A 72,089-nucleotide genomic window follows, 5' to 3' on the forward strand; every position below is an offset into this window, starting at 1 on the left:
TGAGTTAGGAATTCACAAATTGATATGATTTGATAAATGAGAAAGATATTTGATTTGGTCTTTATGATAGACCCTTATGATGTTGTGGTGGATTTCCTAACGCGTTCTAAGCTTGTCAAGGAGTAGTACTTAGCACCGAGGGGGAAATTTGGTATTTCCCCTAACCTATGTACCACCGTAGGATTGTTTGATGATGATATTATTGGCCAGAGAGCCCGATTGTGATTATTGCAGTTTTAAGGTCGTACTCCCTGGCAAAGAGTATGACGCTCCCGCCAACGGGGGTTTCAAACATTGGTATTCCATGTAGCTTGCGTGGGGTTTTCGGTTATAGGAAACTCCTGTGTCCATAAGATTAGGTTTCTTGAATTACCGAGTCACTATGAGATTTGAGTCAAAGAGTTGAGATGTTTATGATTTTTTATGGTCATTTATGATGATTTATAATTACCTATGATGATTTTTTACGATATGACAATTTATGATGATTTAGGATGATTTATCATAATTTATGATTTATAATGATTTACGTGGTTTATGAGATTTTATCATATGAATTGTTTATTATGAAATTACGAAAAGTATGATTTGATATAACTCAAGCCAAGTGAGTCATCATTGTCCGTATGCATGTTTTCATGAAATTGGTTATACTATTTATATTGTTGCATGCACCCCCACATACTCAGTACATTTGAAAGTGCTGACCCACATATTTCCATAGGCTACATTCTTACCAAAATGTAGGTACAAGCTGTAGTGCACATATCATGTTCAGTTGGGTCACAGCTCTCGATCGGCAGGTGATTAATCCTTTTGATTCAGGGACTTGAATTGTTCAGATTTGAGGTGTATTGTATTTTCTATATTCAGTCGTATTGAGTTGGGGTAGTTGGGAGTCATGACCCGACTATCTTTGGTCAATACTATTAGAGGCTTCATAGACAGTCATTAGTAGTCAGTGTATTCAGTTTCAGATTTGTATATATATGAGCAGAATTGTGATCGTGTAAATTTGCTTTCATGTTGGTCAGACTAAGTTATGGGTTTTTTCCGCATTATTCCTTCTATTTTATGTATTTTATTCAGTTACTTTGGGTTATGCCAGATGAAGGGTTAGCTTGGGTTCACTTGTGACCTTAAGCACCGTGTGACGTCTTGAGATCCGATTTTAGGGCATTACAAGATTGGTATCAGAGTATAGAGTTCAAGTGTCCTAGGGTGTCTATGAAGCTGTGTCTAGTAGAGTTTTGCGGACCGGTACGGAGACGTCTGTACTTTTCTTCGAGAGGCTATGAGGCATTTAGGAAAATGTTCCCTTTCTTTCAAGTCATAGATCATGCTGTGGAAAGGTTCCTTAAGAAATTCATACAGGTTCATAGCTTGCATAAATTAGGCCATTTCGCCTTGTTCTAAAATACCGGATATAGTCAAGTGTAAATCCTTATAGATGGTGCTTTCTTATATAATCTTCTCTGATATTATGGGCTTGTAAGTGAGCTAGAAAAAACTGATTTCATTAGTGCTCTTGAGTTCTGAAAAATTGAGGTATCATATGTACGTTTTTCTCTGAAGTGTTTTTGGATTTCTCCCTAGAATTCATGATGTAATTTCGTATTTTCCTTATTCGTGTACTAATGTTGAGACAAGGTGATTAACTAGTTCTAATTTCCTCTCTTGATTATATTTCTGGGATTACTAGCAAAGGTTCCAAAGCTTTCAAGATATACCCTCATCCCTCTTGAGTCGTTCAGTTAAGGTAAAGCGAGACACATATTCTCAGATCCTTGATTATGGTGTACAGGCTTTTATTTCTTGAAAATATTTTCTGATCATCTTTTGATGAAAACTTGAAGTCTTGTGAAGCCGTGTGGGGCTTATTTCGATTCACTAGCATAATTGTTATGATATTTATTTTCTTTTTCAAAATACAAAACCAAAGTCTAGTGAAGCCGTGTGAGGCCTATTTTGATTCACTAGCAGCTGGTTGTTTACTCTGTTGTTCTTGCATTGGTTGGAACTGGGGGTTCGGAAACGTGGTGGAAGGTGGTGTTGATAAATTATTATGGCATAGGCCATGGAATTGTGGATGATTATTATCGTTATGAGGTTTTGGTGGACTAGTATGTTTGGGGTGTTTGATAGATAGAAATGGTTGTTGAGATTGTTGTTAATCGTAGTCAGAGTGAGTTGTTAAGTTTGTATAGTGGGTGATGAGAAAAAATAAATTTAATGATTGAATTGCTACGACGTCAGTGATAGGGAGGAGATTTAGTAGGTTAGAACCGTATGTATGGGAGCTTAAGTCTATTTGTTTGTGATCAAGTGTGATATTATGCGTTGAGGTAGTAGTATGCTCAAGGTGTTATAGGGATTTTTTTTTAAGTTATTAAATGTTAAGCGGTTAGTGTTATTCTTGATCGGGTAAGTATGAATGATGATATGTGGTATAAAATGTAATTGTGAGTTAACTTGGGAATTAGAGGTTGACGAGGGTGTTAGCTTGAGATGTGATGTTAGTAAACCACGAAGAAGTTAGTATGATTTAGCGAAGGTTTGATGTATCCATGGTAAGTGCTAGAATCTAAGGTGCGGAGTGCATGAATTGTTGTATGATAACTTTTGAAGTTGTCTAAGTGGTGGGTATTTGGGAGTTATGTTAAGATTGGGTTTTGCGCTCGCGGGTGTAGTTATGCGGGTTAAGTTATGGATCTTGTGTATGGGTATATCCGGGGACCCTGGAGTAAAGCGAATGCCATGGACTAGAGTTTGTATAGTGATTCATTGACTTGGAGTGTTGGCTTAGGTCTAAGGGGGAGATAGTAGAAAAAAATTATCTAAGTTAAGACTGCGGGATTTAGATAGGTGTATCGGTGGGTTGCAAGTTGGTGGTGAGAAGGAGTGGTGTTGATCCTATTTTACCCCAGCCTTTTCAATGAATTTGATATTTTCTTATGCCTTATGTTTCATCTCCCCGATCATAATACATGTTCATGCATATCATGGGAAATCCTGTATTCTCCTAACTATCAAAATATGGAGTCCCAATTTCTAGCGGGCAAAATCGACATTCCATAAGCTATAAACTCCAAACTCAAGTTGCGCGGTTCATAATGCATATGCTTAAGTTTTATTGTATGTTCAAGTTCAGTCCACCGGCAACACCCTTAGCGACCAATAAGATTCAATTTATGTCCTAGGTGTCCTTAATCTTTAATCTTGATTCTGGTTGAATTCATGCATTTGATGCCCTAGTTCTCCGCCAAGTCATACATAATATCCCTTCATATTCTACCCTTTCATGACTTTTCATTTATCGAGGGAGTGTGGATGAACACTAGTGACGATAGGAGAGAGTGAGCGGGTTTTTGTTGATAAAGATTGTGGCATGTTCATTTTAGCTAAGGTGGCAAGTGTGGAGTAAGCTTGAGGCTAGGCTTTTGATGGATTTCATGGTTATTTGAAGCATTTCGTGTTGTGTTTGTGAAAGTGGTTGTGTAATGGTTTATCTAGGTTTGTAGGTGGGGAATTGTTGAAGTAAAGTCTTGTGCATGGCTTAGTTAATTGGAAAAGTTAGTGAGTGTTTTCTTAAGAATAGTGCCCGGAAGTTGTCTTAATAAAGGATTGTAGAATTTGAAAAAGGTGTTTTATGGGTGTTGATTAGGAGTGTATACATAATTTTAAAGATAGGCTTGAACATCATGTGTGTATATATGGACGGAGATTAAAGTTTATATTATCGATAAGTTTTGGTGTCTATGTTGATTTAGAAGTCTAAGCTAAAAGCTCTTGTAAATTAATCTTGCATAGCACTCATGTATTGTGAATATATCTCCTGTCTGAGGATATTAGTTGCAAGCCTTGGCCTTGCTATAAGTTGAATTGCGTATATGCCTATGAATAGTTCCCTAAGCTTCAAGACTTGTTGATATGAATATGATGGTTGAAAATGGTGAGTATTAAGTGGATTAGAGTTGATTAAGGGGTAATAAGAATTATCTGTGAGATGAGGAATTGTAACAATGTGGATGTCTGTAAATTTATAATTCGAAATGGTGCTATGTTACGGTGTTAGGTGGAGAAATTGGTGACTCCAAATTAAGCTTGAAAATGAGGAGAGAGAGTTTGGCTTAGTTACATTTGAATAGCCAAGATTGCAATTGCCTTGTGAGAATTATGAATTGAATCAAGTAAGTATGGTATTTGGGGAAAATAGTATTGCAGAGAAAGGGTGTGCGAAGCGTATTGATAATCTTGAAAGTAAGAAGTTGTATTGCGTGAGGTCTAGTACTTTTATTTTGATATAAGACTAATCGACCTAAGCTCCATACTTAAAATTGGGGTCGAGTTATAAATCCTTATTTCAATATATATATATATATATATATATTGTTCGGACCATATCCCAAACCCAATTGCTTTCTATTAGCATTGAAAGTTCCTTGGAAAGATTTTGAATCATGTCCTAATTGAATGAGAGTGTGTCTTGATTCGATCCGTGCACCTAGAAATTCAACTTGATAGTTATTCCGACGGATTCATATATTTCTTCCATCTTCCAATGTGGTCCAATCTCAGTACTTGAAGTTTCGTAAGCATAACCATTTCAAGAATGATTTATTTGCGTCGAAGCGAGTTACCAAATTCTATTTAGCCTTTGGCTTTGTTCCAGACCCAAGTATTAATCCATGGGTCACTCATAAAGTGTCCCGTGTATCAATTAGTACTATTCGGGGAGAACCGATCCCAAGAGGGAGATATTGTGATATCCTGAGTTTTCATATCCTAGATCTTTCATCTCTTTCTTTGTGAATGTGGATTTAAATCGAAGATAATAATTTTTCCTTCATCCAACTCTTTTAGTAATAGACTCAACTATGTCGTTGTGATTATCATGAGCTTATGCGTCGGAAAGTACTCCAAAGCTTAGAAAAATATAAACTTGTTCATCAAGCTATTTTAGTTGCGTATCCTCAATTTTTCTTGTCTTCCTAACCCAACGAGCGACATTCGGGGATGAATGTTTCCAAGGGAGAGATGATGTGATACCCCAAGTTTTCTCGTTAAATATTTCGCTCCCAAATGTGTCGAGTCGTTAAATCCATTTTATCTTTCCAACAGTCCGTTAAAATCTTGGACGAAAATGTGTTGAATTCTATTCTTAATCGTGATTAATAATTTTTCTGTGTGGAGTTTCTGGATATGAGACCCGTCATCGCGTAGAGCATCAAATAAGATTTCCAAAGATATGTGGATCATCCAAAACGAACACTCGAGTGATGAGTTATGATCATTCCGATCTAACATGAATAGTGGTGAACAGTAAATGTGCAAGAAAAAAATACTGAGGCCAGGCGAATTTTAGGGTCAACTTCAAACGATCATAACTCCTTCTAAATAATAATCTGGGTGAGATACTATATATCAACAGAGACCTCTGAGAGTCCTCTTTTCAATGAAATTGGTTTCATCCAATTTGTCCATCGGAGTAAAAATTTATTGTCGATCTACTTCAGCCTATCAAAACTGTCCACCAAAGGACAGATTTGACATTATTTGATTTTTAAGGGTATTTTGGTCATTCCCACTCCAATCCATCCCGGTAAACCATGGATTTACGTCCATTAAGAGCATTAAATAGCTCATTTTTCTCCAAAATTTCCTAAGGCTCAAACCCCAACCCTAATACTCCAAATTTCATCCTTCTATGTCTCTTGATTGAACCGTAGAAATTTCAAATTGATTTGGGATTCGAGTTGATCACGTTAAGGGCTTCGAGAAGCACCCTTTATTTATGTGAATAAAGTTCTGGATTCGGAAGTTCATATTCATCTTTCATTTTTAGGTATGTGGGGTTTTGAACAAGAATAATTCTTCCGTTCTTGTGCCCGTATCTTTAATTTTTATTATGAATTATTATGAGTTTGGAAAATGCATTTATTTCCAAGATATCCTACCATGAGATTTTGATTATGTATAGATGTAAATTGTTCAAGCTTGCCAATTATGATTATTTAATGGATTCATATGGTTCTGTAAGTTGAATTATGTCTAAATAATTTGATTATGAACTTATAAAGATTTGAATTGTAAGTTTTGAATCACATGAGTATTTGACTATTTTCGTTCTATGAATTAAGATTTTATATTGGGATTCTTGGTGTTTCTATCAAGAATTGATATATTTTGAACATGTATCCACATTTTAAGTTCAAGAATGAATTATTGGTATTTCCAAGTGTTTTCGAGCCATGTGTCAAATTTCGAGCTTCCTTATGACGATTTGAGTTATTGGTTATGTTGATATTGAAGTTGCAATGAGTCTTGGTATTTTTCGGATGGTTTTGATGAGATAAATTGTTGAAAATATTATGTATTGAGTCTTCATAGCCTTGTCCAAATGTCGAGCCGGTTATGGTTCAATGTATTGATACCTTGTTGATGTTGAGGAAGATTAAAATATTTTAAGCTAAAATATGTTGATTTAGGAATCCACAAATTGATATGATTTGATAAATGAGAAAGAGATTTTATTTGGTCTTTATGATAGACCCTTGTGATGTTGTGGTGGATTTCCTAACGCGTTCTGAGCTTGTCGGGGAGTAGTACTTAGCACCGAGAGGGAAATTTGGTATTTTCCCAAACCTATGTGCCACCGTAGGGTTGTTTGATGATGATATTATTGGCAGAGAGCCCGATTGTGATTATTGCAGTTTTAAGGTCGTACTCCCTGGCAAAGAGTATGACGCTCCCGCCAATGGGGGTTTTAAACATTGGTATTCCACGTAGCTTGCGTGGGGTTTTCGGTTATAGGAAACTCCTGTGTCAATAAGATTAAGTTTCTTGAATTACCGAGTCACTCCGAGATTTGAGTCAAAGAGTTGAGATGTTTATGATGTTTTATGGTCATTTATGATGATTTATAATTTCGTATGATGGTTTTTTACGATATGATAATTTATGATGATTTAGGATGATTTATCATAATTTATGATTTATAATGATTTACGTGGATTATGAGATTTTATCATATAAACTGTTTATTATGAAATTACGAAAAGTATGATTTGATATAACTCAAGCCAAATGAGTCATCATTGTCCGTATGCATGTTTTCATGAAATTGGTTATACTATTTATATTGTTGCATGCACCCCCACATACTCAGTACATTTCAAAGTACTAACCCACATATTTCCATGGGCTACATTCTTACCAAAATGTAGGTACAAGCTTTAGCGCACATATCATGTTCAGCTGGGTCGCAGCTCTCAATCGGTAGGTGATTAGTCCTTTTGATTCAGGGACTTGAGTTGTTCAGATTTGAGGTGTATTGTATTTTTTGTATTCAGCCGTATTGAGTAGGGGTAGTTGGGAGTCATGACCCGGCTATCTTTGGTCAATGCTAGTAGAGGCTTCATAGACAGTCACTAGTAGTCAGTGTATTCAATTTCAGATTTGTATATATATAAGCAGAATTATGACCGTGTAAATTTACTTTCATGTTGGTCAGACTAAGTTATGGGTTGTTTCCGTATTATTCTTTTTATTCTATGTATTTTATTCAGTTGCTTTGGGTTATGCCAGATGAAGGGTTAGCTTTGGGTCACTTGTGACCTTAAGCACCGTTTGACGTCTCGAGATCCGATTTTGGGGCGTTACAGGTGGAAACTGCTCAGGCAGCTTTGAAGGCTGCACAGGCTGCTCATGAAAAAGAAAAGGGGATCCTCCATGCTCAAATTGATTCCCTTAATTCTTTGTTGGAAAAAGAGAGAGCTGAAATGTAGATGTTATTAGGAAACTCACCTCTCTTATTCTCTCCTCTTCCTCTACTTAGTCTCTTCACTAATATCTTAATCTTATCTCCTTTTATTTCTTTTTCCTGACAGCTTGTTCTCTCTTAGTTTACTTTTTGGTATATGTAGTCATCTCTGCAAATTAATGAAATGGGCTTTGTTGCTATACTGTTTTCTGCTCCTGTTTTATCATATTGCATTCATGTTCTCTTATTCTGAATTTTGATTATCTTAGTGATAGCCTCAATAGCCATGAATTATTAGTTGTTTTTCACTTTCTGATCCAGCTTTTTGAAAATTTCAAAAGGGGGAAGAGTAGGATATGTAATGCTTATAACTCAACGACTAACCTATTTCATTCTGTGCTAGTCTTTTATTCAAATGCCTTATTGAGTATGTCAGGGTTTTGTGATGTGCTGCTATGTTTGTCATCATCAAACACTTATCACTTCAGTAAAGTGGAAGAAAAATGCAATATTCAGAAGTGGAGTTGATCTAGAAGTCCAATAGTGAGAAGAGTTCTACAAGGATAAAGGATAAAGTAAAAGAGTCCTATTCAACCAGGGGAGGAGAAACGACTACAACAGGGAGTGAAGTTACTTGATAGAATAAAAACAAGAAGAAAAAAGGATGAACGAACAAGGATTCCATCACAGGAGTAATCAACAGGGTACATATGTACAATAAAGCATGATCAAGTAACTTACTTAAGGCACTGAAAAGAAAATCAACAATCAGCATAACAGTTCACATACTTAAAGAAGAACCTGGTCCCTTACTTAGCAAGTCGTAGATGTGTAGTAGGTAGGTTTTTTGAGTTGTAATGAGTCATTGTTCTAGTTTCGGTGATCTATAAATTGAGTTAGGAATTGTTTCTTCAAGATGGGAACTCGAAGACTTGGGAATACTTATCTTGGGAAGATTTGTATTTTTGTAGAGAGAGGAGTTAGAAGTTTTAATTCCTAGTTAACAAGAAGTCTTATATTTTTGTTGATTGTTGAGGCTCAAGTATTATAGTGAAGTTGGGGTTAAATCCTGTAGAGGTACAGGTCATGGTTTTTTACACCTTTCTTGAGTCGGCTGGTCTCCACGTAAATACACTGTGTTCAATATTTACTTTTTTGAACCACTTTTACTTGTTTCACAGATAGAAAATTAGTAGGGCTCATACTCTAACACTTTGCACTAGAATGATGCATATCTGATTCTTTGTACTAAGAGAGCTATTGATGATTCAAATATATGAGTATTCGTCTGGATTATTCAACTCTATCATAGGCCAGCCTGTTCACAGATCTCGGGTTAGTGCTCTCTTAAAAGAACCAAATCTTTTCAGGGTTGAGTACATAAGCCAATAGAAAACTTCCCTTGTTATCAATTTTTGTGTCAGCATGATAACAGGTGCAGCTCAAAATCTACCATAACATAAACCAATATTCTCCTTTAGCATGTGTGTAAATGGAAAAGTTGTTAGTAGGAACAATTACCCCAATTGTTTTCTCATTTCCCTCTGCTGTCAGGCTTACTCTCAGTCATCTTTCGTTTGCTTAGAATTTGAACTTCTCAAAAGGTAAGAGTCATTTCTTACTGTTGTTTTGTTGTCAACTATAGACAAAAAGACAATTATGCAAAAAGGGAGGCGTGGAATAATACATTAACATAAGGACTTTTACGTACAAAACTCCTTGCTTAAGTGGAGCAAAAATCACAATTTATCATTAACAGGATTTCCTCAAACTATCCGTTATGCATCGACCAATTTTAAGATTACAACTCTTTGTAAACATAAGGAATTCACTCCTATTACACCTACTCTAATCCTCAAGACTTCCTCTAACTGTTGATATTCTTTTCAACTCTTCAAAGATTCTACCAAGTCTATGAAGGCTTTTACAAAACAAAATCAACTATACAAATCATTAAAATGTAAGAAGTGTAAAAGTTAAGGACCACAAGAATCTAACAAGTATAACAATTTGAATTCGTGTTGCATAGGGGATATTCAGGAAAGCACTCCCCATAAAAATAAATTAATGTGAAGGCTCAAAATTTCAAAATTTTTTATTAAGCGAGAAACAACCTGTTGGGTTTGTAAGAGGTGTGAATGGAAAATGAATAGGTGTCACCAAGAGAAAAGATGAAATTTGAATAGACATCTTTCCGGTTTGGATGGTATGCCTTTCCAATGGGTTGTGACTTATCCGAAAAGTTATACCTTTTTTGAAGAGTTGCACCTTTGTTAATGAGTGTTTCTTTTTGAATCAACACCTTGATGGTTATAAATATATGAATTTTTTCGCAAGTAAAGACATAATTTTGAGTTGGAAAACAATTTTCTTCTTCTAAAAACTCTTGTGTGATCATCAAATCCTTGAGTGAGTTTGAAGATTCTACAAATTTGGGGTACCGTTATTTTTAGAAAGTGAATCATTTTATCCTGTAAGGAAATATTAAATTAACCTCGCATACTTGAGGAGAATACATTCCTTAAGGACACACCATGAAGTCAGTTAACTTGATTCTAAACTTTTCTACTTTATCTTTATTTCTTAAAAACTTCATTTTGATAGTTCATTTGATTGCTCATTTGAACTTGTGTTTGAAGTTGTTGGAACTTCATTGTAGTTTTGGAAATAGTTCTTAAACTTAGTGTTGAAGTTCGTATTAAAATATACCGATTTTGTATCTAGAAGTAATAATCTTAAGGTATTTACAGGAAAAAAATTATTTTTGTGCTTGTTTGGTGGAAAAAAAAATTACCATTTATAAAGAAAGTACTTTTGTACTCTGTTTTGAGACTGATTTTTGTGGAGACTAAAGTCTTATGATTTTCTACTCCCTTGGTTAGAAGAATACAAAAACTTCACTGAGAAACCAGTGTATGAATTCGATTTGAAGAATATAAAAACTTTACCGATTCATTGAACTCTTTGTATTTTTGTATATCTAGAGATTAAAGCTTTTGGCTTTCTACTCTGTTTGAACTTAATAATGATTTGAAGATATAAAAACTTTATCATGATTTAAAGTTCATTCGGTTGATGATTAGAAGAACATAAAAACTTCATTATTAAACTAGAAATAAGTTGGTGTTTTAAAGTTTTTATAACTTTATAATTAGTATTCTGACATACTAATTTGGTTGTCTTTTTATGACAGCAAAAATTTCTAGGGAAAGTGATGCAAATGATGGAATAGCAAGTGTAGCAGCAATAATTATTTCTACAACAAGTCGTACGAGTGTTGATCTCGCTATGGCACCAGCGGAAAAATTTGAGATTTTTTTAGTGTGGATTTCAAATGTTAGCAACAAAAGATATTCTTCTATTTGATGACTCTAAGTCTTCAAAGGTTCATCTCTGAAAATATTTCAGAATTACCTGAAGAGACACCGCACAAGGAACATTTTATGGTAATGGAGATATGAAAACATTCCGACAAACATTCGAACTTCTTATGTAAGAATTATATACTAAGTGGTATCCAAGACGACCTATACAATGTGTCCAGAGGTATAAAAACCTCGAAATAATTATGGGATGCTTTGAAACAAAATATAAAATTGAAGATGTTGGAACAAAAAAGTTCATTGTTGAAAATTTTTTTGATTTTAAGATGATAGACAGTAATACTGTCGTCTCTTAAGTGAAAGAACTACATGTAATCATCCATGATTTCCTGACAGAAGATATAACCATAGTGAATACCTTGATTGAATATATTAACGTTGTTCTTGATAATCATATAACCTTTTTGTAGGTTTGATTGTGAATGAGGCTTTCCAAGTAGCGGATATAATAGAGAAGTTGTCGCCTTTGTGGAAGGACTTCATCAACTACTTGAAGCATAAAAGAAATGAGATGCCCATTGAAGTCCTTATCGTGAGTTTACGTATTGAAGAAGATAACAAAGTAGTCGAGACAAGGTCAAAAGGGAATTCCACAATTAGTGGAGCAAATATTGTGGGGGATGATTCTAACAACTTAAAGAAATGAAAGAAACCATCAAGACAACAAAGCAATCCTCCAAAGAAAAAGTTCAAACGAAACTGCTTTAATTGTGGCAAGGATGGCCATAAGTCCGTACATTGTCGAGCCCCAAAGAAAGACAAGAAGAAGGATCAAGCCAACATAGTTGAGTCTAAAAATGAAGTGGATGGTCTATGTTTCATGCTTTTAGAATGCAACTTGGTGGGTAATCCTAGAAAGTGTGGATTAATTCTAATGCCACCCGCCATGTATGTGCTAACAAGGAAGTCTATCTCAAGATGAGGAGAAGATTTATATGGCTAACTCCGCAACAACAAAGGTTGAAGGAAAGAGAAAAATTTTCTTAAAGATGACACCAGGCAAGGTGTTGACACTCAACAACGTCTTTCATGTACTAGAGTTGAGAAAGAATTTTGTGTCTATATCACTTTTAACCAAAAATAGATTCAAGTGTGTATTTATTTCTGATAAGGTTGTAATTTGCAAATGAGATTTGTATGTAAGAAAAATTTACCTCACCGAGGGCCTTTTTAAGATCAATGTAATGACTATTGAGATCAATAAAAGTTCTATGTCTTCTTACTTTCTTGAGTCAAATGAATTGTGGCATGGACGTTTAGGACATGTCAATTATAAAACCTTGGGAAAACTGATTAACTTAGAAGTTTTGCCTAATTTTGAGTCAAATAAATTAAAGTGTCAAATGTGTGTGGAATAGAAGTATGCTAAGCATCCATAGAAGTCTGTTGAAAATAATTTCAATCCCTTAGACTTAATCCATACAGACATTTGTGATATGAAGTCAACACCATCTCATGGTGGAAAAAAGTATTTTATAACTTTTATTGACGCAATAGACGCGTTTAGGCAATATAAAATAGAAGTTGAAAATCTGTTGGATAAAAAGATCAAAATGATAAGAAGTGATAGGGGTAGAGAATATGAATTTTTTTTGCGGAGATATGTATAGAAAATGAAATTGTCAATCAAACTACTTCCCTTGATTCACCTCAATCAAATGGGATTGCGAAAAGAAAAAATCAAATATTAAAAAAAATAATGAATGTCTTACTCATAAGTTCGAATTATCATAAAACTTGTGGAGGGAAGATATCCTTACAACTAACTGAGTACTCAATAAAATATCCCATAGTAAGACACATTCAATTTCATATGAAAAAAGAAAAAGGAAGAAAACCCAACTTTAAATATTTCAAAGTATGGAGGTGTCTAGTGAAGTCCAAGTTCTTGTACCTAAAAGGGTAAAAAAAGGACCTAAGACTATGGACTATTTGTTCATTGAATATGCTAAAAGCAGTAAACCATGTCAATTTTTGATTCATAATTCGAACATCCGGATATCAATAAAAATACGGTAGTTGAATCATACAATGTTGAGTTATTTGAACACATCTATCCATATAAAATTAGACATGAGCAGTCTAGTGGAGGGTCTAAACGACCTCGAGATGAACTAGACGAGAATGTACTTAATGATGAGAATACAAGGTATAGTACACGTCAAAAAATGTAAAAAAAAAAAAATTAAATCAAATTTTATAATATTTCTTCTTGAAAATGAGCCTCAAACGTTTAAAAAAGTGATGTCGTATTTGAACGTTTCCTTTTGAAAAGAGTCAGTCAATAGTGAGATTGATTCAATCTTAAGCAACCACACTTGGGAGTTGGTTGATATTTCTTCAGGAAATAAACCTTTAGGTTATAAATGAATCTTCAAAAGGAAAATAAAAGTTGATGGTATTATTGACAAATACAGGGTAGGACTTGTTGTGAAAAACTTTAGATAAAAAGAAGTCCTTGTTAGTTTGATACATACTCGTCTCTAATAAGGATAAAGTCCATTTAGATGTTGGTTGTCTTAGTGGCAGTATATGGTCTTGAAATTCATCCAATAGATGTGAAAGCAACATTCTTAAATGGAGAATTGGAGGAAGAAATTTAATATAACAACATGAGGTTTTCGTGGTTCCTGGTAAATAAGAGAAAGTGTGCAAACTTGTTAAGTCACTTATGGACTAAAACAAGCAACCAAATAGTGGCATGAAATGTTTGACCAAATTATGTTGGCAGATGTCTTTAACATAAATGAATGTGCTAAATGTGTTTACATTAAAGACACTCCACATTACAAAGTCATTATTTATTTATATATGGATGATATGTTGATCATCAGTAGAGACATTTCTGACATAAATGCTATGAAACGCATGCTTGAGAGCAAGTTTGATATGAAAGACCTTGAAGTTGTGGATGTGATCTTAGGGATAAGAATTCATAAAAATCAACAAGAATTGGCGTTGTCACAGTCTCATTACATTGAAAAGGCACTTGATAAGTTCAAGTATTTGGATTTCGGTATTTCCAAGACTCCATTAGACGTGAGCTTTGCACTTCAAATGAATGTAGATGAAAGTGACTCATAGTTGGAATAGATAAGGAAGTTGAAAAGTTTGATGTATATCATGATTTTTATGTGACCGGATATAGAATATGTTATTAGTAAATTGAGTCGGTACACGCGTAATCCCAATCAAACTCATGGGATGGTAATGAAAAAGGTTTTGGGATATTTAAAATATACTCAAAACTTATACTTTGCATTATAACAAATATCATGCGGTAATTGAAAGATATAGTGATGCAAATTGAATCACCGAATTGAATGAAATAAAATCCATGAGTGGATATGTATTTACTTTAGGTGGAGGCCAAGACTCTTGAAAATCATCTAAATAGACATATATTGTCTACTCTATAATGGAATTTAAGTTTGTCGCATTATATAAAGCCGGTGAAGAAGTTGAATGGCCCTAAAATTTCTTGAAAGATATTCTTTATTGGATCAAACCTTTGGTACCAGTATGTATACACTATGATAGTCAAGCAGCGATGGGTAGGGCGACAAGGATGATGTACAACAATAAATCTCGTCATATAAGATGGAGACATAATGCCATTAGAGAACTACTCTCTAGTGGAATTATCAATGTTGACTATGTGAAGTCAAAGGATAGTATGTCAGATTCACTTATAAAAGGCCTATCAAGAGAGGAAATTGAAAGATTATCGAAGGTAATGAATTTACGGCCTAGGGCAAGTCAGTATGCTGGTAACTCTACCTAGTAGACTGGAGATCCCAAGAGTTAGGTTCAAGGAGATCAAATAAAGTTGTGAATGACGGTTCAACATTATCAATATACTCAACTCATTCTCATAATGAAGACAATAGTCAAGAAACAAAGATAATTCTTATGGGTTGAAGCTTTTTAATGGTTTCTAAATTTAGCTGACTTGACCAAATAATTTGATCTATAGGATTAAATGTTTAAGAATCACCTATGTGAAGATGAAGTGGAATCCGCTTCAAGGAGAATGTTAGTAAATACCTATTCTCTAAGCTCTTATGAAACCAAGACGTGTTCATGGCTTAAATGAACAAAATCGTGAGAACCATAAACGGTAAAAGGTTGGTTGTGTGACTTGTGTTATCTAGGTGTATATTAAAGTTTGACGGTTCAAAGATATCATATCTACCGATTGACCGAGTACATCCGATGCATGATAACTATGGAAAGTTCAAAGAAAAACCTACTTATCCAGATGCAATTAGTCTTTGGTTATTGATCACACACTTATCCATAAATTTTTTGATAATATAGCCATTACTCATTCATGTGGGGGATTGTTAGATTCGTAAGAGGTGTGAATGAAAAATGTATAGGTGTCATCAAGAGAAAGGATGCAATTTAAATAGACACATTTTCGATTTGGATGGTTATGACTTTTTCAATGGGTTGCACCTTTTCCGAAGAGTTGAACCTTTATGAAGGGGTGCACTTTTCTGAACCAACACTTTGATGGCTATAAATACCTAAATTTTTCTCAGGTAAAGACATGATTTTGAGTTGAAAAACAATCTTCTTCTTCTTGTAAAAACTCTTGTGTGATCATCAAACTGTTGAGTGAGTTTGGAGTTTCTAAAAATTTGAGGTACCGCTATTTTAAGAAAGTGAATCATTTTATCTTAAGAGGAAAGATTTCATTAACCTCGGGTATTTGAGGAGAATAAATTTCTTAGACACCGTGAATTCAGTGGACTTGATTATAAACTTTTCTACTTCATCTTTATTACTTAAATACTTCATTTTGATAGTTAATTTGATTATTCATTTAAACTACTGTTTGAAATTGTTGAAACTTCATTGTAATTCTTGAAATAGTTTCTGAACTTAATGTTGAAGTTCGTATTGAAATATATAGATTTTATACCCGAAAGTAACACAACCCCATACCAAAGTGCATTTCTATTAATACAACTCACATCACATGTAACAGTATTGTGGCTTCCAACTTATTTTTTACAGAGCTCAAAAATAATTTTAAAAATCTAATGTAATAGAGTAGCAATTAGCAAGAACATTGCAACGTGACAGAGGAACACCCCACCCACCACCATCACCACCCACACACACCCAAAAAAAAAAAAAAAAAGGAAAGAAAGAAAAAAAAGTTGGCGGCAATTGCAACAAATTAAACAGGCTTTTAACTAATTAACTACATTCAAACAATTACTCACTTGACACATACTCACTCCGCCTCAAAATAATTGATATGTTTATTAAAAACATTTATCTCAAAATAGGTGTCAATTTCAAAAATCAAGAATGCATTAATTATTCATTTCCAGCTGTATTTTAGTTTGCAGCTGATTTTAAAGAAATAGAGTGTAATAGTAGCAAGAAGAAAAGACACGTGGCAGAGGCAGTTAAAAAAAGAATTGGCGCCAATTGCAACAAATTAAACCGAACTTATAACTAACTAATTAACTAACAACTATATATACATAATGTTGCTCCTCACATAACAATCCCAAATCCCATTTTAGAGAAAAGAAAATTCTCTATCGATCAATTCATTGATTCATCATGTTGGTGAGATTGATAAACTTGAAGAGGAGAATGGACCAACTGATGTACTACTATTTGGCTGATGTTCGTCGAATTGCTATGTTCCATCGACAGAACGGATGGGCCATGAGAGCATTGAGGCTGCTCAGCTGGATTGTTGTCTTCCTTGCTCTCCTCTGTGCCGCCAATCTCTTCCTCTGGTTCATCATTAATGGTATCTTTCAATTTCTTGGCTTTCGTTATGATGATCTTCTGTCTTCATTTTGGTCCAAGAAAAGTTCATTTTTGTTTTTTTGGCTTTCATTACGACGATCTTCTCTGTTCATTTTTGGTACAAGAAAAGCTTTCAATTTTGATTTTTCGATTTTTTGTTTGTTATTTTCTTGTGTTCCATTGTCAGTAGATTGTGATAGTTGTTTATTTTTTAATTATGATGAATTGCTGATGATCTTGTTTGTTCTTTCTCTTAATCTTTTATATTTTCTTGAGTTTCAACTTTCAATATCAATTTGTGAACTAAGATCCAAAAGCGCTCAACGTTCTTCTTTGTTCTTTCTTGTTGAAAAGATTTAACTAGTACTTCCTCGGTTCACTTTGATTTGTTCACGTTTACTCTCTGAACATTATGGGGTTTGGTTAATGTTAGCCTGTTTCTGAATGATTCCGATGTTGATCTTATAAAGAAACAGAGAAAACTGATTTTGCATTCAAGTTATGGTTATAACCATCTTTGATCACCTGTATTTCTGTTTCTGCTGATTTGGTGATATTAAACTTATAAACAGTCAGGAGTTTAATTATACTGTACTAACTTAACTTACTGTTGTTGTTGAACAGCAAAATCGATAATTGGAAGTGGAATTGGATTTTGAAGTAGACGTGCAAGAGTAAATGCTTTTTTCAACAACGATCCATGGATGAAAAACAACACCATTGTCGCTGTTTCAACTGCAGTGAAGCCAATCCATGTAATTGAGTATCATGTGAATCAAACTCAGCTAATGATGGGAAGTGGAAAAGGAAGAGTAACTGGTTTCATCGACAATCCATGGACTAAAGTGAAGCCAATCCATGTGATTGAATATGTGAACAACACTGATTCTGGTATGCATCCTTCTTAAGAATTGCGTCTTCAATTTTTGCTTTCATTATTATGATCATCTTCTTTGTTCATTTTGGTCGAAGAATAACTTTCAGTTTTTAGTTCATAGTTCTTTCTTTTTGGTTTGTTAATTTTTGTTGATTTGAAGATCTTAGGTCTTATAATTTTCTTGAGTTTCAATGCTTCTCTGTTCTTTCTAATCGAAAAGATTTACTAGTACTCCTTCTGTTCATTTTTACTTGTCGTGTTTCTTTTACAAAGTATAATCTTTTACTCTGCGAACATTATGGGGTTTTCTGATTTTGCATTCAAATTATGGTTAATATTGCTCTCATTTTTTGTTCTTTTTCTGTTAATTTCTTCTTGTTAATATTTTTGTTGAACAATGAAATTGATGGGAAGTGAAAAGGGAACAGTAACTGCTTTCATTGACAATTCATGGACTGAAAACGATACCAATTTTGCTGTTTCAAATGTGAAAACTGCAGTGAAGCCAATCCGTGCTATTGAATATGTGAATGAACCTCAGCTAATGATGGGAAGCAGAAAAGGCAGAGTAATTGCTTTCATCGACAATCCATGGACTGAAAACGATACCATTTTTTCTGTGAAAACTACTGTGAAGCCAATCCATCTGATTATGTGAACAACACTGGCTCTGGTGCAGCAAACGAACAATCGATCTGGTCCAAGTAATGAATGCTGAAATTGTTCATGAAATAAAACAGTAGTAGTCTACTTACAGCGTTATGCTACTTGTGTTAGAATAGTTATTTCTTAAAGTGATTTTTACTACTATAAATGAGCTAGTATCAAACTGAGAAATACATCTATGGTTTTGCACTAGAATTCTGCATATCTGATTCTTTGTACTAATAGGACTACTGATGATACAACAAGTATACTGAAGACAAAGTCTTGCTATTTCTTTTGGCAACTATGTAAACAACTGACTTTTGAAGTGAAGTGTGTTTGAGGTTTATTATGAGGTAGAACCCACATTTTGATGTTTGATTTGACAGGCCTTAAGAAACAACTAATAAAATTTTCTCCTTTCCACTTTGAACATTGCATATCCCTTAAGAATTTTGAACTTTGCATATCCCTTAAGAATAATGATTGATATGACTATTTTATTATAATATGTATATTAATTTGATGTTTATTATTAAGAGTTGAAAAATGAGTTGAGAAATAAGTAACACGTTAAAAGTGACAAATAAAAATGAATAGAAGAAGTAATAGTTCTATTATATTATTACAAAAAGTCATCTATATATGAAAAAATAAATAGTAATTAATAAGAATGATAAAATAAGTTTAAAATGGTAAGTTTCTCTTGCTTTTCTATAGTAAACAAATAAAGTTAGTACATTTTTTTTTTAAATCAGAGTTAATAACTCAAATGGTCAGTGAACTTACGGGAGGTGACTATTCATGATATGGAGCAGTTACAACTTACGGAGGACATGACCCTTGATAGCAAGGTGTGGAGGACGCGGATTAGGGTAGAGGATTAGGGGGTGGGAGTGCGTCAGTAACAATTAGGGAGCGTTCTTTTGTGTCTATAGTTTTTATGCTTGGTGCTGTGTGATGTCTATGATTTAGGGGAGATAGTTCTTATATTTATCTTGTGGTTACAGTATTACCTTGTTACTAGCGGGGTTAGTTTATTTTGCACTTATCTTTTATGATTGTTATAATGTTATCGGTTCTAAGCCAGTGTCTATCGAAAACAGTCTCTCTACTTCACCTGAGGTAGTGGTATGGTCTGCGTACACTTTACCCATCGCAAACCCCTACTATGTGGGAATACACTGAGTATGTTGGTGGTGATGGTGGTGGTCAGTGAACTTACGATTTTTTTCTTAGAAAGTCACTCAACTTTATTTCTTACTTCAAAAGACACTCAATTTAGGATTGTTCTCTCAGAAAGTCAATCAACTTTGAGTTCCACTTCAAAAGTCACTTAAGTATGAATATTTTACTTATAAAGTCACTCAACCTATTTAATTATTTATTTTAATTAAAATTTACTAAATTAAAATTTTATTTAAAACCAAAATTCTAAAAAAACTAAAAAAATATTTGAAACATATTATTACATATTCTAATGTTTACTTTATATTTAACCCTTTTAAATTTTAAAGCAGTAGGCCACAACATATATCATATACCTTCATGATGTGCTCATATAAGAAAGATTCTGTATGTTATTTTACCTGTAAGTGTTCAACATACACTATTTTCTTAAATATCAGACACACATTTATCGATATTTTTATGAAATCTAAATATTATATTTTCAGTGTCCTAATTTATATAACACTTTCTATTTTAGTCGATCTAAAAAAAATAACTCATTTCTATATATAGTTCTCTGGATGTTTAAAAAAGAATAACATATTTTATTTTTTTAGTCCATTTCAAAAATAATAACCCATTCTTTTTTCAACAGCATTTTAGTTTCAACTTTCCCATGTGACATGTATAAACCCACACGATTAAAGAACATTTTGGTACATTTGTGATAACTTTAATTTAAGATCACAAATTTCAAAAGTCTTTTTTATTTTCTTAAATTTCGTGCTAAGTCAAAATTTGTCTTTTTTCGAAAACAAAGAGAGTAACAATTTAATTTTAAAATATCAATTTATCATTAATATCATGATTCCTAGCCACACAAATTGAGGTGACAATTGGCGGGTTGGGTCAAATTTGGACAAATCAAAACAGGTCAAGACTCAATCCGATCCAAATTTGTTTGGGTCAAAATAGGTTTGGTAACGGGCTATAATGGGTTATAACTTAACCTGTCCCATTCTTACTAAATTTTAATTGTTCATTTTGTTCTTTTATAAATTTTTATTACCGAATAAAATTATTTTTTTTATTATGATTATATATAAGTGCATATAAAAATATAATTTTAATATAACTTTACTGGGTTATCAGTTTAACTAAAACATTAAAATCGAAAATAGAACCGATAGTTTAAAAAAAAAAAAAAATTTACAAAACAGTTAAAAAATCATTAACTCAATAACTCAATATCAATAAACCAATAATATTGTTATTGGTTCAATAATTGGTCTTTACGCACCCCTAATGACAACTGAAAAAAAAGGAATGAAGGGCATATTTTAGATCATATATTTGAAAAATCTCCTCATATTTCTTAAATTTCATCCCAGTGAAACCAAATCATATAAATTGGGATGAAGAAATTAGTGTATAATTGGTTACATATGCGATGCAATTTGTATAACTGAAAGCCATTAACCAACTGAATTTTATTTGCCGCCATTTCCAACAGAAAGAAGAGTTTATTATTAACTAACTGAATTTCATCCCCCTTGAGATTCCGTTCTGTATATTTTACATAAGAAACCGCTCATATTTCGTCCACCTTCAGAGATTCCAAATTTATTACAGTAGAAGAAAAGCTCAAGAACCAACAAGTTTTATTCTTTGGCTTATAATCCATGGCGGACATTCAGAGGTGCAGGGTCTTCGTTGTCGCCGTTCTGTTCATCCTCTACGTGTTGATCTTCTTCATTCGTCGTAAGTATATCCTCCTCACCAATTTCATTTTCTATCTTTTCTTTTTTGCCAGTTTCATACATGAGGTCTTTATTTCTCTTCTCCATTCTGGTTGAATTATTTCTTCTTCTTTTTTTCCAGTTTTTCGCTGTTCTTTTTAGACTTTCATACGTGGGGTTTTTCTCTGTTCATTCCTGTTGAATTTCATTTTCGATTTTTTCAAGTTTCATACATGGAGTATTTCTTTGTTCACTCGAGTTGAAATTTTTATTCAGTTTTGTGCAATTTGTTTTACTCTTTCTTGAGTTTCATACATGGAGTATTTCTCTGTTTTGGTTGAGTTTATTTTCATTTTTGTACTCTTTGTGGTTCGATTTTCTCGAGTCTCATACATGGTGTCTTTCTGTGTTCACTCTTATTGAGGTTTGTATTAAGTGCGTTTTCGATTTCCTCGAGCTTCATACATGGAATTTTTTCTCTGTTCATTCTGGTGGCATTTCGTTTCAGTTTTGTTCCCTTCATTTTTCGACTTTCATACATGGTGTCTTTCTTTGTTCATTCTGGTTGAATTTTTTTTTTTCAGTTTCATACATGGGATCTTTATTTGTTTATTCGAGTTGAATTTCTTTTACAGTTTTGTGCTTTTCGTGGTTCGATTTTCTCGAGTTTCATACATGGGTTTTTCTCTGTTCATTCCGGTTGAATTTCTTTTCAGTTTTGGGATCTTTCTTTTTCGATTTTTCGAGTTTCATGCATGTGTCTTTCTCTGTTCATGGTTGAATTTATTTTCACTTTGTGCTTTCTTGTTTGGTTATTTGTGATTTGTGCTTCGAAAGTTATGGTGATCACCTTTGATTTGAATGTTTTTTACAGTGAGAATGGTAATCAGAAACGGAAGAACTATCGACACAGACGAAATGGTGATCAGAAAAGGAAGAACTATTGACACAGACGAAACTCAATTTGATCTTTTGTTTCTGCAATCATTACCAATGGAGAAAACACAGTATGAAGCTCCAGCTGATGAACCACTGAAATCTCTGAATCAAAGTCGATATCATCTCGTCTCTTTGGCATCAGCAAATCCACCATCAGTTTCACCACCACCGCTCTCAACCACGGCCGATGACACCACATATCCACCACCACCACCACCACCATCATCGCTGCCACTCTCTACCACGGCAATGTCACCACCACCACCTCCGCCACTATCACTGTCGCAGCGACAAATCCAAGAACAGCAACTGACAGCCATCTTAGAGGCATTAATTGGAGCAGGAGATTTCGTGGGGTGGGCGAATTTGTTATCCTCAGCAGACTTATCGTCTCTCCCTGTCGCTGCTACATTCTTCATCCCTGGAAATGATGCCATGTCAAATCATCTTGGTGTACAAAACTTAGACCCGTTATTAATCCCTTATCACATAATCCCACAACGCCTTACTTTCACCGATCTCCTACAGTTCAAACCAAACACTCATATCCCAACTCTCTTGCCTTCCAAATTCCTCATCGTTACAAGCAATTCGTTATCCAATTTCACCATCGATGGGTCTTTAATCACTTACCCTGATCTTTACGTAAATCCTGCTTTCACAGTTCATGGTGTTGATAAAATTCTTGAATACACTGTTTACAGTACTGATCCACCTATTAACAACACTGTACCTGATGTTGCTGCTCCTAGTCCACCATCAAAGCCGAAATCTGTGTTGCCAGCAGTTTTTCCTGCAGGAGGAGTAAGGGGTTTTGTTGATAGTGCTGATTCAAATACTCCATTGGCCATTGAGAAGTTGATGATATTTTCTGTTCTTTTGGGTGTTAGTAGTAGTATCTTTTGGCTGTAGTAAGAACTTTACATTACATTGTGAGATAAAGAGAATAAAATAATGAGGGAACTGGTTCCATTACTTAGTATTTTTGGGATCAGTAAATGGTTTTCTGATATGATGTATTCATGAAGAAATGAAAAAGTTTTGCAAGATTGGAAATTTAGACTTAATTCTGTTTTGCTTAATTGCATATTTGTGTTGTCATATGTGTTCTTTAGCAAACAAATGAAGTTTTGTGGATTTGATTTGTGTATTCTCAAAGTTAATAATAGTATTAATAAGTAAAACCTTTTGCAAGTTCACAAGAGTATGTTGTGCTTATGGAAACCCTTTAATTTTTAATTTTTTTTGTCTCCAAGAAACAAATACTATTTGTTGAAATAACAAATCAACAACCACGCAAAAGTACCCATGTGACAATCAATTTTGAAGTTTAAAATTTAGCATTTTACTTGGAATGATTTTAAAGTTTGGTAAGTGAATATTAAATTAAACCGGCCTTTGAAATTTGATTTTTTTTCAGGAAGAATGGTCAAGCTCTAGCTAAATATCCAAGAGACCTGAGAGAGAAAATTGAAGGAAAGGTGCCATTTAAGTCTTGAATGAAGGATTGGTGACATTGACCAACTTAAAGGTCAAACATAATTAGGAAATTTGATTAAATTAATTGTGGACTTGATTAATATTTTTAAAATTTTCTAATCTTTTAAAAAATACAAATCACCCCACACCTCACTCCTCTCCAAATGATCAACGGTCTCCCCCCCCCCCCCCCCCCCCCCCCCCACGTTTTCACAAATTCCTCGTTCAATCTCCGGCAACTTTAACCTCCGACAAAAAATAGTTGAGTGAGTTCCTTTTCGACTTTAAACCATCAATTGACGTGATCGAGTGCTCTCCGGTGACAACAACTTCGAGTTCTTCGTCGTTCCATTTCTTCTTTCACACATAAAAATTATGTTTTTTTATTTATGAAGAAAAAGAAGAACTTGAGCCAACTTCTCTTTTATTATTAGTTAACAATTTCAATATTTCTTGCTTAAATTTTAAATGTGGACTGAAGAAAACCCTAATTTTTGACATTTTTTCTCTACTCTTTCCGGTGTGAAATATATTTTTTTATTGTTATTGTAGTTCTTGTTGTCGAACTGTTGATTCAATTTGTTGGTGTCTGTTAAGTTTTTTGAAGTTTAATTTTTGTTGTTTGTGTTTTTACAAATGCAAAACAACAATGTTTGTGATTTTGGGTCGCCGTTGATGTTATTAATGTGTGTGTTGTAGTGGTGTTGTTGGGTTCATTTGTTATTTTTTTGGGTAAAAATTGTGTATTTGATATTAAATGGTGATAGTGTTGTTGTTTTATTAAACCAAATCCTGGTACCTTATTTTTACAATAGATGAATCATCTTATGAAATAGATGAACCCCATAATGCAACAAAAGAACCATCTGATGCAACAGATGAAAATGTGATGCAACAATGAAAATCTGATGCAACAGATGAATAATCTAATATATCATTCATCTGTTGCGACAAACGACTCTTCTATTTGGAAGAAACCTAAACAATATTGACAGTTTATAACAGCTCCAACAGATAACTCCTTTGGCAACAGATGAGTGATATGTTTTTATTGTTTCCAACAGATTTCTCATCCGGTGCAACAAGTTGGTTATATGTTGCAATAGATAACCTACCTGGTGCAACAGACAAGTGATCTAGTTTAATTATTTCCAACGGATTACTCATCCATTGCAATAGGCTAGTTATATATTGTAATAGATAACCTACCTGGTGCAACAGAGGAGTAATCTATTTCAACAGATGAGTGAACTTTTTTTTATTGATTCTATTGGATTACTCATTTGTTGTAATAGGTTGGTTATATGTTGTGACAGGTAACATACTTGGTGCAACAAACCAGTTATCTATTTCAACAGATGAGTGATCTATTTTTATTGTTGCAATAAATTACTCATCCATTGCAACAAATTTGTTATATGTTGTAACAGATAATCTACCTGGTACAACAGATGTGTGATCTATTGGAACTGTTATTTTACCATTGTCGATGTCAGATATACTGTTATCCTTTTTTAACGATGCATTAATTAATTATAATCTATTTTATGTTCCTATTATTTTTAGATTATATATGGCTCCCAAAAGAAAAATCAAGTTCAAGTAAAGGAACAAGTGAAGCAGCTAGGCTATACCACTGTATGAGCTTGCTTTACAAGCGTTGTCTCAATCAAAAGCAGAAGATAATGAACATGGGGAGGAGGAATGTTTCAAAAAGATGATCCAAATGCTAATAGCCCTTCCACCTAAGAGTTGGTCAAAAACTTCAGCATTGAAAGTTATCCTAAGATAATACAGTGCAATGGTGCCACAAATTTAACGGGTAATTTCATGGTTAAGTCAGCTATGGAAAAATATTTTGACTCTTTCAGAAAAATTCTTTGAGAACAAAATTTGGAAGCTTATTTCAGGGATAGCTGCTTTGGGCAATATCTTGATTTGCCGAAAGACTGCAATGCTCGTTTCTAATTAAAAATGGTATATGATCTTCCCAAGCATAGGTTTATGTATAAAATTAAAGTTAAGATGGATGATGTGTGGATAAATTATTGTGGTATGCCTGTTTGTTTTGATTGGAAGGAGTTTGCCATAGTTGATGGATTAAAATGTTATCCCCCTTCTCCTTCTCAAGTTATACCTATTCTACCCAAAAAAACACCCCGCACACCCCACAAAGGCAAAGGCAATTTGAGTAATCGTGATGACCTGGTGTCCTTTGTTGGTGTAAGCTTCAAAAACATAAATTTTATAGAAGCGTTGAAAGGTAAAAGACTTTCAAAGAAGCACAAGCAATCATTATGCTTGGTTTGGTTTGTACATAATATTTTTTGGGTGAGAGACATTAACAACAACATACCACTTGTTTTGATAAAGCTCTCCGAGGATCTTGAGGTATTTAACAGCTATCCTTGGGGTTATGAAAGCTTCAAAATGACTGTCAAATATTTGTTGACTCTGTTAACGCCAAAGACAATCAACTTATATGGCTTTCCATGGGCTTTCATGGTAAATATTTCTTTTATCACGACATGATTTATTTTTTTATTCAATAATAATTTTGATTTATTGGCGTTATTTATAGGCTTGGGCATTTGAAGTCATTCTTTATTTGAGACAACAAGTGAACTACCAGGAAGAAGTTTTCTATCCAAGAATCCTGAGATGGTTGTCGGCCACAACTAATAAAAATGCAAAACTTATTGGTCTCTTCAACCCCCGGAAGGAAGTAGTAAGTCTAATTCTAATTAAATTTTGGTTTTAATTAATGATTTTCTTAATTATTTCATCATCATTCTAATATATGTGCTAATTTATTTTAGATTATCCATCTGTGGCTTGTTTCTATTGTTCATCCGTGGTTTGTTCTGATCAATTGAGAGTTGAAGATGTCATTTTTTCTTACTTTATGGTCTGAGCAAACTTTATCAGACCCAAAAGTCATTGTTAAAATAAAGAAAGAATTGTTTAGAGCAACAACCATCATAAGAAAAATAATTTTGAAGGGCAAGCTTGTTGTTGTTGATGATGGTAGTGTAGTGATGCTGTTATTGGGACTAATGATGCTCCTCTTACAGTTTTTGAAATAAAAAAATATTATGATTATGATCATACATGTTATATAGATTTTTTCACTTCTAGTGAATGTTCGGCATGAAAATTGCAAGACTGCAAGGCAAAATATGATGGAGTAATTAATGCTACTAATGCATTAATCGCTTCTGTAAAGAAAATGACATCTAAGAAGGGTGTCGTTCCATCAAAGAGGATTTCATATCCATACACTCCACTAGAGATCAAGGTAGCTAAGAGGAGAAGGAAAGAAATTTCTAAGGCATCATCAAGCATCGAGAAAAGCAAAATTGCAACTGCTTTGTCTTTGTATTGCACTTTTGGTCAATGTACAAGGGCCACAACAGAGCAGCATAAGCTGAAGGTGAATGTATATCATCTGTTCCAACAAACAAACAGACGCATATCTATCTCAATAGATGATACATCTGCTAAAAATTATAAAATAGATATATACATCTGTTGCAAGTATCATCTAACCTTTTGCATCAGATGTGTTATCTGTTGTAACATATGTCCGTCTATTTCAGCAAATCAAATAGGTCTTTGTACTATTTTAATTTGTACCAACAGATGAGTCATATGTTACGACAGATGGGTCATCTGTTCAAAATTATCATACAACTCTATTTTACCTGTTCAAATTTGTCCCATCAGATAATTCATCTGATGCAACAGATAGATAATCTGTTGTATATTTTTGTGATTAACATTGACAATTCTGACTTTCCAGGTGGATGTCATAGTAGAAACTACTACTGAACAACATAATATCACAGTTGATAATCCATCAATTGCTTTCATGGAAGAAGAAAAAAAGGAGTCTGTCAGTTTGAAAGAATGAAAGAATTACCCATTTGAAGGGTTCAACATCTCGGATGAGGCTCCAAAAAACTAACAAAGTTGATCAATGACTATTCAGAATGGATTGCCCATGGGCTGTTAAAGCATCATGCCGGCAGGTACTTAAAACATTTTTAAAGATATTAATTTATACAATTCTTGTTGTAAAAATATGACATTAACACATATAAATCATGTAGACAACAAAATGATGAACACTACAAAGTGAACCAATTAAGTTTTAGTTTTGATATGTTTGACTTTGTTGTTGCACATTTCGGAATAAAGGATTGGTTCTATTTGATGCCACAACCCCAAACTTGCTGGAATAATAAGGTTTAAATGCCATACATATTACTATTAATTAATACTTTATTTAATTGCATCTGTGAATTAACTTTAGTGTCAGGTAATTTGAAATGCTTGATAAGACGTGCAACACATCGATGTCATTTTTTACTACCTCCAAAAGAAGGCCAAGTTGCAAACACAAGAATAATATAGATACACGATAAGCAATTATTTGTACAAAGTTTACATCAATAATATCTACGATAGATTTTGTCAACAACAACCAAAACTTTTTCAAAATGAGGAATGCTTAATCAATATCATCAAAGGTTTTGGCATTTTAGCTGGCTTACCTTGGCATTTGGTCGATGAAGTGTACATCCCAATCAATTATGGTGATGAATTCCATTGGGTATTGGCTATCGGCGTTCTAAATGAGAGGCACATCCCAGTTTATGACTCGATGTCTCGGAGGAGATGTTTTGGTCCATCGTCTACGATACAAAAGGTGGTAAAAATATTGCCTACTTACCTTGATATAAGTGTCTTTTTAGACCAAAAGGTTCGTACTGATTAGTCTACGATTGAAGCATATCAGGATAAAATGAGTAATCCATTTAATTAGAATATGTTGAAGGAATTTCTCCATAACTCATTGGTAGCCTGTAAGTATCATGATTTAGTTTCATTTCATAAATTTTACAACACTTACATTAATTGTAAGATAAAACTAATTCATTTTTTTTTTAAAATGCAGGAATTGCGGTCTTTTTATTATCATTTATGCCGAGTATTTGAGTGATGTATTACAAGTACCAAATGATGGACTTGATGCCGGATTACTTTGCAAAAGATATACTGCTCTTTTATGGAAATATGGAGAAGTAAAAGCGCAGAAACCATACGCAAGCAATATTAAGGTCCACGACGACCAAAGCTGAATTTCATAGCACTAGATGAAGAAAAAAATATCTATATTGAGTAGATCTTTATATCTTGAGTCTGTCAAAGTAATAACCTTTCCTTGGAAATTATTGACACTAAAGGTTAAATTGTTGATTTGTTTGTAGAGTAGATCATTTTTACGCATAATAATTTTTTTACATTTTATTTATTTGTTGAGTTATTTCATGTCATTTCTGAAGGCTTCGATTTATTTTATGTGTTCTATGAATATAATTTAATCCTTAGTTTTGAACTTATTAATTGAAATAGAATACTTGATTCAAATATCGCAACAGATAATACATCTGTTACAACAGACGACATATCTATTGAAAATTATTAAGCAAATTTAGACATATGTTGCAATATGTAAGTCATCTGTTGGAAATTATCAAACAGATCTTTCTACTATTTTGATTTGTTCCAACAGATTACCTATCAGTTGCAATAGATAGACTATATGTTGTAATAGATTGTATATCTATTGCGACATATAGACTAAGAAACATCTGCATAATGCAGCAGATGACCAACCCACTCAACAGATAATCAATCTATCACAATAGATATACTATCTATTACACTATATAGACAATCTGTTGCATAATAAAAAATTTAACTTTCGTCAAACATAAAAAATTTCCACTACATGTAAAGTGAAGTCGCTTGAAATATAAAATTGTTATGGTGTTTGTATTTGTACATATTCTTTATACACAGGCTCTAAGCATCTAGTTAGTACTCCATAAGCCCAAACCTTTTGCATATTTTTCATAATGGCATCACACAGACTAGCTATTTTTGTGCCCATCAGCAAACATTCGGTGTATGCAAGCACGTATTAGCCCGCAAGCGGCACCAGTTTTATTTTTTTAAAGGTCCATGTCCTTGTTTAGACCTTCAAAATCCTATCATTTCTTCTTCAACATTTCCATTGGCAAATGATCCATCAGTTTTCTCTGCCTCAAAAAGCTGGGAAGCAACTCCAACAGTGGCTGCATGTGGGTAAAAAAATCATAGTCGTCGAAGACAAGTAGCTACAGTCATAAACTTAATCTTTCCCCCTCGAGAAAATTTATAACTTTCACGTTCATGACTGCAAGAATTCTCTTTGCCTTGGTCTATCTATTGTCGTGTAGATATAACCTTTTTTATCTAACATAGTTAATCATATCTTCATCCCATTCGTACATAGAAACTAACCAATCAAATCCTGGGCAACTAGGAGTTTTAGCTAGCCTAGTGAGCTCATTGTACCTATTCTTGAAATTGTTGTAGAAGTTGAGGTCCATTATCTATCGGCAGCATCATAAGTATCTGGGTATGCTAACTACGGGCCCCTCATAAGGCAGATAATTTTATCAACATACTATGATATAAAAAGATAATTTTTAAATAGGTTAATAATTGTAAAGAAGAAAAACATAGTGGAAAGATACAATGGTGTAACGACCCGAGACTACCCCCTAGTCGTCACACGGTTCTTGTGATCCTGAAGGACCACAAGCTAACCTATGAATGATATCTGCTTTGAGCACTGAACAGTAATACTGAAATAAATGCAGAATAATGGGATGAAATGCCATAAGATTCAAACATCTAAAATACTGATAAAATATAACTCTATAAAACTGAATACTGTCTGAAAAGTCTAGTTTGAAAAGCCTCTAACTTAGTCTGTCTGAAAGTGGAGTTGATGGGACAATCCCCCAACTAACTCCATCTACTAAAATACTTCTAAGCTGAAGTACTGAAATGAAAGTGTATCCTTGATAGATGAGGACTCACTGCTAAATCTGATACTGTTAGCTGAATTTAGCTAAGCGCAGTCAGGAGCCTGAGCGTTCGAACCTATAATATGAAATATCATAGCATAAAAAATGGGTATGCAGTCAGTATGTGGGAATATATTGGTATGCTAAATAAGTTAAGGATGAATGCATGGGTTCATAAGCATGAACAATAACTAACTGAGTGATATGCAAGAGTTGGATTAGCATACATGGAGGATCTGTAACTACTGAACATATTATGCATACTGGGACTGAGTATACTGGAATTGAATATGAAAATTGATAATTGAATATGCTAATAATCTGGGATCACTGATAATCTAAATTACTATTAACTGAGTGACTATATCTGACAGTCCTGATTCTATAGAACTGAACTGGGTTCTATTTTAAAGACTGAGACTGAGACTGAAACTAAAACTGTGGGAGGTAATTATCTAACTGACATGACCCAAATAAAATAAGATAACTGAGCTGGGGTCCAATCTGTAACCCCAATTGGAAGGGTGTCAGTACCGTGCCATGGGTAAAAACAAGCTGAAAAGTAATTCTCTACCGGTAAGTTCCCTAAATGAGAATGGTGGTACCCTCTACTGGCAGGTAGAGCCCCTCATAAACCCTCAACTGGCAAGTTTGATGTCTCAACCTTTGCTGGCTACATAGTTCAGGAATGCAAGGATTGCTTCTAAGGATCACACCCTCTGCTGGCAGGTGAGCTCCCATTCTTGGGTTCACTCGGTGCTGAATCCTACACCCAACTAAAAGACACTAAACTGTTATACTGGAATGAATTCATTGAGATTACTGAGTCTTTCATAAGTTCTGTAAATGACTGAATTCTACTGAGTTTTGTATTGGATTGAGAGTACTGATGATCGTGACATGAATGATAATATTCTATAACTGGCATTGGCTCTAGGTAAATAGCTAAATTGTCGGGTATTAAATACCCCCAGGACTCGATAGCATAAGAAGTAAAGAAAAACATAGTCTTAATAACATAACAATGTCCAGTTGGTCATAATTCATTCATAGGGACATTCCATCAAACAGTTATAATGCATTAACTTATACATGAATGAGGAATACATCTTAGCATGCTATATGACATTATTTCATTCTCATAGACAATTTATCAAACACATAAGAAGAATACTTGGTTCATTAAATCATAAACACTTAGGGTTAACATGGTTGCAATAATCCACTTGTAAATTGAAGGGTTTATCATGAATATCATGTAATTCAACACATACTAGAATCAATTCTTAGAACTTATAATCTAGATCATGGATTAAAACTTAAACAACACCATCAACATGAATTTAATCTAATTCAAATATAGAAATCATAAATCATAAATCTTTGTACTATGAAAAAGGATTCTAGGATTTCATGGGTGAAAGGGACCCATGAATTAGCATCTAACATACCTTAATTTGATGAGTTCGTGAAGAAATTATTTCGATTGACCTTGATTCTTAAGAGCTAGGTTTTGTTTTCTTGAGAGGGAACTACCTTTTGATTTTGGAGAAAAGTGAATAATGAAGGGTTTTGCATATTTTTTTAAGGCTTAAATCCCACATCTGGGTGGAATAAAATCATGGGCAAAAACTGTTTTAACCCTGGGTGCAACTTCAATTTTTCATGAAATTTTCTCAATTTGGACCCTTGTTCGCGCCAGGCCATTAGTAAATGCAAACTGGGAAATTACATGGTGGCATGATGCGGTGGTATCGCGTTACCACTTTGGTTGCGAACTGAAAGTGTACTGTGATGCGGTGGGATCGTGCTGTCACACTAAAAATTGACAATAATGAATTGGGTCTATGGCACGATGTGCCAACATCGTGGAGCAACACCGAAACTGACAATTGCTATTTTGACACACTCCGCAAAGTGCTACTGACCTAAATGATGATGTTTAATGAGTGAAACTTAAATTTTCCATAACTTCTTACCCGATAGTCGGATTTAGGCAAATTTTATATCGATGGAAAACTTATTCAATTTCCTAGGCAATGGCAGGCTCTAATCTAAAAATTATTGAGTATTCCTAAATTTTTTATTTAGGATAATTGATGTACTGAGGGTTAATCTAAGATAGGGAAATAAATGGAATTACAATATCTCCTCTATGGGAATATCCATCCTTAAATGTGGCTAGTTAAGCTCAGGGAGTACGGACAGACTGAGTTTACGTACTGAACTAGTCATGCACTACTGAAGCATGATTACATGATTGGTCTGATACACTGAACTTACATTTTGAACATGTATAACTGATGCATGAATACATATCTGAATGCATTAATGGATGCGTGACTGAATATGCATGAACAGGAATATGAGGGAATGACTGAGTCTTAATCATGATACATGAACTGAATTGATTTCTTGGATACGTGTCATGACATGGGTATGGTAATACGGTTGAGGTTGGAACTAGAGGGTAAACTATGAGGAACCATTACTTCAACCGGATTCTCTACATAAAAAGAAAATTGAAGGTTTAGATCGTGATAGGTTGGGGGTTATAGTGCATCTCCCCTTTGGGACACTATGTCCCTCGAGAATGCTGACTTGGCTGAGATACTAAGGAAAAGCATGAGATGATGCACAGGGCACCTACGAACTAAATCATGACTGAATATGTGGGATTTGAAACTAAGGCATAAATATGTAAATGGGATATCTATAACATACCACTGACCACATCAGGAGAATTTTCCTGATCTTGTCTATACTGAAGTGCGTAAAACCTATTTAGGCACTGCCCACTTGCGGTACTTGAAGCAGTACCCTATTGATTCGGGTGACCTAACTGAGCTGAAGAATGACTATACTAATCCTGAGAACCTGATTGAGGACGATCTCTGACTCTGTGGCCTGGCTTGCCACATCAGAAACAAATATCACTACCAGCTCTGCACACACCCTTATGATTCTTACCACACTCTTCACAAAATGGATTAGTACAACCATTGCTTATGCTATCCTGGGTCATTAGTACACGGGTTGAAGGCGGAGCTAGGACTGAAGACTTTGGAAGAAACTGGGAACGATTATCATCTTCTGACTTAGGCTGACTGAAATTAAAGCTACCTATTTTATCCCTCTTACTCTCTCTCTCTGTAAGCCTAGATATGTCTATCTCTTTAATTAATATTGTTGTTCTGCACTCTTTAACCATACTATTTGACACCCCAGATACAAACTTGCTTATTGTGGACCTATTTTCTACCACTACATATGAAGCATACCTGGATAATCGAGAAAACTTGAGGGAATACTCTTTTACGCTCATACTACCTTGCCTGAGATTAATGAACTCTAACACTTTGGCTTCTCTCAGCTCTAAGGGAAAGAATCTATCTAGAAAGTCAGTACCAAACTCTTCCCACTCTATGGGCTCTGCATCTACACCCCTGTCTACCTTTCACTACTTAAACCATGTATGGGCTATATCTTGTAGCTGATAGGTGGCTAACTCTACACTCTCACTAGAAGTTACTCCTATGATGTTTGCGACTTTTTAAACCTGATCGAGAAACTCCTGTGGATCCTCTTCTAACTTAGATCATATAAAGAAAGGAGGATTCATTCAGGTGATGTCCCAAATTCTGGTTGCAGCAGTATTGGCCACTGGGTTGGCTGGAACAGCAGATGGCTGTTCAGTTTGAGCGGCGACCAAATTGGCTAGAGTAGTGAATGCAACTCTGAATTCTGCATGAGAGACATTTTCGTCTAGGGGATCTGCCTGAATGGGATAAGGAGCTGACTGGTTTTTAGTTTTTCTTTTGTTAGTCCTTTTGGGAGGAATGTTCTGTAAATAAAAGGAAGAAGCCAATTAGACCTAGAGATTAACTTGAGCTCATGCTCACTCGCATGACATAAATACTGAAAGAAGGGAAACATTTCCTAAAATATCTCATAGCCTCCTATCCATAAGTGTGGCGCGCTATACACCCATGCATAAGACTCTATGCGATGTGGATTTTTAGACTCCCTAGGACTCTATTGAACCTTAGGCTCTGATACCAAGGTTGTAATGATCCGAGACTACCCCCTAGTTATCACACTGTGCTTGCGACCCCGAAGGACCACAAACTAACCCATGAATGATATCTGCTATGAGTATTGAACAATAATATTGAAATAAATATGGAATAATGGGCTGAAATACCATAAGGTTCAAATATCTAAAATACTGATAAATTATAACATCTGTAAAATTGAATACTGTATGAAAAGTTTAATTTTAAAAGCCTCTAACCGAGTCTGTCTGAAAGTGGAGTTGATGGGATAATCCCCCAACTAACTCCATCTACTAAAATACTGCTAAGCTAAAGTATTGACATGAAAGAGTATCCTTGATAGATGAGGACTCACTACTAAATCTGCTACTGCTGGCTGAATCTGGTTAAGCACAGTCAGGAACCTGAGCGTCTGAACCTATGATATAAAATATCATAGCACAAGAGATAGGTATACAGTTAGGACATGGGAATGTACTAGTATGCTAAATAAGGTAAGACTGAATGTATGGGTTCATATGCATGAACAATAACTAAATGAATAATATAAAAGAGCTGGATTAGTATACATGGAGGATCTGTAACTACTAAACATATTGTGCATACTGGGACTGAGTATATAGGAACTGAATCTGATAATTGGTAACTGAATATACTGATAATCTGAATTACTATTAACTGAGTGACTGTATCTGACAGTCTTAATTCTGTAGAACTGAACTGAGTTCTATTCTAGAGACTGAGACTGAAACTAAAAATGTGGGAGGTAATCATCTAACCGACATGCCCCAAATAAGATAAGTTAACTAAGTTGGGGTCCAATCTATAACCCCAATTGTAAGGGTGTCAGTATCATGCCACGAGTAAACACAAGATAAAGAGTAACTCTCTATTGGTAGGTTCCCTTAACGATAACGATGGTACCCTCTACTGGCAGGTAGAGCACCTCATTAACCCTTAACTGGTAGGTTTGAGGTCTCAACCTACACTGGCTACGTAGTTCTGGAATGCAAGGATTTATTCTAAAGATCACACCCTCTGTTGGCAAGTGAACTCCCATCTTTGGGTTCACTCGGTGCTGAATCCTAATCCCAACTAGAAGACACTAGACTGTTATACTGGACTGAACTGGACTTAATTCACTGAGATTACTAAGTTTTTCCTAAGTTCTATAACTGACTAAATTCTACTGAGTTCTATAATGGAGTAAGAGTACTACTGATCGTGACATGACTGATAATATTTTATAACTGACACTGGCTCTAGGTAAACAACTAAATTATCGGGTATTAAATACCCCCAAAACTCGATAGAATGATAAGTAAAGAAGAGCATAATCTTAAAAAACATAACAATGTCCACTTAGTCATAATTCATTCATAGAGACATTTCATCAAACACTTATAATGCATTAACTTGTACATAAATAGGGAATACATGTTAGTATGGTATATTGCATTATTTCATTCTCATAGATAATTTATCAAATACATAAGAAACATACTTGATTCATTAATTCATAAACACTTAGGGTGAACATGGTTGCAACAATCAACTTGCAGATTGAAGGGTTTATCATTAATATCATATAATTCAATACATACTAGAATCAATTCTTGGAACTTGTAATCTAGATTATTAGTTAAAACCCAAACAACACCATGAACATGAATTCAGTCTAATTCAAACTTGAAAATCATAAATCATAAATCTTTGTATTTTGAAAAAGGATTCTTGGACTTCATGGGTGAAAGGGAACCATGAATCAACTTCTAACATACCTTAATTTGATGAGTTTGTAGAGATATTTTTGGGATTGATTCTTTAGAGCTAGAATTTATTTTCTTGAGAGAAAACTACCTTTTGATTTTGGGGAAAAGTGAATAATGAAGGATTTTACACATTTTTAGGGCTTAAATCCCACATCCAGGTGGAATAAAAGCATGGGAATAAACTGTATTAACCTTGGGCACAACTTTAATTTTTCATGAAATTTTTCCGATTTGGACCCCTGGCATGACGTGCCACTATCGCGCCAGGCCACTGAAAGATAAAATCTAGGAAATTATATGGTGTCACAATGCGGTGGTATTGCTTTGCCACTTTGGTTATAAATTGGAATTGCCCTACGATGCGGTGGGAGCATGTTGGCACACAGGAAATAGACAATTGTGAATTGGGTCTATAGAGTGATGCGCCAACATCGTGGAGCAACACTGGAAAGTAGAAATTCCTATTTTGACACACTCCCAACGCGCTACTGACCTGAATGACGATGTTTAATGTCTGAAACTTAAATTCACCATAACTTCTTATCCGGTTGTCGGATCTAGGAGAGTTTTATATCGATGGAAAGCTTATTCAGTTTCCTACACAATGACAGGCTCTAATTTGAAAATTATTGAGTATTTCTAAAAATTTTATTTAGGATAACCCATGTACTGAGGGTTAATCTAGGGTAGGGATATACAGGGTATTACAAATGGATGGTCCATATATTGCAAATGGTTCTATGAATCTGTTCACAGATTACCCAGCTAATGTAACTTATGTAATAATTGTTTAATTTGTTGCAAGATAACCACCATAATTTGCACTAGGATGCCCAGATGTTGTAACAGATTACATATTTGTTACGTAGCTTCTTCTTTATGGAGTAGATTAGAAGGCTAGGTTAGGAAAAGTAATCTTACCTTGTCCACATACCACTTACTCATTTTTCATACTCTTGAAGTCTTTGGTGTCAAACATATGCTTGGTGTATTCTTTTATAGATTTCTTCTTCTTGGCATATATGGTGTTTCGCGGTTCCTTCCTCTCTTCATCGCCAACTGCCGCGTATATGTCCACCTTGTTTAGTGGCCCTTGAACTTGAACAATATTTGGAGAGGGAGGAGTTGTAACTTTTTTTTAGACTGGAGAGTATTTATCTAATTTTTCTTTTTATCTTCCTAACCTCCACTGTAGAAGTGTATGTCTGCCTTCTTGGATGATATGACACCCTTCTTGGATTTTAGTTCCTCGATAGCTTCAGCGATAACCTCTAGCTTTTATAAGGAGTTTATCCTATTTTTGCTTGAATACTTTGTATTTGCAATGAGAATATAAGGGTGAAGAAGGATGAGAGGGACCACTGTAAGGGTGAGAGGGACCTATGTATGGGGTGATTTCAAACATATTTATATTTCTTGAGCATCAATAGGTTCATCATCATAACTGGCAACAGCATCAGGATGGTTGCTACCAATATCAATAACTCCACCAGCAACACCCCCAGAAGAAGCACCCGGATATGTTGCAATAGGTTTGTCATAAAGAGCTTCAACATTAGGCCGACCTTGACTAACTGCTCTTCGTATGGCTGTTGATCCAGCCAATTCTTTATTTATTAAATACATTGTTGGGTCTGTTATTGTATCAACAAGACCTAGAGTAATAAAAAAAGTCATCTCTAACTCCTGTTTAGTAGGCATGATCCAAGGAGACACAACCTATAAAAAAGATAGATACATTTAAATCATATAATAATAATTTACAGTAAGTTGGGTTATATGTTAACAAAGTCAACTTATGAAAAAACTAATCTAGCTATCCCAAAAGTTGATCTGTATGCCACAATAGATTAATAATATATTGCATCAGATTACCTATCTATTGCATAATTTGTAGTTGATGGGTAATCTGTTGAGTTGAGTTTCAAGAACCAGAGCAATAGATAGTTAATCTGTTGCAAAATATGGATCTTTTGTCGTAACAGATTACCCATCTATTGCACGAAATGCAGTAGATGGGTAATCAATTACAACAGATGACTCATCTGTTGCAATAGATGGCACATCTGTTTTATTATCTTTCTTTGAATCAAATTATTTTACTTGAAAAAAGACATATTGCATCATCCAAAGTTTGAAGAGATCAACCTCTTTAATTCTTATGTTGCTCTTTGCAGCCAACCACCTAAGGATCCTTGGATAGGAAACCTCATCTGGGTAATCATTGACCTACTTTCGGAGGGGAGAAATGGCTTCAAATTCACAAGCCTAAAATATTTAAACAAAAAGCAAGCAAATAAAGTCATAATAATTATTCAATATAAAATAATGGAAAAGTAAACAAATAGTTATTAAATTTACCATGAAAGCCCAAGAAAAGCCGTATAATGTGATTGTCTTTGGGGATAGCTTTATCAGTAAATATTTAACAGTCAAGTTGTAGCTATCATATCCCCAGGGATAATCATTGAATTTCTCAAAATCCTCAGCAAGTACCAAAAAATCATCTATTATGACTTTCTTGTCATATCTTGCCAGTATAATGGAATGGGAAAACCAAATTAAGCACAATTGCTCCCTGTACTACTTTGGTATGGTTTTATCCTTGAGGTCTTTTATTAAATTTGCTGCTTTGTATCTACGTCCAGTAATGTCCAACAACCTATCTATTTTTTCCTCGCGTTTGTTGGTTTTGGTGGGTGGCTGCTTGAACAATGCTTTCCCTCTATTTGATGGTAGTGGTTTTTCTGTCCTGATTGCCTTGGAACTTTCATGGGGTGTTTCCTTGATAAGAAGCTTTTCTGGATGATCGTATCTCAAGCTTGTCACTATGGCAAACTCTTTCAAGCCATAATAAACCAGCATGCCACAGTAGTTGATCCAGATTTCATCCATCTTCTCCTCATTCTTCAAATGTTTATCATCCCCTACGTACTTGATTTTGTGTTTGAGAAGACTATATCCCATGATCATTTGAAAATGGGCAGTGTGGTCCTCAGGTATCTCAATAAAGTATCTAAAGCAGCTCTTATTAAAATATTCGTCTATGTTTTCATTATTCATAATATTCCTAAAGTTATCAAAAGGTTTCCCCAACTGACAATTAACTACAAGGTTGCTGGTTAGTTTTGCAGGGTCCTCTATTGGCATCGCAACTTTAACTTGTTAATACTAATAGTTTTGACAGCCTCATGCTGGGATTTCAATCTTAATTCACTCCCCATTAGTGATGCATTATCATCTTGTTTATCTTCTTCTTCCTCTTCATTTTTATTTTCCTCACCAGTTTCTTTATACCCTTTACCTCCTTTTTCATAACTTTCCTCAACTTCATTATTCCCAGAATGAGATTGTTTAGGAAGTTTCTCTAATCTATCTGTACTCTAGCCTTTTTGTTGGGTGGTTAGAAGTTGATCCACTTTCAGTTTCTTTTCTTTTGGGAGACATCTTTAACTACAAACAACAAAAAAACAAAAAATATATTACATTTTATGTCTGCATAATTTTTTAAAAAAAGGTAAGACAAATTTCAATAAATTATTATACGCTACATCACAAATAAATACTCCAACGGATAACCCATCAGTAGGAACAGATGGGGAATCTGTTTGAAGACCTAATTAATATCTCCCAGCAGATGTTCCACCTATTGCAACAGATGGACCACCAAGACCACTACCAAGACCACTACCAATGCCACCAAGACCACCAATACCACCACCAAGACCACTACCACCACCAATGCCAATAATATCAATACCACCACCACCAATGCCACCAATACCCGCATCGAGGCCACTAAGACTGCTAACACCACCACCAATACCACCAATACTAACACCAATACCACGACATCACTAGCAAGGCCACTAATACCAACACCACCTAAAATATCCGCCAACACCACCACAAACTCCATCCAATAATACCATGATAGTCAATAAAAACTGCAATGAAAACTAGAATTTTCTCAGATTCTTGCTGCATTTTTAGCATCAAAACTCAAAATTGTTAACCTATTCTCGAAGATAATACAACTAAAATTTTTCTTTTTCATATTAACAAAAAATCACTAACTTTTAGAACAAAGAACAAATGTAGCATCTTTTCGAACTCTGTTACCTGTGAAGACAGAGAAAATGATGGATACAAGTGAGAATAAAGTGGAAAATGCCAACTATGGGGTTGGAAATGGAAGAAAATCATTCTATTTTAAAGGGTTGAGAAATATTGAGTATTTTTTGTTTGTATTATTGAGAGAGAAAGAAAAAAGTGAGAACTTGAGATTTGAAATGATGAATCATTTTTTGCCCAAATGGATAATTTGTATGGGTTAATTTGTATTTTTGGAAAAGAATGACAAATTTTTAAATTATTAATTTGGTCCAAATTGATCTTAATTATTTTTTTTAAATTTTAAAAGACATGAATCATTTCAATTCAAAGTGATTGATCAATGACTCAGGTCTGGAGGAACGCAATACCAACATCATGCAATTTCAAAGACTCAATTGAAGTTGTAGTTAACCCTATGTACTCATGCTTATTTCTAGATAAATAAGTTTAGGTATTAGCTTAATAATAATTTTATATGAATAGTTTCAAATTAGAGTGATCGACTGATGACTCAGGTCGGGCAGAACGCAATACCAAAATCATGCAATTGCAAAGACTCAATTGAAGTTGTAGTTGACCCGATGTACTCATCCTTAATTCTAGCTAAATAAATTTAGGTATTAGCTTAGAATTAATTTAATATGAATCATTTCAACTTAGAGTGATCCATCGATAAATCAAGTCGAGAGGAATGTAATACGAATATCATGCAATTACAAAAACTCAATTAAAGTTGTAGTTGACCTTATGTACTCATCCCTAGTTATAGCTAAATAAATTTAGGTATTAGCATAACCATAAGTTAATATGAATATTTTCAACTCAGAGTGATTGATCGACGACTCTGGTGGGAAAAATGCAATACCAATATCATGCAATTGCAAAAACTCAATTGAAGTTGTAGTTGAACCTATTACTCATCCCTAGTTCTAGCTAAATCAATTTAGGTATTACCTTAAACTTAAGGTAGTATGAATCATTTTAACTCAGAGTGATCGATCAATGACTCAGGTTAGGAGGAACGCAATACCAACATCATACAATTGCAAAAACTCAATTGAAGTTATAGTTGACCCTATGTAATCATCCCTAGTTCTAGCAAAATAAATTTAGGTATTAGCTTAACAATAAGTTAATATGAATCATTTCAACTTAGAGTGATCAATCGACGTCTCGAGTTGGGAGGAATGCAATACCAATATCTTGCAATTGCAAAGACTCAATTGAAATTATAGTTGACCCTCTGTACTCATACCTAATTCTAGATAAATTAATTTAGTTATTAGCTTAACATTAATTTAATATGAATCATTTCAACTCAAATTGATCGATCAACAACTTAGGTTGGGAGGACCGAAATACTAACATCATGCAATTACAAAGACTCAATTGAAGTTGTTGTTGACCTTATGTACTCATCCCTAGTTCTAGCTAAATAAATTGCAAAGAAATTTGTAGTAGCAGACAACTGAGATATTGGAAATTTTCAAATAAATATTGAGATCTATTGCAACAGATTACCTATCTAATTTTATTACCAAATAGACATTTGCATATGTTGCGACAGATGACTGAGCTGTTGGAAATTTTCAAATAGATATTGATATATGTTGCAAAAGATGACATATCTATTTTAAAATATATTTTTAATTTTAAAGCAATCTTCTGTCCAAAAGAAGAAAGATAAATACTACTAAGACGATAAAAAATATTTCTTGGATAACTCAAAAATCTCCTCCTTGAGTAGTCTTATCTTGTCTTTTCAATGTCACTCTTCATACTCGTGCCCCTCAAGTTATTAATGAATATTTAAACTTATATCTAGAATTATCTCCCTCAGTCTTAAATTTATTTACCTCTCTGATTTTTCTTTCTCTTCTCTTTAGGGTTATCACAACTGTCTCCTTTTTTTCTTTTTTTTATCTCCTCTTTATCATAAGGATCTTTTTGGATCTCAACTGATATATATCTTTTCTTGACTAAAATTATTGTTTTGATCCTCTTGCTTTTGATATTACAGGTATGGTTCACTATTGCTCTTTCATTCTCATCTTCTTTATTGCAAGTTATTTAAATTAGTTATTTACATCTATTTTTTATTTAATTACCCTTTACCCATATCATATTTATTGAAAAAATTTGAAGGAAAGGTTACTTTTAAGTCTTGAATTAACGAACTATTGTTTTTATTAAAATATGCAAAATAGTCATCTGTTGGGAGAAGTTTGAAAGCCTTATTGGCAGTATCATTTTTTTGTATGTATTTTATTTGTTTCTTTGTTGTTGATTTTGTTATTGATGTTGTTGGTGAGATTGGTTTTGTTAAAACTTGTGGTGTAGTTTTATTGATGATGTTGGAACAAATGATGTTGTATTTTTGTTATTGTTGATGTTGTTTCTTTGTTGTTGATACTGCTATTGATGTTGCAACAGACAGAGAAACTGTTGGAACAAATCAAACCACTAGTAAGACTGGTTTGATGTATTCTAACAGTTTACACATCTGTTGTATCAGACTCCACATCTGTTACCATAGGTTCCATATCTATTACAATAGATTTACAGTCCGTTGAACAGATGGGAAGTTGTTGCAATAGATGTGGAGCCTATTACAGAGATAGGTAGTATGTTACAATAGATGGATAATGTTCTTTCTTCTCTTGTTTGACATCAATTGTTTTTCTCTTATTTGTAGATATCAAGAAATAAAAGTTGATCAACTTTTGCCCGATCAACACAAGAGGCTACTACAGTAAAGATAGGTTTGGAGGAATAAGCTGCTTGTAGATGAAGATTATATTATTTGAGAACTAATTGAAGATAAAACATAAGATAGGAGGGAATTCTTAGTAAATATTGTCAATGAAATTGACTTGGAACACACGAAATCTAAATCAAGTAGAAATATGAAAGTGTATCCAAAAATGAAAACCCGTCTGTCATCTCTCTCAAAGAAAAATAGTACAACTAGACACTATTTTAGGCAGCTGTAACTAGGTAGTGTGGTCGGGATGATCACCTATATAGAAAATAATAGAACACCAAGAAAGTAACTTTGCAAGCATCGAGGGTTGAAATGATGTACAATAAGTCAAGAAAATTTTCCCCAAGAATAGATACAGTTAAAATAAGGAATTTAAGCGAAGGTCGCAATTTCTCAATTTTAAATTACATCCCATGCCTTGTTGTTTGTGGTTCCGATTAGGTCCACTACTATTGTCCTGATCGGAACCACAAACAAAAATGAATAGCAGATTGAGTATTATTACTTCCTTAGCCATATGGATATACTTGATTATGTTTTCTTGCCATAGTATGCTTTTAAAATATCTTGGAGAAGATCAGAGGCTTCTTTTAGTATGTGAATCTCAATAATTTTCAAGCTTACTGATTTGGTATTCAAGCTTATCCTTGCCATCTTTGAGGGTAGTATTCTTGGTATTTTGTGATCTTGTCAAACAGGAACACTTCTTTCGAAGTTGTGGCATTGTAAAAGTTCTTCAGAACGCTTCCAAAACACTTTCATGGAAGGCTTAAATGATAAATGAAGGGTCTTTATGTTTGTTTTAGGTCAACATGTTGATGCACACTTAAGCAGTGGTCCCAAAAATTAAACAGCTCACTTTCTCGAGCATTTTTCAATGCAACTTGTTCAACGCAAACTTCAAAATATTTGATAGGTTAATGATTCTAGAATTACGTAACATTTGATCTAAACTGATTCCACTAATCCTATAGTCAGATAAGTTAATTTTCTAGCGTTTAGGCCATAGGATTAGTAGAATCAATTTATATCAAACATTAAATAATTCTAGGGACATTAACCTATCAAATCCTTTAAAGGTAGGTTGAACAAGATGCATTGAAAAACGCTTGAAAAAGTGAGTTGTTCAACTATTGGGACCACTACTTGAGTGCGCATCAAAATGTTGACCTAAAACAAATATAGAGAACCTTCAACTATCATTTAATCCTTCTGAAGAAAGTTTTCTGGAAGCCTTCTGAAGTTTTTTTATAATTCCATAACTTTGAAGAAAGTGTTCCTCATCGACGAGCTAACAAAGGACCAAAAACTCTATACTAACCTCAAAGATGATAATGAAAAACTTGAATACTAAATCAACAGGCTGGAGGCAAGCTTGAAAATTATCGAGATTCACATACTAAAACAAGCCTTTGATCTTCTCAAAGATATGTTAAAAGCATAATAAGGCAAGAAAACAAAACCAATTATATCCATATTGCTAAGGAATCAGTGATACTCAATATGCCTTTCAATCTTATTTGTGGTTCCAATCATGTCAATAACAGTGGACCTAATTGGAACCACAAACAACAAGTGTAATACCCTGTATTTCCCTATTTCAGTTTAACTCTCAGTATACAACTATTACTACATAAAATTGTTAAAATATTTATAATTTTTCAGATTAGATCTTACCATTGCATAGAAAATTTAGTCAGCTTTCCAATGATATAAAATTCGCCCAAATCCCATAACCGGGTGAGAAATTATAGCATATTTTGTAAAATAGTGTGTCACCTAGTGTAGCACCGAATCACTAAGACCAGCAAAATGGCAATTGTCAATTTCCAGTGAGCCAACGTGATAATCCCATTTTGTGGAGCAGTGCCAGTTCCTAATTAGCATTTTCTAGTGAAGCTCTGTGATAACGACGCGTCACACCATTTTTTTTTTTTTTTTTTTTTTTTTTTTTTTTTTTTTTTTCTATGGTACCGCATTGCACCATGAGGTACTTTCCCAGTTGTCCCTTTTTACAATGTTCTCAATAAAATTCCAGTGTCTTACGGCGATGCCGCTGCATCGCGATAAAGCCTGAAATCAAGATTTTTTGGTGATGAATTTTAATAACTTTCTAGGGGTAAATTGTTATTTTTTCACGGTCCTAATCAGTCCTAAACACAAAATTAAGCACTAAAAGAGTAATAATTACTCATTATTACTTTATTTCATTTTCTCTCAAGATTAAAATCATTCTCTCTCACAAAGTCCAAAACCGTAGCTTCAAGAAACAAGAACAATTCGCAAGAATCCCTCCAAGAACCTTCAAGAATTAATCTTCTCAAGTATGTTAGGCATTTATCTATGGATTTCTTTCACCCATAGATTCCAAGAACCCTTTTTTAAAAAAAAAACAACAAGCTTATTTGTTCATGATTTACATGATTACATTGGATTGTATTCATGTTCATGATATTAATTGGGTTTCAAACCATGATTTAATTACAAGTTTAATGAAATTAAATAGCATGTGAGATGAATATGTTATTTCATGATAAACCCTTGAATTTACAATTGATTATTGTATCCATGATGTTCAGATGTTGACTATTATTATGTAAAATATCCATGCTCCCCAAGTGTTTCCTAAAATGACTATGAGAATTGAATAGTGAAATAATGATATGTCATTATGTGATCCCATTCATGTACAAGATCATATGTATTAGGAGTTTGACTAAATGTCAAAATAAATGCATTATTAACAAGAAAGTATTATTATGCTTTTATAATCCTACTATGCTTTACTTTCCATCTTATCGAGTCTTAAGGGTATTCAATACTCAAAAATCTAGCTGTTTACCTAGAGCTATAATAGTTACAGAATAGTCTCAATAATGTCATGATCAGTAGTAATTAGTCAGTTACAGAACTTAATAAAATTTAGTATCTGTCCAGTTTAGCTAAGTATCGTAATCAGTATCTTTAGTTGGGAGTAGGATTCAGCACCAAGTGAAACCAAGGATGGGGGCTCACCAGCTAGTAGAAGGTATGATCCTTAGAAGCAGTCCTTGTTTTTAAGAACTACGTAGCTATCGTAGGTTGAGATATCAACCTTGACGGTTGATAAGATGTTTTACCTGCCAGTTAAGGGTACCACCATTCTCATTCAGGGCACCTACCAGATGAGGGTGAATCTTCTATTTTTCCTTACTGGTGGTATGGTATTAGAACCCTTCCAAATAGGGTTATGGGTTGGACACCAGTTATCTTATTTGGGGCATGTTAGCTAAGTGATTACCTCCCACAGTTTCAGTCTCAGTCTCAGTATAGAGCTCAGTTTAGCTCTACAGAATTAGGACTGTAAAAAATAGTTACTTAATATCAGAAACTCAACTATTCGTAATTCTTAGACATTAGTTACTCAATATTAGAAATTAGTACTCAACTACAGTCAAAGCTCAGATACAGTATACATGTATATGCACAGTATTGCATAGTCAGTATTTTACCGTACTTTCAGTTATCCATGTACTCTTATTTAGTTACTCTATATCATTCAGTTAGTTACTGTTCATGCATATGAACCTATACATTCTGACTTACCTCGTCTAGCATACCAATACATTCCACATATTTTCTCTATGCTCTATGATGTCTCATATCATAGGTTCAGATGCTTTCCGACCACGCTTAGTTATATTCAATTAGCAGCAGCAGATTTAATAGTGAGTCCTCTTCTATTGAGGGTATTCTTTTATTTTAGTATTTTAGTAGCTTTAATATTTTGATAGTTGGATTTAGTTGGGGTCTTGTCCCATCAACGTCACTTTCAAACAGTTCAATTAGAGCCTTTTTAGACTAGACTAGTTCAGATAGTATTTGGATTACAGTTATTATTATTAGATGTTATATTTATAAGTATTTAGAATATGAACCTTATGGAATTTCAGACTAAATTCCACATTATTTTAGTATTATTATTCAGTGCTAACAATAGGTACCATTCATGGGTTAACTTATTGTCCTTCGGGGTCTTAAGTACCGTATGGCATTCTAGGTGCAAATTTAGGGTGTTACAAACTTGTCATCATAGCCTAAGGTTCAATAGAGTCATAGGGAGTCTGAAAGCTACATCAAGTAGAGTCTTGTGCATGGGTGTGTAGCACGCCACAATTATGGACAAGAGGCTATAAGACGTTTTAGGAAAGTTTTTCTTTTTTAGTATTCATGTTATGCGAGTGAGCATCAGGTCAAGTTAAACACTCAGACAAATCCTTTTATTACTTCTATTTGCAGAACATGCCTCCCAAAAAAACTAATAAAAGAAGAACAGGAAACCAGTCAGCACCTCAGCCCATTCAGGCAGATCCCCTAGACGAGCATTCTCCCATGCAGAATTCAGAGCTATATTCACCAGTCTATCCAATTTTGTAGAATCTTAGAATGAATGGAGAACTGCTGTTCAGGCCAACCAAGTGGCCAATACTACTTCAATCAGGATTTCAGACTTTAGCCAAATGAATCCTCTCCTATTTTCCGGATTTAAGTCTGAAGAGGATCCATAAGAGTTTCTTGATCAGGTTCAGGAAGTCATAGATATCATAGAAGTGACTTCCAGTGAGAGTGCAGAATTAGATTTCTATAATCTACAATATGTATCCCATACTTGGTTTAAGTAGTGAAATGTAGACAGGGGCATCGATACATAGACTATAGAGTGGGAAAAGTTTGCTACTGCTTTTCTAGATAGATTCTTTTCCTTAGACTTGAGAGAAGCCAAGGTGTTGGAGTTCATCAGTCTTAGGTAAGAAAGCATGAGTGTGAAAGAGTATTCCCTAAAGTTTACTTAGTAAGCCAGGTATGCCCCTCACGTTGTAGCAAACAATAGGTCCAAAATGAGAAAGTTTGTATCTGGGGTATCAGAGAGTGTGGTTAAGGAGGAAAAACTGCAATATTGATTAAGGAGATAGACATATCCAGGCTCATGGTTCATGCTCAGCAGATAGAAGAGGCTAAGAATAAGGAGAAAGAGAGATAAAGAACAAGAGATCTATAATAGGTTGCTTTAATTTTACTCAGCCTAAGTCAGAAGGTGATAATCGTTCCTAGTTTTATCCAAAATCTTTAGCTCCAGCTCCGTCCTCAGTTAGTGCTCTAGTACCTAAGTTCAAAAGTAGTAACAAAGATAAGGTGCCAGGCTCTAAATCTCAGGGTTGTGTCAGCAGTTCTTGAACAAATCCTCTTTGTCAAAAATATAGTAGAAACCATCAGGGTTTCTGTAGAGCTTCCAGTGATGTATGTTTGGGGTACAGCAAGCTAGGCCACAAATTCAGAGATTGTCCTCAGTCGGGCTCTCAAGTTCAGTTCATTTATCCTTCAGCTCAGTTCGGTCGCTCGAATCAGCAGGGTGCCACTTCCAGTTCCACCAGTGGGCAACTCCCAAATAGGCTCTATGTATTTTAGTCTCAATAAGATTAGGAAAGTTCTACTGATGTAGTCACTAGTACGTTATAGATCTTTCATTTACATATTTATATCTTATTAGATCTAGGTGATTCTCTGTCTTTTGTAACTCTTTACATAGAAGTCAACTTTATGGTCAAAACAGAGTCTTAACAAAACCATTCTCTGTCTCTACCCCAGTGGGTCATTCTCTCATAGGTCGGTAAGTATACAGGAACTGTCCGGTTATGATATCTCAGAGTCACTTTAGAAGACTTAGTAGAGTTAGAGATGATGGATTTCAATGTTATTCTCAGCATGGATTGGATCCATTCATGCTATGCCTCAGTTGACTATAAAAGTAGAATTGTTCATTTTCAATTTACAGATGAACCAGTCCTTAAATAGTGGGGTAGTACTACAACGCCTAAGGGTCAGTTGATTTCATACCTTAGAGCGAGAAAAATGATATCCAATGGATATGTCTATCATCTTGTCCGACTCAAAGACTCTAGTTCAGAGACTCCTAGTCTTGAGTCTATTCTAGTAGTACATGAATTCTTAGATGTGTTTCCCAAAGATCTTTCTTGAGTTCCTCCCGAAACGGAAATCAACTTTAGAATAAACCTTCATCTAGATACTCAGCCTATATCTATTCTGCTATACAGAATAGCTCCAGCTTAACTCAGAGAGTTAAAAGAACAGTTAAAGAACCTTTTAGACAAGTGGTTCATCAGACCCAATATTTCACCGTAGGGTGCACCAAATCTATTCATGCTAATGAAAGATGGGTCTCTCATAATATGTATAGACTATCGTTCGTTGAACAAAGTTACAGTCAAGAATAAATACCCACTTCCCAAAATTGATAACTTGTTCGACCAATTTTTGGGAGCTAGTTACTTTTCTAAGATAGAACTCTAATCAGGCTATCATCAGCTCAGAGTCAGAGGACATGGCATTTCAAAAATAGCTTTCTGAACCTGGAATGGTCACTTCGAGTTTCTAGTTATTTCCTTTGGTCTTACAAATGCCCCTACAGTTTTTATGGACTTAATCAATCGCATGTTCGAGTGATACTTGTACATGTTTGTTATAGTCTTCATCAATGACATTCTTGTCTATTTTCATAGTGAGAATGATTATGTAGATCACCTCAAGATCATACTTTAAACTCTCAAAACTCATCAGTTGTCCGCCAAATTCAATAAGTTTGAATTTTGGCTAAGGTCAATAGCATTCCTTGGTCATATTATTTTTGGTGATGGTATTATAGTTGATCCTCAAAAGACCAAGGAGGTGAGAAACTAGCCTAAACCCATTTCTCCAACAGATATCAAGAGTTTCTTGGGTTTAGTTGGCTATTACAGTTGATTTTTTAAAGGTTTTTCATCTATTGCATTTGCCATCACCAGATTGACTCAGAAGAATGTCAAGTTTTAGTGGACAGATTCTTGTGAGAAGATTTTTCAGGAGTTGAAGACTCGACTCACTACAGCCTCAGTTCTAATGTTACCAGATGGTTCAGATAGGTTTGTTGTGTACTGTGATGCATCCAGAGTAGGTTTGGGTTGTGTCCTTATACAAAAAGGTAAGGTAATATCCTACGTCTTTAGACAGCTTAAGCCCCATGAGAAGAATTACCCTACCCATGATCTTGAGTTAGCAGCTGTAGTATTTGCCTTAAAGATTTGGGGACACTATTTGTATGGGGTGCATGTTGATGTGTTCACAGATCACAAAATCTTACAACAAGTGTTCTCGCAGAAAGATTTGAATTTGCATTAGAGAAGATGGTTAGAGTTGTTGAAAGATCATGATATGAGTGTTCTGTATCACGGGTAAGGCCAATGTAGTGACAGATGCTCTCAATAGGTTTTATATAGGTAGTGTTTCTTATGTTAAGAATGGTAAGAAGAAGTTAGTTTTGGGTAGTGTATGGGTACAAAATAGTTTAGAATTATCTCTGGTTTTTGAAGTAAAGGAAAAGTAGGACAGAGATCCCAGTCTAGTTAAGTTGAAAGAGTTAGTCAGAGATCAGAAAGTAGAGGTTTTCTCCCAAGTGGGAGATGGTATGTTGCGTTGCCAGGGTCGATTATGCGTGCCATGTGTAGATAACTTGAGGCAACAAATTCTTGCAGAAATACATAGTGCACATTACTCTATTCATCTAGGGGACACTAAGATGTACTGTAATTTGTGGGAGATCTATTGGTGGAGTGGGATAAAGAGGGATATTACAGATTTTATAGCTAAGTGCTCTATGTGTCAGCAGGTTAAGATTGAGCACCTGAATCCTAGCGGTTCCATACAAGAGTTCAGTATTCCCACATGGAAATAAGATGAAGTAAACATGGACCTTGTGATAGATTTACCCCGTACTCATCACCAGCATGATTCAATTCGGGTTATCATAGATAGGATGGCCAAATCCACTCAGTTTTTTCCAGTCTATACTTTTTATTTAGTTGAGGACTATGCCAAACTCTATATCAGGGAGTTGGTCAGGTTATATGAAGTTCTAGTATCCATCATCTTAGATAAAGGTACTCAAGTTACCTCTCACTTTCGGAAAGTATTCCAAAAGAGTCTTGATACCCAAGTTCACCTTAGCACCACTTTTCACCCTTAGATAGTTGGTGAAGCAGAAAAGACCATTCAGACTCTAAAAGATATGTTATGAGCCTGCGTTGTTGATTTTAAAGTTATTTGGGATGACCACTTGCCTTTAATTGAATTCATATATAATAATAGCTATCATTCCAGTATTTAGATGGCTTGGTTTGAGGATCATTAAGGTAGGATATGTAGATCTCTAATTGGTTGGTTCGAGGTAGGTGAGGTCACATTTATAGGGCCTATCTTGGTGTTTGATGCCTTAGAGAAGGTTCAATTGATCAAAGAAAGACTTACGGGAGGCCAGAGTCGACAAAAATCATATGTAGAGATATGAGGAGAAATGATATCGAGTTTGAGGTTTGCGATTTTGTGTACTTGAAAATATCTCTCATGAAGGGAGTAAAGGGGTTCGGCAAGAAGGGAAATCTCAGTCCCCGATATGTCGGTCCTTATAAAATTCTCAGCGGTTTTGAAAAGGTAGCTTATGATCTTGAGTTGCCTCCAGATATAGCTTTAGTACATCCAGTATTCCATGTCTCCTAGCTAAATAAATGCATTGGAGATCCAGTAGTCATAGTTCCCTTAGAGGGTGTAGATATTTAGAATGATCTCTCTTTCGAAGAGGTTCTAGTCCAAATTCTCAATCGTTAGATTTGTAGACTGAGGAACAAAGAAGTTTCCTTGGTCAAAGTTCTTTGGCAGAATCAGTCCGTTGAGGGAGCTACTTGGGACGAAGAAATAAATATGCTGACCAAGTATCCTCACCTCTTCTTCCGTAAACTTAGATTTAGCTTAAGGTAACAATCTTTCTTATATTTACCCAGTTCAATGTTTAGTTACTGTTACAAATTTGGTATTTATTACCATTGCATATCATCTTCATGACAGTCATGCATTCATGAATCAGTTCAACCGTGTACTCATGCATCAGATATGCATGTTCAGTATGAAAACTCAGCTTATCAGTAGTTTCAGGAATGTACTCATGCATAAGATATGCTTGTTCAGTATATATAAACCCAATCTATCAGTGTTTCTCAGCTTAATCAGTCTTATTCAAGGACGAATGATCCCAAGGGGGAGAGATTGTAATACCCCGTATTTCCCTCGCTCAATTTATCTCTTAGTATATTTGTATTCCTATATAAAATTTTTTAAATATTCAGGATTTTTTTAGTTTAGATCTTACCATTAAATAGGAAATTTAGTCAGCTTTCCAATGATATAAAATTCGCCCAAATCCGATAATCGGGTAAGAAGTTATAGCATATTTTGTAAAATAGTGTGCCACCTCACAGAGACCATCCAAATGGCAATTATCAATTTCCAGTGAGCCAACACAATAACCCCAAATTACAGAGTAGTGCCAGTTCCCAATTGGTATTTCCCAATGAAGCTCCGTGATAACGACGTGTCGCACCAAGGCCAAATTTCAGAATTTTCAAATTCTAGTGAGGCTCCATAATGGTATTCCATGAGCCAATTTCCTAGTCGTCCCTTTGTACACAGTTCCTAGTTGAATTCCAGTAGCTTATTGCAATGCCACCGCGTTGTAGTGAAGCCCAAAATTAGGATTTTTCAGTGATGAATTTTAATAACTTTCCAGGGGTAAATTGGTATTTTTTCCATAGCCCTAATCAGTCCTAAACATGAAATTAAGCCCTAATAGAGTACTAATTGCTCATTATTTCATTATTTACTCACTTTCTCTCATGACTAAAATCATTCGCTCTCAAAAAGGGCAAAACCCCAGCTTCAAGAAACAAGAACAATTAGCAAGAATCCCTCCAAAAACCTTCAAGAATTATTCTTCTTAGGTATGTTAGGTATTTATCTATGGGTTTTTTTCACCCATAGAGTCCAAGAGACCTTTTTAAAAAAAAAAAAAAACTACAAGCTTATTGGTTCATGATTTAGATGCTTAAATTGGATTGTATACATGTTTATGATATTAATTGGGTTTCAAACTATGATTTAATTGCAAGTTTCATGAAATTAAATATCATGTGTGATGAATATGTGATTTTCATGATAAAACCTTGAATTTACAATTAATTATTGTATCCATGATGTCCAGGTGTTGACTATTATTATGTGAAATAACTATGCTCCCTAAGTGTTTCCTAAAATGCCTATGAGAATTGAATAGTGAAATCATGATATGCCATTATATGATCCCATTCATGTATCAGCTCATGTATATCAGGTCTTTTACTAAATGTCTAAATCAATGCATTGTTAACAAACAAGTATTATTATGCTTTTATGATCCTGCTATGCTTTACTTTTAATCCTATCGAGTCTTGGGGGTATTCAATACCCAAAAATTTTGTTGTTTACCTAGAGCTATAGTAGTTACAAAATAGTCTCAAAAATATCATAAATAGTAGTACTCAATCAGTTATAGAACTCAGTGAAATTTGGTATCAGTCTAGTTCAACTCAGTACAATAATTAGTGTCTTCAGTTGGGAGTAGGATTTAGCATTGGGTGAATCCAAGGATGGGGGTTTACCTGCCAGCACAGGATGTGATCCTTAGAAGCAGTCCCTGTATTCCAAAACTATGTAGCGAGCATAGGTTGAGATATCAACCTGCTAGTTGATGGCTGATAAGGTGTTTTACCTGCCAGTTAAGGGTACCACCATTCTCATTCAGGGCACCTGCCAGATGAGGGTGACTCTTCAATTTGTCCTTACTTATGGCACGGTATTAACACCCTTCCAACTAGGGTTATGAGATGGGCCCCAATTATCTTATTTGGGGAATTTTGGTTAGATGATTACCTCCCACAGTTTCATCTCAGTCTCAGTATAAAGCTCAGTTCAGCTCTATAAAATTAGGACGGTCATAAACAGTCACTCAGTATCAGAAACTCAGCTATAGTAATTCTTAGACATCAGTTACTCAAAATTTTAGTCAAAGATCAGATACAGTATACATGTATATGCACAGTCATGCATACTCAGTATTTTACAGTACTTTCAGTTATCTATATACTCTTATTTAGTTTGTTACTCTATACCATTTATTCAGTTACTATTCATGCATATGAACCCCTGCATTCATCATTACCTTATCTAGCATACCAATATATTCCATGTACTGACGCATACTTTCTCTATATGCTAAGATGTCTTATATCATAGATTTGAGTACTCAGGTTCTCGACCCCGCTTAGTTAGATTTAGTTAGTAGCAGAAAATTCAGTAGTGAGTCCTCTTCTATCGAGGATATGCTATTATTTTATTATTTCAGTAGCTTTATTACTTTGATAGTCAGAGTTAGTTGGGGGCTTGTCCCATCAAATCCACTTTCAGAAAGTTCAGTTAGAGGCTATTCGGGCTAGACTAGTTCATACCAAATTTAGATTTTAGATATTATTATCAGATGTTATGTTTATCAGTATTTAGATTATGAACCTTATGGAATTTTATCCTAAATTTTGCATTATATCAGTATTATTATTTAGTGCTCACAGTAGGTACTAGTCTTTAAGACCCTACAAAATCCTAAGCCTAACTCAGTCCCTTAAAGTTTGGTAAGAGGTCCCAAACTTGAAAAAGTTTAGCTAAGTATTCAGACTTAGAACTATATTGGCCTTCGTAAGTTGTAAACTCTATTTCACGACTCTTTTGACCTTAAAGTATCAATCTTTAGATTGATTCATGATTAGGAGTGTCAGTAGGTGTTCCAGAACAAGTTTTGTATTTTTCAGACCTCGTTCAGACTATGTTCGACTATCCAAAATAGTGAGTCGATACAATATCGATGTGTTGCGTTGTCCATCACATCGACTAATAATTTTTCCCTCATCTCAGTACAAATTCAAGTGGACCAAAGTAGATTCAACGCGGCGCGTTGACCATAGTGTCTGTCTGCGCGTCGACAATCTAGTTTTTAGTTATTAAAAAGTTGCGTCCTTAGGGTTATTTGGTTCTTTTCCCACCCATATTAAGCCCTAAAACATGAGATTCAACCCTCATGAAGCAAAATACACTCACTTTCTCTTAAATTGCTCAAGAACAAGAACCTTAGGTGATTTAATTTCAAAGCCAAGGCTCAATGTTTCACCATTTTTCTTCAAGAATTTAGAAACCAAGGTATGTGAAGTATTCATTCAAGGATCTCTTCCACCCTTGGAGTACAAAAAACTCTTTTAAACCTCAAGTAGATTGATTTTATGATTTACATGATTTGAAATTAAAGTGTATTTATGACTATTATTTTAATTGGGTTTCTGTTCCATGATTTATTACAAATCAATTGATATGTGTACATTATCATGTGAATCCATGTTGAAACCCTTAAAATTGTACATGTAGAATTGAATAGCCTACATGTTGTTTTAATGTCATGAGCATGGATTATGCTCTCCTAGTGTTTGATGAATTGCTTTTGTGATTTAAATGGTGAAATTATATCATATTAGCATGCATTCAAGTTCTTGTCATGAAAGTGTTTTCTAGAATGTCCCAATAAATGAATGATGATCATGTAGTTATTTATCATTTTTCAAGATTGTGCCATGTCTTATAATTTTTGCTATCGAGTCCTGGGAGTATTTAATACCCGACAATTTAGTTGATTAACTAGAGCCATGGTCAGTCTCAAGATAGTATTAGTCATGTCACGATTAGTAGAATTCAGTTAGTTACAGAACTCAGGAAAACTCAGTTGTATTCAAAAATCAATCATATTATTAAGTTCAGACCTCAGTAGTATTCAGTCAGTTAATAGAGTCCAGTGCTATTCCATCAGTCTACGAAACCCAGTGAACTTAGTTCAGTTTAGTTATACAATACGATCAGTAACAGTGAAGTCCAGCCTAGTACAGTCTAGAAATCAGTCTAGTCTCTCTTTAGTTGGGAGTAGAATTTTGCACCGAGCGAACTTAAGGATGGAGGAATTTTTGTCAGTAGAGAATTTTAAACTTAGTAGTAATCCTTGTGTGACAGAACTACGTAGCCAGCATAGGCTAAGATATATTTCTTCTAGACTCGAGTTGATACATCTCATTCGAGTTTTTCCTGCCAGCAAAGATTGATGAAAGAGCTTTCTTCCAAAGAGGGTTAACTCATAGCTTGTCTTTACCGGTGGCACAGTATTGATACCCTTCCAACTGGGGTTATTGGTTGGACCCCAATCCATTTAGAAAGGGGCATGTCAGTTAGATGATTACCTTTCACAATCTTAGTTTCTGATTCAGTTTTAGTATAAAACTCAGTTCAGTTCTATAGAATTAGGACTGTTAGATATAGTCACTCAGTTCAGTATGGAACTAAAAATAGTTCTACAGGATCAGAACTATTATATAAAGTCAATTAGATAACTGTAATGCAGTATTAGTACACTCAGATATTAGTAAAAATTAGTATTCAGAACTCAGTAGCCAGTGTTATAATGAGCTCAATTACAGTATACATATTCATGCATGTACTCGCATTCAATTATATTCATGTTATTCAGTCATTATTGTTCATGCATATGACTCATGCATTTCAGCCTACCTTACTTAGCATACCTGTACATTCAAAGTATTGACGCATACCTTTCTTTTGCGCTATGATGTTTTATATCATAGGTTCAAATGCATGGACTCTCCATCATACTTAGCAATTTTGATTTTCAGCAATCAAAGTTAGTGGTGAGTCCTTATAGTTTGAGGACATGGTGCTTATTTCAGTATTTCAGTACAGTTTTCAGTAGTTAAAGTTAGTTGCGCGATTGTCCCATAAATTCTATAATTTAGACTATAGAGGCTTTTTAGACTAGAGTATTTTCATGCAGATGTGCAGTTTTGATATTGTTATATCGTATTTTGTTTTATTTCAGTATTGAACTTTTTGGCAAGTTTTCACCAAAATTCTGCATAATTACAGTATTACTATTCAATTATTGCAATAGGTACCAGTCATGGGTTAGCTTGTGGTCCTTCGGGATTATAAGCACCGTGTAGCATCTGGGGTACAGACTCGAGGCATTACAAACTTAGTATTAGAGTCTAAGGTTCAATAGAGTCCTAGGAAGTCTGAAACCTTTATCTAGTAGAGTCTTGTGCATGGGTGTGTAGCATGCCATACTTATAGAAAGGAGTCTACAAGATGTTTTTGGAAAAGTTTTCCTTCTTTTAGTAATCATGTCGTGCGAGTGAGTACAAGCTCAATTTAAAATCCTTGTCTAATCCAAGTTTCCCTTTCATTTATAGAATATGCCTCTAAAGAGGACTAAGGGAAGAAGAATGAGAGACCAACCAGAACCCCAGCCTGTCCAGCCAGATCCTCTGGATGAACATGTGTCCCATACTAATTCAGAGTAGCTTTCACTATCCTAGCTCATTTTGTGGTAGCCCAAAATAAATGTCTAGTTGTTGTTCTGACCATCCCAGTGGCCAATACTACTGCATCCAGAATTCAGGACTTCACCAAAATAAACCCTACATCTTTTACTGGGTCTAAGTTAGATGAGAACCCAAAGAAATTTCTTAATCAGGTGCATAAAGTTATAGATATTATGGGGGTGACTTCCATTGAGAGCGCCGAGTTGGCCGCATATCAGTTGTAGGATATGGCTCACTCATGGTTCAAATAATGGAAAGCAGAAAGGGCCACAGATACAGGGCCCATAGAATGGAAAGAGTTTACTGTTGCTTTTTTGGATAGGTTCTTCCTGCTAGAGTTGAGAAAAGTAAAGGTTTTAGAGTTTATTAATCTAAAATAGGGAAACATAATGCTACAAAAGTATTATCTCAAGTTTAATTAGTTATCCAGGTACGCCTCTCATGTGGTAGAAAATAGAAGAGCAAATATGAGTAAGTTTGTCTCAGGGGTGTCTAGCAGTGTGGTCAAGGAGTGTAGGACCGCAATTTTGATTAAGGAGATGGACATATCCAGGCTCATGGTCCATGTTCAGTAGATAGAAGAGGCTCAAAATAAAGAAAAGGAGAGGGAGAACAAAAGAGAGAGAATAGGTAGTTTCAACTTTGCTCAGCCCAAGTCAGAGGGTGGGAATTGTTCTCAGTTTCACTCAAAATCCTCAGTTCCAACTCCATCCTCAGCCAATGCTTCTGTGCTGAAATTTAGAGATGGCAACAAAGATAGGGTGTTAGCCCTAAACCTCAGGGTAGCGTTAGCAGTGCCCCAACCAATCCTTTTTGTCAGAAGTATGACAGAAACTACCAGGGTATCTGTAGAGCTAGCAGTGATATGTGTTTCAGATATGGCAAGATAGGACATAAGGTCAGACAGTGTCCTCATGTGGGTTTATAGAGTCAGCATAACCACCCCCCAGCTCAGTTTAGTCACCCGAATCAGTAGGGTGCCTCTTCCAGTGCCACCAGTAGGCAACGCCCAAAAAAACTCTATGCTCTTTAGTTCCGACTACGCTACAATTTTATTATTTGCATTTTTATTCTTTTCTAGATCTAGAAGCTTATTTGTCCTTTGTTACTCCTTATATAACTGTTGACTTCGGAGTCAGTCCTAAAATCCTAGTAGAGCCTTTCTCAGTCTCTACCCCAGTGGGTAAATCTATCATAGCTCGACGTGTATACAGGAACTGTCCGATTATGGTATCTCAAAAAGTCATTGGGGTAGACTTAGTCGAATTAGATATGGACTAATTTTGATGTCATTCTTGACATGGATTGGCTTCATTCCTGCTATGCCTCAGTCGACTGTAGAAATAGAGTTGTCCAGTTCAGTTTCCAAATAAACCCATACTTAAGTCGAGGGGTAATACTTTAGCACTTAGGGGTCAGCTTGTTTCCTACTTAAGGGAAAGGAAAATGATATCTAAGGGATGCGTCTACCATCTCGTTCGAGTCCAGGGCTCTATTTCAGAAACCCCTAATCTTAAATCAGTGTCAGTAGCATGTCAATTCCAAGATATGTTTCCTGAAGATCTTATCAGAGTCCCTCCCAAAAAGGAAAGTAACTTTGAAATAAACCTTCTTCTAGATACACAACCCATATCTATTCCACCATATAGGATGGCACCTACAAAACTCAGAGAATTAAAATAATAGTTAAAGGATCTCCTAGATAAAGGATTGATCAGACATAGTATGTCCCAGTGGGGTGCACCAATTTTTTTTGTGCATAAAAAAGATGGTTCCCTCAGAATTTGTATTGACTACCGTCAGTTAAATAAAGTCACGGTCAAGAACAAGTATTCCCTTTCCAGAATTGATGACTTGTTTGACAAACTTTAGGGGGGCTAGTTACTTTTCTAAGATAAACCTCAGATAGGGCTATCATTAGCTCAGAGTCAGAGAATATGACATCCCAAAGATAGCTTTCAGAACTCAGTATGGTCACTTTGAATTCTTAGTCATTTTCTTTGGTCTTACCAATGTCGCAGCATCCTTCATGGACTTGATGAACCATGTGTTCAAGTAGTACTTGGACATTTTCATCATAGTCTTTATAGATGAAATTTTGGTCTACTCCCACAGTGAGTGTGATCATGCAGACCATCTCAGAATAGTACTATGGACTCTAAGAAATCATCAGCTATTCGCCAAATTCAGTAAGTTCAAATATTGGCTAAGGTCAGTAGCTTTCCTTGGGCATATCATTTTTGGTGATAGCATTAGAGTTGATCCCAAAAGATCAAAATAGTAAGAAACTAGCCTAGACCTATCTCTCTATCAGATATTAGGAGTTTCTTAGGCTGGCCGACTATTATCGACGGTTTGTTGAGGGATTTTCTTCTATTGCATCCCCTATGTCCATATTGACTTAGAAGAAAGTTAAATTCCAGTGATGAGATTTTTGTGAGAAGAGTTTTTAGGAGTTGAAGACTCGATTCACTAAAGCTCTAGTTTTGACCCTGCCAGATGGTTCGGAAGGCTTTGTTGTGTATTGTAATGCTTCCAGACGTTGTTGTAGGTGTGTTTTGATGCAAATATGTAAGTTCATAGCCTACGCCTCTAGACAAATTAATCCCCATGAAAAGAACTATCCTACTCATGATCTTAAGTTAGCACCAGTAGTTTTTGCCTTAAAAAGTTAGAGACACTATTTGTATGGGGTGCATGTTCTTGTGTTCACTGACCATAAGAGGGTGCAGTAAGTATTCTCTTAGAAAGGCCTAAACCTTCGTTAGAGAAGGTGGTTGGAGTTGTTGAAAGACTATGACATGAGTGTGTTATACTATCTAGGTAAAGACAATGTAGTGGTTGATGCTCTCAGTAGGATATCTATGGGTAGTATTGCTCATGTGGAGGATAGTAAGTAGAAGTTAGCTCAGGAAGTTTATCATCTTTCTTGACTAGGTGTTCACTTAGTCGATTCATCATAAGGCAGTGCAGGGGTGCAGAGTAGTTTAGAATCATCCCTAGTTTCTGAGGTGAAGAAAAACTAGTGTAGAGATCCCAGTCCAGTCAAGTTAAAAGAATCGGTCAGAGATCAGAAGACAAAGATTTTATCCAAAAGGGGAGATGGTATGTTGCACTACCAGGGTCGGCTATGTGTGCAAGGTGTAGATAACTTGAGGCAGCGAATTATTGTAGAGGTGCATGGTGTATGCTACTCTATTAATCTAGGGGCCACTAAGATGTATCGTGATTTATGGGAGATCTATTGGTGGAGTGGGATAAAGAGAGCTATTATAGAGTTTGAGGCTAAGTACTCAACATGTCAGTAGATTAAGATTGAGCATCAGAAGCCTAGTGGGTCCATGTAGGAGTTCAAAATTTCTACCTGGAAATGGGAAGAAGTGAACATGGACTTTATGATAGGTTTGACTTATACTCATTGCCAGCATGATTCAAGTTGGGTCATCATAGATGGGATGACCAAATCAGCTTATTTCTTACCAATCCATACCTCTTATTCAGCCGACGATCATCCTAAACTCTATATTAAGGAGTTGGTCAGAATTTATGGTGTTCCACTATCCATTATCTCAGATAGAGGTACCCAGTTCATCTTTTATTTCTAGAAGGAATTCCAAAAAGAGTCTTGGTACCCGAGTTCATCTCAGTACAACCTTTCACCCTCAGACAGATGGTCAAGTAGAAAGAACAATTCATACTTTAGAAAATATGCTACGAACGTGTGCGATAGACTTTAAAGGTAGTTGGGATGATAACTTTCCTTTGATTGAATTCGCATATAATAATAGCTATCATTCCAGTATTCAGATGGCTCCATTTGAGGTGCTTTATGAGAGTAGGTGTAGATCTCCTTTTGGTAGGTTTGAAATGGGTAAGACCATAGTGGTAGGTCCTGACTTGGTATTTGATACCTTAGAGAAAGTTCAGTCAATCATGGAAAGGCTTAATATAGCTCAAAGACAACAAAAATCATGTATAGATATGCGTAGAGAGGATCTCGAGTTCGAGATTAGTGATTTTGTGTATTTGAAAATCTCTCCTATGAAAGGAGTGAAGAGGTTTGATGAAAAGGGGAAACTCATTCCTCGATATGTTAGTCCTTACCAAATTCTCAGCCATTTTGGAAAGGTAGCTTATTGTAATGACCTAAATCTGGTACCCAGAATGCTACACGGTGCTCATGACCCCGAAGGACCACAAGCTAACCCATGACTGATATTTGTATCTCTATACTGCATAAAATACTAAATAATACAGAAACATAAACTGAAAGGCCATAAGGTTCAAAACTGTAACATAAGATCTGATAAATCATAACATATGGATGGGGTATGAAATACCCAAAACAAAATTGAAATAACTGTCTAAACATAATAGTCTGGAAAGCCTTTAACTGACCGAACTGTCTAAGTAAGGAGTTGATGGGACACGTCCCTAACTAACTCCAATTAATAAGCTAATTAATAAGATAATAGGGAAATAATCATGTCCTCAAAGGATGAAGATTCACTGCTAACTCTGACTGCTGATATCAGGAATCTAATAGTGCTCTAGAGCTCGTGACTCTGAACCTATGGTATAAGACACCCTAGCGCAAATGCATCCGTACTTTGAATATACTGGTATCCATGTGAGGTAGGCTAAATGCATAGGGTTCATATGCATGAACACTACTGGCTAACGGACTAATATGAACGTAAAAGTACATGCATACACATATAGTAACTATATCTGAAATCTAGATAACATGAGTATGCTAATGACTAATATGACAAATGACTGAATTGTGATAACTGACAACATGGGTGACTGTATCTGATAGTCCTGAATCTGATAGAACTAGCTGAGTTCTATACTGTATCTGACAGTCCTAAATTTTGAAGAACTATCTGAGTTTTTTTACTGAGACTGATACTGAGACTGCGGGAGGTAGTCATCTAACCGACATTCCCCAAATGACGCATTATAGCTAAATTGGGGTCCAATCTATGCCCTGATTGGAAGGGTGTCAATATCATAGCACTGGTAAGGACAACGTGTGAGTAACGCTAATATAATAGGTAACTCTAGTGAGAATGGTGGGAACCCTCATATAGCAGGCTAAGCCACCTCATCTACCCTCATAGAGAAGGCTATGATGTCTCAACCTATACTGGCTACATAGTTCTAGAATGCAAAGATTTCTTCTAAGAATCACACCCTCCCTCATATAACAGGTGAGTTCCCATCCTTGGGTTCGTTCGGTGCTAATTTTTACTCCCATATGAATAGACACTGAACATGATTTACTAAACTGAACATGAGCTGAGTTACTAAGTTTTGTTGATTGACAGAATACTACCGATATCTGACAATTGAATGAGTTCATGAGATCATGGAGATTTCCTGAGTCATAAGACTGTCTGAAGTTTAAGGATTCATAGCTTGATTGAGAGTATCGTGAAAACATGACATGGCTCTAGGCACACAGCTAATATTTTGGGTACAAGTACCCCCTGGACTCGATAGAAGGAAACTAACAAAGCATGACAAGATTGAATACATAATAATCACCATAATACATCTACTGAAGCATTTCATCAAACATATGATAGGCATAAGCTTGTACATATATGGGGATTTCATGACAACATGCTAGTTAGTCACTTTTCCTTCATCTAGGAATTAAATCAAACATATTGTAGGCATGGTACATGTAAACATCATTGTACAACAATTAACCATCATGGTCACATTCTAGTTTCATCATTCAAGGGTTTAGTCATAGGTTTGCATGAATCTTTATCTATAATAATTAAACCCACATAGAGATTAGCACCCAACATGGAGTAAACTTTAATTTCTCATTTATCAACATGAACAAGAACAACCCAATCATGAAATCATAAAGAAAATCAATAACTTAAAGTTCAAAAAAGGATTCTTGGACTTCATGGATGAAAGGAGTCCAATAATGAACACTATGCATACCTGGGTTAAGGTTCTTGATGTTCTTGAACTTGAAGAATTGGAAATCCCTTAGTTCTTGAAGAAGATTAGATTTTGTTCTTGGAGATTAATGTTTGAGAGAAACTCTAATATTGGTTGTAAAGTAATAATGAACCAAATGACTGAAATCGAATATAATTGGGTATATATGGGTGGATGGTAAATGACCAAAATACCCTTTTAAAAATGAATTTAATTTGCTGAATCGGGACATACAATAATGGGTACAATGATCTGTTGTGGGGTTCACGGTCCTTCGGCCCTGACCGTCACTTCTAGGAAGAATGGGGTCTTACTATTTTGGCTGCGATGGCTTGGGCAATAGTTCATCAACCTGACCGTCGTACCTTATCAAGAAGGTGGCCTCACTGTTTTCCTTTGTGATGGCCTAAGTGACGGTCCATTTATAGTTCGATTATTTGTTGGCCAGGACCGTCACTCCTAGGTAGAAGGTAGTTCTCACTGCCTTGCTGTGACGGTCATGGGCGAAGGTTTGTTGCTAGTCCGATGGTCCATCGGCCTCACCGTCGCATCTGGGCGGTTTTACTATCTTCTGTATTTAGGCCATAACTTTCTCCTCCGATGTCAAATTTTGACAAAATTGGTACCATTGGAAAGCTTATTTGATTTCCCACGTGAAAAAATGTGAAAAAAATTTAAAATACAATGTGTAAAAAAGTGGATTTATCTTTCAAGGAAAGTTTCTAACATTCTTGAGACAATTTCTAGCTAGGAAAAAGTACGGGTATTACACTTACGAGCTTGAGTTGCCTTTAGAGTTAGATTTAGTGCATCCAGTGTTTCATGTCTCCTTGATAAACAAATGCATAGGTGACCCAGCAGTCGTAGTCCTTATAGAGGGCATAGATATTCAGAACAAGCTCTCTTATGAAGAGATTCTAATCAAAATCCTTGATTTTCAAATTCTTAGACTAAGGAACAAAAAAGTCCCTTTAGTCAAAGTTCTTTGGTAGAATCAATCCGTTGATGGAGCTACTTGTGAAGCAGAACCAGGTATGCAGACTAAGTATCCTCATCTCTTCTCTGCAAATTCAGACTTAGCCCAAGGTAATAGTTTTCCTTTGAATTTACTAAGTCTCATATTCAGATATATCTACCAACTTGGTATCAATTAATGTTTCATACTCAGTCATGCATTCACGAATTAGTTTAGTGATGTACTCATGCATAGACATACATGTTCTGTATGTAAACTCAACTTATCGGTAGTCATGCATTCATGAATCATGTTTAGTTATGCACTCATGCATCAGATATGCATGTTTATTATGATAATTTAGTATATCAAACATTTTAGTCATGAAATTATGCTTCAGTTGTGTATGTACAGTGTCTAAATCCAGTCTATCAATATTCTCAGTTTAGTCAGTCTCATTTGAGGATGAATGTTTCCAAGGGGGAGATATTGTAAGACCCCACAAAATTTAAGCCTAACTCAGTCCCTTAAAGCTTATTAAGAGGTCCTAAACTTAGAAAAATTCTAGCTAAGTATTCAGACTTAGTACTATATTGGCCTTCGTAAGTTTACAACTCTATTTCACGACTCTTATGACCTTAAAGTATCAATCTTTAGATTGATTCATGATCAGGAGTGTCAGTAGCTATCCCCAAAGAAGTGTTGTACTTTTTAGACCTTGTTTAGACCATGTTTGAGTGACCAAAATAGCGAGCCAATGCAATCTTGACGTGTCGCGCATCCATCGTGTCAACAAATAATTTTCCCCTTAGCTTAGTGCAAATTCCTGTAAACCAACATGGACTCAATGCGGCTCATTGGCCATTTCATTGATGCCAGTGATGCAGCCTGTCGGTCTGTACGTTGACAGTTTGGTTTTTAGTCATTAAAAAGCTGCATCCTTAGGGGTGTTTGGGTCTTTCTTTCATCCTTATTCATCCCTAAAACACGAGATTCAGACCTCATTAAGCAAAATACACTCACTTTCTCTCAAATTGCTCAAGAACCCTAGGTGATTTAATTTCAAAGCCAAGGTTTATGGTTTTACCATTTTTCTTCAAGAATTTAGTAACCAAGGTATGTGAAGTATTCATCCAAGGGTCCCTTCCACCCTAGGAGTTTAAGAAACTCTTTGAAACTTCAAGTAGATTGATTTCATGATTTCCATGATTTGGAATTAAAGTGTATTCATAACTATTATTTTAATTGGGTTTCTGTTCCACGACTTATTACAAATTAATCAATATGTGTTCATTATCATGTGAATCCATGTTGAAACACTTGGAATTATAGATGTGGAATTGAATTATGGTGCCTACATGTTGTTTTAATGTCATGAGCATCGATTATGCTCTCCAAGTGTTTGATGAACTGCTTATGTTATTTGAATAGTGAAATTATATCATGTTAGCATGTATTCAAGTTCATGCCATGCACGTGTTTTCTAGAATGTCCTAATGAATGAGTGATGATCAAGTAGTTATTTATCATATTTCAAGATTGTGCCATGTCTTATAATGTATACTATCGAGTCCTGGGGGTATTTAATACTCGACAATTTAGTGATTACCTAGAGCCATTGTCAGTCTTAGGATAGTATTAGTCATCTGATGATCAATAGAATTTAGTCAGTTACAGAACTTAGGAAAAATTAGTAGTATTCAAAAATTATTCATAGTATTCAGTTCAGACCTCAATAGTATTCAGTCAGTTAACAGAGTCCAGTGGTATCCCGTTAGTTTATGGAACCTAGTGAACTCAGTTCATTTCAGTTATACAGTATGATCAGTAATAGTTTAGTCTATCCTAGTACAATTTAGAAATTAGTCCAGTGTCTCTTCAGTTGGGAGTAGGATTCATCACCGAGCGAACACAGGGATGGGTGCATTCCTATCAGTAAAGGGTTTGAACCTTAGTAGAAATCCCTATATAAAGAACTACATATCCATCATTGGTTGAGATATGTTTCTGCAAAACTCGGTTTGATATATCTTATTCGAGTTTTTCCTACTAGCAAGAGCTGACGAAAGACCTTTTTATTATACAGTATTAAATCACAGCTTGTCTTTACCTATGGCACGGTACTAACACCCTTTTAACTAGGGTTACAGGTTGTACTCCAATCTATTTAAAAAGGGCATGTCGGTTAGCTGATTATCTCCCACAGTATCAGTTTCAAATTCAGTCTCAGTATAGAACTCTATTCAGTTCTATAGAATTAGGATTGTCAGATACAATCACTTAGTTCAGTATGGAACTTAGAATATTTCCATAGGATCAAGACTATCAGATACAATCACTCAGATAACAGTAATGCAGTATCAGTAAAAATCAATATTCAAAACTCAGTAGCCAGTATTATCACGATCTCAGTTATAGTATACATATTTATGCATGTATTCTCATTTAATTATATTAATGTCATTCAGGCAGTATTGTTCATGCATATCAACCCATGCATTTTAGCCTACCTCTGTTAGCATAGCAGTACATTCAAAGTACTGACGCATACCTTTCTTTTGTACTATGATATTTTATATCATAGGTTCAGACAAACGGGCTCCCGATCATACTGAGAAGTTCAGATTTTTAGCAGTTAGAGTTAGTGGTGAGTCATTATAGTTCGTGGTCATGGTGTTTATTTCAGTATTTTAGTACAATGTTCACAAGTTAGAGTTATTTGGGGGCGTATCCCATCAACTCTATGATTCAGATAGAAGAGGCTTTTCAGACTAGAGTATTTTCAGGCTAATGTTCATTTTTGGTATTGTTATATCGTATTCAGTTTTATTTCAGCATTGAACCTTGTGGTAGGTTTTCACCTAAATTCTGTATAATTATAGTATTACTATTTCTTTATTACAGTAGGTACCAGTCATAGGTTAGCATGTGGTCCTTTGGGATTATGAGCACCGTGTAGCATTGGGGTACAGACTTAGGTCGTTACACAGTCATGGGTTAGCTTGTAGTCTTTCGGGGTCATAAGCATAGTGTGGCATCCGGGGTGCAGAATCATGGTATTACAACAAGGCATGGGATGCAATTTGAAATGTAGTTGTTCTTGGCTCAATTTTTCTTAACTTACTATTCATCATTATAACCCTCGATATTTGCAAAGCTTCTTTCTTGGTGTTTTATTATTTCCTATATAGGTGATCATCCCGACGATGCTACCTAGTCGCAACTCCCTAGCAAAGTATTGATCTATACTCTATTTCTTAGAGAGAAAATACATAAATTTTCAATACTGGATACACTTTCATATTTGCACTTGATTCAGATTTCTCATGTTTTAATCATCGACCAAATTTGTTAGAAGTTCCTTGCTACCCTATGTCTCCTCTTTAATTAGCTCTCAGATGATATAGTCTTTCATCAACTCCTCTTTACCTCATAGGCATTCTCCTTCGGCTCCTTCTAGTGCATAATCATCTTCTCGAACAACCCTTTCACATAAATTTGGGACAGGGGAATTTCTATTGGTTTTTTGTTCTTGTTTGATGTAGTGACAGTGTAATACCCTAAGAATTTCAACTAATAGTAGAACCCTATTTCAATCTTGTTAGAAATAAAGTTAGTGATTTGGTAGCTACATGATCTATCTTGATGAGTATTAGGGCCTCAAAAGTATCCTAGCTATTAGACAAATCAAAACATTCCTTGCCGATTGAATTCTTGAGATGGATATTGGTATGGTCAACTTAAAACTAGCATATCTCTCATTATACTATAAATTTCTTTGCTCATGACCTACCAAAACATAGATAATTGAATTAGCTTTCCAACGATACCAATTTTGCCAAAATTCGTTATATGAGTAAAGAGTTATGCCCTTTACCCCAGCGTATCAGCCTGGAAATTTTGTGTTGACATTTTGCGATGACTTGTCAAAAGCCCGATGGCTTGTCACAAATGTCGTCAACATAAGCAGAAGGTAACAAAATCCAACACTTTGTGATGATATTTTGTGAAGACTTGTCAAAAGCCTGGCAGCTTGTCACAAATGTCGTCACCATAAGTAGAAGGTCACAAAATCCAACATTTTGTGACGACATTTTGTGACGACTTGACATAAGTTTGACGGCTTGTCACAAAATGTCGTCAACCTTAAGCTGAAAATCATAAAATCCACCCTTTTGTGAAGACATTCGTGATGACTTGTCATGAATGTCATTAGCTATTTTTCAGCAATTTAATGATGTTTTTACAAGGGTATTTTGGTGTTTTTCTTGCACTTCCCATGACTTATAACCCTCAGAGAACGTATTTTCTTCTATTTCTCTTTAGTTAAGCATCTCAAAATTTTCTGCACACCTTCAACCACAAGGTTAGGGTTTCAATATAAAAACTCAATTATCTAGAGATTCAACCGTGAGAATTCAATAATTCTTGCATATTTGAATTCCCCATAAAGAGAGCTACGAGGGACACCCAATAGTTCATGAATAACCTTCCAAAATTTTTGAAGTCATCCAAAAGCTCCAAGTTTAAGGTATGTGGTTTTGAACAAGAACACCCTTTCATTCTTGTGCCAAAAAGTTACATATTTTTATAAAGTATTTGGTAAATTCATGGAAATTCCTATCATGTTATTATATTGTGAGTTTCATGAAACTATGTCTTACCCAAGCTTTGAGTTGTAATATTATTATACATATTAATATTTTAAATTGTCAATTTATGGTTTAAGTTTCATAATTCAACGTCTATATCATGTTTTGAAAATTTCAAGTCCTATTGTTGTGAATTGAACCTTATGGTTAAAGCATGAGTTTGAGAATGAGATGTTAGCGATTATTAAAGAATATCAAGAAGTGAGTTTTGATTATAAGTTAAGATAGAAATCCACATTCTTTAGTTTGGAGTAAAGGGGATGCATTTTGGCTCCCATTATATATGTATATATATATGTTGTTGAATAGTTTTAAGGTTGATTTTCTAAAGTTCTGAGCTAAGTAAGGGAGTAGTATTTAGCGCTGAATTGGGCTTGATTTCGAGGTCTCATGCCCTAGAACTACGTGCCCCCGTAGGTTCTTGATATACCCCATGTGGGTTAAGATAATGATCACTAAAGTGAAGGTTTTACCCGATGACAAGGATAGAACAGTTCTCCCAAAGATGGGTAAGACGTTGGACTCCATGTAGCTCACATGGTTTATATCGGTTAATAGAAACTCCTTAAGTTCCTAAGGTTCTCTAAGTTCTAAAGTCATCCAAGTTTCAAAGAGTTTTAGTCTTAAAGTTACAAAGTTTTGAAAGTATAAGTGTTTTGGAATCTATGGTCCTAATAATTTCAGGTGTCATAACAATTTGAGGTTTTAAGTAAAAACATGATGATTTATGAGTCTTGTGGCATATATTTATTTCTAGCTATGTGAGTATGTTTTACACTATGTAGGTTTTCTATAAAAGATTATGATATTGGGTATTTTAATTGCAAACTCCCCTATATACTCAATACATTTCCAAAGTTCTGACCTGCATATTTTTTCTATGTGCCATATATTCTCATAATATAGGTTCAGGTGCTCAGTCTTAGCCTCACCAGTGATCCTTTCGTGGACTCCTATCTACATATCAGCCGTGGTGAGTCCTCACGTTTCGGGGACCGATTATTCTCAGATTTCTAGCTTTATTTAGTAGTTGTTTATTTCTTGTCAGTTGAGTATGAGTCAGTTGGGGACCTGTCCCAATGGCTCTCTAGTTTGGAGTTATAGAGGTTTGTCAGACTAGTCATCAGATTATCAACACTTTGATATTTTCTTTGAGTTATAGTTTGTTCAGACCAAGTATTTCATTCACATTCTCATTTTATGATGTCACAGTGTTGAGTTCATGCTTTTTTATCTTTAAACAAGCTAATATATGAAGTATAAGGCCCAAAGGGTCAGCTTGGGGCTACTTGTAGCCTTAAGCATCGTGTGACGTTTCGGGACCCGATCGCGGGGCGTTACAAACTTGGTATCAAAGCCTAAGATTTAGAGAGTCCTAGGAAGTCTGACAAGACGCGTTAAGTAGAGTCTTGATCATCGGTGTGTAGCACGCCACATCTATAAGCAAGAGGCTACGAAATATTTTAGGAACAAGTCATTTCTTCCTCTCAAATTCATCATGCTCAAGTTGTCTCTCTCAGTTATTAATTCATACTCTCTTATTTAAAAATATGCCTCCCCATCGAGCACAAAGAAATAACAACGATCAGCAACCTCAGCCCGCTAATCCTCTGAATGAAAATATGTCCTATGTTGAATTCAGGGCAGCCTTTTCAAGCACTAGTCCAAGCTGTCACTGTTCAGGCCAATCAGGCCGGAACTCCTCAAAGTAGGGAGGTGACTTAGCTGCTGCCAGAATTTGTGACTTTATGCAGATGAGTCCGCCAACGTTTTATAGGTCAAAGGCAGAGGAAGACCTGCAGTTATATCTTGAGGAGATAAGGAAGATCACATTGGTAATGCGTGTGTCTAAAGAAGAGTGTGTGGAGTTAGCATCTTACAGGTTGAAGGAAATTGTGTATGACTGGGTGGTTTCTTGGAGAAAGGCTAGAGGGGAGGATGATGCTCCCTTTACTTGGCAGATATTCCAAGATGCATTCTTGGATAGGTTCTTTCCTTTGGAGTTAAGAGAGGTAAAGATTAAAGAGCTTATGAACTTAAGATAGGGCTCTATGACTGTTAAAGAGTACTGCTTAAAGTTTAATTAGCTAGAAAAATATGTGCCTAACTTGATCTCCGACGCCCGAACTGGTATGAGAAAGTTTGTGACAGGTGTGTCGAGCTTAGTACTAAAAGAATACCACACTGTTATGTTGAATAAGGAGATGGATTTATCTAGGCTGATGATCTATATGCAGCAAATAGAGAAGGATAAGATAAGGGAAACAGATAGAGCGAGACCTAACAAGAGAGCCAGGTCTGAACAGCACGAGTACGGTCAGGCTAGATCCCAGGGAGGGCACCTTCCTCAGTTCTAGAGTCGTTTTTCTATGCCATAACCCTCATCCGCTAGTGCCCCAGTACCTAGAGGTAGGCTAGAGCAGGGAAACAATTTTTTTATGTCCAGGCTTCAACAGAGTGTAAGTAGTAAGCCAAAATTCCCTACTTGTGCCAAGTGTGATAGGACCTATTTGGGTGAGTGTTTCGCTGAACAACATGGTTGTTTCGGGTGTGGCAAGATAGACCACAGGCTTAGAGAGTGCCCACATGCCAGGCAGGGAAGCAGAGATACCCAGCCCCAGACCCAGGCCACTAGTGCATCAGCTTTCACAGCTCGTCTAACTCCTCCTCAGGGCGCTTCTTCTAGTATTACTGGCGGTCAGTGCCAAAATAGGTTTTATGCCCTA

General features: G+C 35.2%; 1 protein-coding gene across 1 annotated transcript; it reads left to right on the forward strand.

The window, feature by feature from the left end:
* Positions 1–21,085: 21,085 nt before the first annotated feature.
* On the forward strand, positions 21,086–23,254 carry LOC107847097 (COPII coat assembly protein sec16-like). Its single transcript, XM_016691338.2, has 2 exons — positions 21,086–21,379; positions 22,232–23,254. The coding sequence occupies exons 1-2, from the start codon at positions 21,301–21,303 to the stop codon at positions 23,206–23,208; spliced, it is 1,056 nt and encodes a 351-aa protein (XP_016546824.1). The 5' UTR covers positions 21,086–21,300; the 3' UTR covers positions 23,209–23,254.
* The last annotated feature ends 48,835 nt before the right edge of the window (positions 23,255–72,089 follow it).

This window comes from Capsicum annuum, chromosome 11 (genome assembly GCF_002878395.1).
Source record: "Capsicum annuum cultivar UCD-10X-F1 chromosome 11, UCD10Xv1.1, whole genome shotgun sequence".
Lineage (NCBI taxonomy): Eukaryota > Viridiplantae > Streptophyta > Magnoliopsida > Solanales > Solanaceae > Capsicum > Capsicum annuum.

What these genes read in the sequence shown, in the direction of transcription:
- LOC107847097 (XM_016691338.2), top strand. Translation starts at nt 21,301, where the DNA reads ATGGCGGACATTCAGAGGTGCAGGGTCTTCGTTGTCGCCGTTCTGTTC. An exon ending in GTTGATCTTCTTCATTCGTC is followed by an intron (nt 21,380 to 22,231) that starts GTAAGTATATCC and finishes TGTTTTTTACAG; the next exon opens with TGAGAATGGTAATCAGAAAC.